General features: G+C 45.2%; 1 protein-coding gene and 1 non-coding gene across 5 annotated transcripts; both read left to right on the top strand.

Moving 5' to 3' along the window:
• The first annotated feature begins 20,146 nt into the window (after window positions 1-20,146).
• Window positions 20,147-20,228, top strand: Trnaf-aaa. Its single transcript has one exon. It is a non-coding gene; the product is annotated as a tRNA-Phe (tRNA).
• Window positions 20,229-33,023: 12,795 nt separating this feature from the next.
• LOC8031012 (protein charlatan) lies at window positions 33,024-69,114 on the top strand. Of its 4 annotated transcripts, none has more exons than XM_040209577.2 (7): window positions 33,024-33,313; window positions 34,627-34,854; window positions 41,729-42,338; window positions 43,687-44,104; window positions 47,480-47,661; window positions 62,245-62,315; window positions 63,871-64,014. In XM_040209577.2, the coding sequence occupies exons 1-7, from the start codon at window positions 33,056-33,058 to the stop codon at window positions 63,889-63,891; spliced, it is 1,788 nt and encodes a 595-aa protein (XP_040065511.2). In that variant the 5' UTR covers window positions 33,024-33,055; the 3' UTR covers window positions 63,892-64,014. The 4 variants fall into 4 exon arrangements, with proteins under 4 accessions (XP_040065511.2, XP_040065512.2, XP_040065510.2 ...); XM_040209578.2 differs by having other exon boundaries at window positions 63,866-63,986; XM_040209576.2 differs by lacking the exon at window positions 62,245-62,315 and having other exon boundaries at window positions 63,871-69,114.
• Window positions 69,115-71,738: the final 2,624 nt, after the last annotated feature.

Genomic DNA, 71,738 nt, shown 5'->3' with positions numbered 1-71,738 from the left:
GTGAAAATACAAAAGGGCGTGTCAGGATCAGTGGCTAAAAGTATTAGACTTTATTGAGGAACTGACTCGCACTTTCCCCTTCGTTATATTAAGAAACTAGAGCGAACTCACCCAGGCGGCTCCAAAAGGGTAAAAACAAATTCGCGAGCACTCTAATCCTATAGTTAGGCGATTCCAAACTGTCCGCGCTGCGCACGGAAACCCTTCGCTTTGCTCGGGGAAACTTTAATATAATCTCAGGCCCGAACTTGCACCAGGCCTCATCGGAACTGCCAAAGTGGCCAAAGGTTCGGCAAGCTCATCCGGATGCCGGCGATCGAGGCGATGTGCGCGGAAAGACGCTTTTAACGAAACGAACTGTCGATTAAACGTCGCGATGTCAACGAAACGATTTGTCGATGAAACATTGTTCGACGAACTGATTGCCACCGATAGAAATACACCCATCTCTCAAGTTGTGCGCGTCAAACGCCTTCGGCACCTGTGGGTAGCGCGCAACTCGTGGTGGGTTTGTAAACTCGCGAAGAGACGCCCCAGAAACATTCTTTGACGAAGAATGTCGCGTGACAGAGTGACCCCTTGCCGCGTGTATCCACGTGCTTTCTCCTTAGTTCATGTATGCGCTGCATCACAGCATCCGTTCAGTTTCGAGACATGTGGCTAGCTGAGTTTCTTCCTTGAGCTGCTAGATACAACCGAAGTCGTAGGAATTCGCTTAACGCGCCGATGAAAAGGCGTCGTTTACTCCTCAGCCCTTCTGACTAGTAACGCTTATCTGACAACCGATCTCGTATTTTCATGCTTATGGGCGTCTGTCGGTTAAAAGTGATGTAAATCTTCCAATTTTCGGTGTTATTATTTTTTTAGCACGTTTCGGCGCAAGAGCTTGGCGTTTATTTCTCTCAAATGTTAATTGGCGTTTTTCTCAAATTCTTCTCAACTCGCAAACTTGTGTGAAGAAAAGACGCGGAGAATTGAAGCAGCAGTAGGGCGTGATCATATGTGATGCTTTTACATTACTTTCAGCAAACTACCTTGAACAAAATATAATCTAAACTCCGAATGGTCCACTGATTTATATCTATTTGTCATAGCAATTGTCAGCGTACATTGATTTTTTTTTTTTTTTTGGGGGGGGGGAATACCAGTGACTTCAGTTGTTCCAAGCGTGATAAAACGAGTCCTTGAAGAAAAAAAAAAAAGTTCGACCTCGTCCTTCAAACCTTGTTCTTAGCGCGCACGAAGATGTGATGATCGTTCATTCAGTAAGCTGCTGCTTTTATTTTTAGCTCAAATGCCTTCTTTCCTTTTTTTATTTTAGCATTACGTTTTTTACACCGAACAACAGCTTGGGGTCGTGATTTTGATGTCCTCAAATGCTGCATCGAACTCGGCGCGTGATTTCACTAGCGACTTCCCTGCATCTTGTAGAACATAGCTATATGTGTTGTTTCGATAGATATCTCTTTCCCTACGCGTTGCCTCCCTAGAAATAAGCGTAAAGCTGACCTTTAGCGCTCAATGCATTATTTCACCTACGCCGATAAAGGCGATCGGGGTGGAAGTGTACTCTTTCCAGTTCCGCGCGCATCGGACAAGGGCGAAAGCATTGGTCTTGGAAGTCCTCATTCTGGTTCCCCAAATGGTTGTATTATTGACGTGACCTCGATTTGTCTTAAAGTTGTTTTTCCTTGTTATGCTATGTTATCCAGCGATGCTTCGGTTGGATTCAAATACAGCCTGGTTTAAGGTTATTAGCAGACGTAACTTTTTCTTCTTTCTCGACCCTCAAGTTTCTGGTTTAGTGATTCAATATCTTAAAATCTTGCCCACTCTCATCGGAGTTAGTTTTTCTATCCTGATCAGTGATTACCCGTTTTATACTCGATGACTTTATGTACTATTTACCACCATGCCGTCATTATGGGTGGCCGGACAAAACATTAAATTTACCGCTTCACGAAGTTAATTTTTTAGTATCTGAGAGGCACTGTTTAGTGAATGGGTGCGTTCATTCTTGTGCACTATCCAACCCGTCGTTTTTTTTTTTTGTTTTTTTTTTTGTTTTTTTCGCGGGCGTGCATGGGGAGCTATACACCGGATGACAGAAGAGCCCCCAAGAGCTTCCGCTTCTCCGACTACTCCGTCGATGTCTATACACTTGTTTCTGGCGGTTTGTCGATGGTGCTGAAACGGGTATCGATCATGTCGCGTGGGGTTGTTTCACGCTTCCGGCCGAACGTGCTTCGTTTAATTTTTCTTTTTTTTTTTGTGAATTTGTATTTGTTTGACTGAGATGGGGGGGGGGGGGGGGGGGTTCAGTGCAAAGTTCTCCGTAACAGCGGTTATAATACCTGCACGTTTTATTAGGAAGAGTCGCGTCATAGCGGCGTGTGCGAAACCAGCGTAGTTAGCTTCTGACGATTGGCCATACAGGAACGGATGGAACAATAGGTTTGGCTCTTTTTAAAAAAAATCTAGCCCTGAATTTAGCTACTTGGGGAATTCTACCTCCAAATATAGCTACTTTCGAAAATTATAACTCTAAACTTAGCTTCTCCCACCCCGGGAGTCGGGGGCTTAGGGAGGGGGGAGGGGGGGCGGGGGGGGGGGGGGGGGGGGGGGGGGGGTTAGGGGCGCTAGGGCGGCAAAATGCAAAGTTCGCCTCAGGGGACATATGAAGTTATGAACGGCCAGACGACTCCCATTTGTGCTATGCCCCCCCCCCCCCCCCCCCCCCCCCCCACCATCTTGCGGAATAAAATGCAATGCCACCAGGTCGCAATCGGTCTCATCTCGGTAACAGTTAGAGAGTAAGAAGTCGCGTTGTGGCACCGACTTTTCGTGCACAGAGCGTAATGAACACTGCACCTACCATTCATCATGAACGAGCTATACTAGTCGAAGTTATATACTAGACTATATAACTCCGTCACGGGGATAAAGGGAAGCAACATGACGGACAAAACATATTTCCAACTTGTATTTGCGAGTTACTTCCGGAACGTATGGACGAGTCTGATTTGTAAATGGGTTGCGCTTCGTGTCTCGAACGACGACCTGATGCGGTGGGAGTTCCAACCCGACATCTAACTCTTGTTTCGTGGTGCAGCGCGAACACGGAACGATGAAAATGGCCTCTGCGAAGTCTCCGCTCCGCCATCCCCACCCTGCCTTGGATGGCGGCTAAAACAAAGTACTGCAAATACCCGCCTCCCTCCCCTCCCCGAAAGATCGATTTTTTTTTTTTAACGTTTTGCGCGCCTGCGCTAATGCCGCATTGGGGCTTCGCTCCTTTTCTTGCCCCGCGCTTCTTTCTTTTCACTCGAGCTGAATTAATTGTTATCCTCCGAAAGGAGTAGGCGAAGGGGAGGGAGGGGGGATTGTGTGCGCGCTACGCAGCTTTCGGCCATGCGCGTACCTCTCTCGGCCAACATGGTGGCGGGCGGCAGCAGCAGCGACGGCCGCTTTTCAAACTCGAAAGACTCGGGTTCCTTCGGCTCTCCCGTTGATTATGTTTTTTGTATGTTATGATCACCGGCGTCTTTCTTTTCTGTTTGTCCGCGTCGGTGGAGCGCTTCTTTCCGTTCCCTCAGTCATTCCTGCTTCCCGCCTCGTTTCTCGTCTTTCCTCCCGTCGCTTGTTCTTTCGGCGGCGTACTTCTATCTAAATAACACCCTTTACTTTCCATCCCATGCTGCTTCCCCCCCTCCCCCCCTTCTCCCCTTCATTCCACCCCCCGCCCACCCCTTGCCGCCTTGCCTCGCTTTGCGTGCGTGTGTGTGTGTGCTGTTCTTCGATCTCTCTTCTACATGGTTGTGGAAGCGAGGGTGAGGTGGGGAGGCGTAGCAGGAGCAAGAGCGCAGCGAGCGTCGCCGACGCTGGCGAAGTGGGTGGGGAGGGGGGAAAGGGGGTGGGGAAGTGAGCTCGGGCGAGTCCATCGCGCCTAGCTGCAGCGGGGGGGTGGAGGGGGGGGGGGTGGTGGCAGGCGCCGGGTGGGTGGGGTCCGTCCGTCGGGCGGTCGGGCCGTCGGGCGCAGTTGAAAGCAGGCTTGGGAGGGGGGGAGGGGAGTAAGCTGCGTGTGCGTACCATGGGACTTGTCGCCGCGTTGATCCAAAAGGAAAGGGGGGGGGGGGGGAAGAAAAGAGGAGAAGGGAGAATGGATTGGACGGCGAGTCTGGCTTGGCATGGCGCTGGCGGGTTGCGCTGTTGGTTGGGCGTTGGGCGGTGGTGAGGTGGTTCTGAAAACGGGCGAGAAAGGGGGGGGGGGGGGGGCATTAGAGGAGGTAGAACGAAGAGTGTAGTCCTGGTGCTCCGCTGCCCACGAAAGCACTGCAATAGTCTGGTTGGTGCTTGGCGATGCGGTGGTGTGCCTCTGCTGACTTTGATGATAGTGGAACCAGATTTCTTTTTTCTTCCTTTCTCGCAGTGCGTTTTATGGGTTTGTGTCGGTTGTCTCCTGGAACCTTTTCTTTTTGCTTTTTATGCCAGTATGGCCGAGGAAAGGGGCGGCCTGAGAAAAGAGGTCTAGAGATGTATTTGTTATTACCGCGGATGTAATATAGTTATAGATAATCTCAGAGCAAGCCTGCATAGCGGGTGGGAACTCTAAATAAAAAGACTTACTCCCAAGGTTGTTGTTTTTATTTGGGCCGGGGGGGGGGGGGGGGGGGGGTCGGTCTGTGAGTTTTTCAGCAAACCACTTTAGCGTGCCAGCATTCTCTTTATTTTTAGCCATGTACTTGTGTAGATGGCCTGCAGCAGTGCAATTGTGTTCAGAACAATCGAAGAGTGCTGCGTGGTCCCTTCGCTTTCATTATCGAAAGGCAGACTATGTCAATGGCTTGGAGCCTCTATTTGTAGTGTGGAAACTAAAAACGACGTAGCGAATTCGGTTCGAGGTTAGGTACATCTCTTCCGACCGCCGTAGAAAAGCATCGCACCAATTGCTTCGGCGCTGCGCTGCGCTCATGAAACGACAGTTCGTTTATAGTGGAAGCTTTAGATCATAACGCTCTGAAACCAACACTGCCAACATCGTCAAGAGGAATGGAAGTTCTTCCATTCCTCTTATTTCCGTCGATGAGAAATCCTTTGCCTGCGTCATAGTCAGCATTCGGCCTATCGTGGAAGGCCAACCGCAGCGACGCTTTCGATCGCGCACGTCGCCAATACCAAATGATTGACGAAATAAAAGTGAATGCATTGTACGAAAACCTTTTATATATGAAAGGCTAGTGACGTCACTCCCCACGTCGCAAGCTGCCGTCGCCGCGGCAGCTTGCGCAACAGTAATCTTTGCCGGGAAACGTATGCAGTGAGCGCTACGTGCTTCGCATTGTTATCAGCAGCGCCTTATCATCAATTATCTGGTTCGGATGCTCGTTTTGTGCTGGTTCTTTATTTAAACGAATGCTGTGCTGGTATGTTGTATGCCTGATATGCACTTTTCGCTTCAATCGCTGAAGGTTTTTATCTTTTTTTTTTTTTTCGTGAGGACGTCGACACGAAAACATCTCACCTGCGAGTCATATACAGCTTTGCTGAAATAACGGACTAGACGACAAAAATCTCGCAGCTAAGTTCATTGGCAAGGGAACAACGAAGTTGTTCCCTTGCCAATAAAGAACAAAGAATTGTTCCCGCCACAAAGTTGGCGGAACTGAGCCAGCCTGACCCCCACCAAGACAACACTCCACCAGGAGACACCCACCGCCAAGTTAAGGGGTGTCTAAACAGGACACTACAAAACGCACGACTCCGACAAATCGTGAAAATTGAAGCGGTCTTGAAGCGGGCGCGTCCGCTTCAATTTTCACCATTTGTCTGAGTCGTGCGTTTTGTAGTGTCCTGTTTGGACACCCCTTTACCCGACAAGATAATCTCCGTCAGGTGAACCGAGTAAAAGGCCCGACCACCCAGCCCTGACAACAAACAACAAAAGCTCACAACATCAGGAACTTTCTCACGCGTTCGTTCGTGTATGTGTTCAGACCCGTTCTATTTTACTCACAGCTGGTTTCGCATCAGTGGCGTAGACCTCACGACTCAAAATACAGCAATCGGGCATATGTTCATTTGTGAACGTAAATTATTAGAATATATAAACACCTGCAGTGAAACGCCACAAAACTCATTGGTTTGACTAGAATCCATTGAAATAAAGAAACAAGTGTATATCACAAGGGGGGAAAATATTTAATCATCTACTCGCTGCTTCATTTAAGCAGCAAACTAAATTAACCGGAAACGAGTTTACGCCCTGAAAATGCATAAAGACTTAAAACTGTAAAAGACAGCTTTGAAAAAGGGCTGTCAGTCTTTTAGAGCGAGTCATTCTTAAGCCATTCAGAGTTCGACGAGCGAGGTAGTTGTCGAGAATTTGGGAAAGTAACTAACTAAACCAAGTCACAAATTACACGGAAATTTGACTAAGTTAAGCTACAGTTACTAACATTTTATTGTAATTAGTTACTTTAGAGCTCTGGACTAGCAGGACACTGACCTACTTTGCTCAGTATCAAAATGACCGAATAAAAAACAAAGCAAAAAACGCGTGACAATTACCTTGTTTTTGGTTTTTGTATGCTTGCTTGCCTTTGTTGCGTTATGCAGGCTGTTTCACGAAAAGCAGGCGAAAACATACCCATGAATTCTGCGGATCGCACAGAAAAATATTGATTCCGCATTTGCCACTGCCAAATGACCTATTCAAAGCGTCTGGGGTAATTATATTTAATTATGATTACTGTATTGCTTTAGGTCGAAGCTGGATGGGCATCCCCGATAACTACAAATTATTAGGCACGTGCAACGTTTTACCCCCCCCCCCCCCCCGAAGAATGTGTTTTACACCTCATTGAAGTTTTGCTTTCCTGTACGTCTTGCCTGCTATAGCCAATGGGAGGAAGAGGCGCTAAGTCCAGAGCCGTACCAAACACACACACGCACAAAAAAAAAAAAAAAAAAAAAACTGTCTTAGGACATTGTGGATATGGGCCTTGGGGAGCCTTCCGCCATGCCGCCGCGTGTGCCCCTTCGGGGGAAGCGAGCCACTCCTGAAGAGAGTGAGGTTGGGAACCGGGTGGCAAGGGAGTCAAGGTGTTGCTGCATGGTAGAAGGCTGCGTGGGCAGTCCTAGAGCACGGGGTGTCAGGGTATCCCGAGCAGTGAGCGCATCGGGGGCGGGAGTGGGATCGGTCTAGATAGTGAATGACGTGAGGGAGTGAATGGGAAACCGAAAACTCGGCAGCACATCGTTATGATGCTCACCTCACGATGGACCAGAGCGGATGCTACCGGGCCATTCCAACCTATCCTCCGATCTGAACGTAGCACGTGACTGCGCGACCCACGCGTCGCTCACACGTCAATGGATTGGCTTCGATTGGCTCGGAGCGTCGGCTGTGCTTGACAGGGTTCGAACTCGTGCAGGCCGAAAGGAAACGAAAATGCAGCGACAGCGTGATCCCCGACGTCGGTGTCATTTGAGCGATGTGCTGCATCCCGCGGACCATATGAGCTGTAAACCAACAATCAGAGGCCAGATTCACGAAACGGTCTTACGCCAAAAATGTGCGTACGACAAAACGTAAGAACAAATTCGTATTCACGAAGCGAAATTATCGCACGTTTTGAGCAGGTTACGATGGAATATCCTACGACAGCTCAGGAGCTGTCTTAAGCACCTTTTTTACGATCAAATCAAAATGGCCTACAGCTTCGGCCATTTTGATTTGATTCGTTAAAGGTGCGTAAGACATTATAGTCGCGACGACCAACGGAACTTTATTTTTCTACGTGCTCTTCTTGCTTGTCCCGACTTCAAGCGGCAAGAAAAAAAGAAAGAAGTACTTGAAACCGACCACGACGGACATGAACGCTGGATCCACAAACATCCGGAAAAACCTACAACGGCAACGATCCCACCGACCAAGCGACCGCCAAGGGCTGGCGCGGCGAGCTCGGTAGACCTGCTCCAACGGTCCCTAGCCAAGACCCTCTGCCCACGACCGGCTGGCTTATTGAATGGAAATGTCCGCGCGACCCTTGTGGACCCTTTTTTTATGAGTAGTTTGATCGCTAATCTCAATTTTAGATTAAGAGGTCAATCTTTCCCTTGTCATCCCCTTGTTTCTCGAAGCAGCGGTGACGAATGCTGTCGTCGAAAAAGGACTCTCGTCGATTCTATCTCTCTCAAATAAACGCCGTATGGATTACCTTCGCACTTTGTTATTAGTATGCCATTTTTATTCGGACACGGCGGTACGTCAACACTGTCGAGCTAGAACACATCGTGGGAGCTATGCGATGCCGGTCCGACCTTCCTTCGCCGAGTGTCACGAGTTGCAATCGGAAAACATCGGTCCCGAAGCGCTTACCAAGACGCGGTCCCAGAGCGCGAATCCAGCACTTAGATCAAACGCGCGCGTCCGCGCAGAGTGTGAACGGGTATTTACGTGGCTCTTGCTGGACACTCTCGTAGTTCAGACGTATCTTGCACGTCGGCTCGCTCCTGCATCTCCGAGGTCGCGGAAAACGCCGCGACGATTTGTTTCTATCTACAGCGCTTTGCAAACGACCGGCGCGGGCCATCTTCTTTTAGCAGCGATGACAGTTGTGTTGACTTCCTAGCGATCGAGTTCGTAGCAGTCGACGAAGGCGGTTATCCCGGCCTCGGCATTCGGGCCCGTTTGAATCGTGTTAGCGTCGACATTTGCACGGGCACGAACCCCAACGTTGGCGGAAAGAACGCCTGCGTTTGTTATTCAAAATCCACGTGCTCGGAACCGTGCCGAGCTCTCCTATATTGGTTGCGTGTTGCCGAAGACGCCATAGCAACAGCCCGCTCTCGCGGGTATCGAGAGCTTGCGGGAGACCGGAAGTTCTAGTTTTTCCGTACGAGAACGTCGCTTTCCTCCTAGAACGCGTTCGTGAATACCGATTTCTCCTCTTGCGATGTTCTTACGAACTTCTTAGCTAAGTTGTCGTAACCTAAGAAGCTCTTCGGGAATCTGGCCTTAAGACTTTTTTTCTATACGTCTGAGGTCGCCACAACCTCTGTTATCTCTTCGTTTATCGAATAGTCCGAAGTATGGAAGCTCCACTTCGCATTCCACTCCTATTTTAACGCGGTAGCGTTTAGGAGCTCGCGTCGCAAAAATCCGGCGTCGGTGGGACTAAAAAATCTCATAACGCAACGCGCACAGCCACGTGTGACGTCACACGTGTCACGTGACGCCCTGACCCCTATCGACCCACTAAATCTTGCGGGAAAACATTTTCCGCTAATTTTAGTGGTTCATTTTCTCGCCAAATGTAGCGAAAAAATTTCCGCTAAGTTTAGCGGGTCGATAGGGTCAAGACGTCGCGTGACACGTTAGGCTACCGACTAGACCACGCCCACACGCTTGCACGCTATCGCGTTCCACGCGTCCCCCAAAATTTAAACCACAGCTCAAAAAAAAAAAAAAAAAAAAAGCCAGGTTGTAAAGAAGCGTGGCCTGTTTCAGCTTATATTGTCTGCGACAGTACCTGTGTAGTATTTTGTACGCTAATTCTTCGCCCAATGTAGCGCTAACGGTCCGAACCAGATGCCAAAGTTTCGGAAGCGTTATCTCATTCAAAAGCTAGAGGTGAGTTTTTTTGAAAATTTCGATGGGAAAATAGTGATTAACGCGTTATGATTAATGCATAGATGCAAGCGAGTCCCAGCCTTGTACTCGTCCCGCGAGTGGTAACTTTAGTGGTTTTCGATGACGCTCAGCCAGTTTCCAATTGGAACCATATGTCTATTTTTACCAATTAAAAAGTTAATGAGTCAGTTCTCAGTTAATTAGCGAACTAATGAGTAAGTAATGCGGTCCCGAGAAAATTATGCTCTTACCTCGAATACACTCATTTTAGGAATGTTTGTCAATCTTACGTGAAACACCCTGTATATATGTATAATCGAAAATATATAGATGAATGGAACCGTACTTGATCGAATGTATCAATGTGTTTTACGAAACCGCCGAAAGCCAAAGTAAACGGCGGAGCCAGGATCGGAGCCTGACGCCGATCCAAGTCAGTGCCCAAGATGGCCGCAAGTAGAGCACTATATAGCTCCTTCGGAGCAGAGTAGCGCAATCTAGAACGCCGCCTCTCGGCGACTAGCGGCGAACGCCCGGAGGTTCCAACTGCGGTCAGAAATGCATGGAGAACGTGAGAAAATCATTGTTTCTTCAGTAATGTGGGAATGTACAGAATGGCAATCGTTTTTGACATAATAATGGAACATTTTAGAATAATTTGCGCTAAGTTTTGCGCCCCGAAAGGACCTGATTTTTTTTTTTTAAATTGCTTGAACGGCATCATGCAGCAGACGACACGGCGACGTCACACCATTCACGTGACCCGCTCCGGCCAACCCGAACAGCCCATCTCCGCTGCGAGCAAAAATCGTCTGCTTCAAACGCCATTGCCTTGGAAATTGCCTTCTCAAAATCTGCACACGCATCCGATATTATTAAAACTTTGCTAAAGTGTTTAGTGCTTTACTAACTTCACAACAGACTAGTTTTGAAAAGTGTGAACTCGCCGTTCATTTTTTAATCAGCCGTGTTGTATCGATCTCCATGTATTCTCCCATAGGGCGGGCCGCCTCCTGGAACCCTGAGTACCACGTGACTCGCGCCGATCCGCTCTGTCGGCCATGTTGTCGGCAAAACACGGGGTTCAAAGGATTGCGCTACTCTGCTCCGTAGGAGCTATATAGTGCTCTAGCCGCAAGCTCTTGCCTCCCGACATGACTGTTTGAAAGATGGCCACCCGTCTTCATCGGCACCTCGCCGAAAATGAAAAAGTACAGCGCCTGGTTTTCCTGAGTGATAGACCCGGTTTTTCGCTGCATCCGCTGTTATTGCAGCGCCTGGTTCCCCAACAAAGCCTGGGTATTCTGCTGCGTATGACTTGTACGACACAGCTTCAGAGAAAGAGCGCGCCATCACGCGCCGATTGCAGCCACAGCCACCTCGCGTGTTGTGTTTCGCTTTCGCTGGTGAGCAGCCACGTTCCTTGGCACCGCCGTATGCCGAAGAATGAGCACATCTTGCGTTCAATACGAACGGTGCCTAGGATAGGCTTACTTTTTGAAAGGAGTTTTGTGGTCGACGATCAAGGTACCAATGTTTTGAGAACAATAACGCTTCAAGTTTCTCAGCAAACTTTTCACATACATGCATGGGCCGGCGTTTTCTTCGAATTCGAGTGAACGTATCGAAATGACACTGCCTTTTCATCAGACTTGATTTTTCTTTAATTGTTTTTGGGGTCTTTATTATGGGAACCCCAGAGTCGTGTTTGTTTTAGTAGTACTTACCTTTCCCTTTAGCATATGTTTGAAAATTAAGAAAGGAAGAATAGGGGCATGTTCCACAGTGTTTTTTTTTTTTTTGTTGTGTGTGTGTGTACATTGTTTGGCTTTTCAATCTCCCGTAATGTTCCTGTAAAAAAAAAAAAAAAAAAAAAAAAAAAAAAAAACAGAAAGGGGCAGTGTATTATTACGAGTTTAGCCAAATACTTTACGTTTAGCGGTCGATACGGACACGAATCCTCAGCGAGAGAGGCGCGTGCCCCACTCGCGATGACGCGTGCTCGGCTCGTGCTGGAATCGTTTTGGAACAGTTTACCCTGGGATTTGAAGTGAGTCGACAGTCACCGGTGTCCTTCCTCGTCCTCGGCTGAGTCCGCGATGACGCGGGCTCCCGCCGTTACGGGGTCTTGCCTTCAATGCGACTGAAACCCGACCGTGACCTCGGCTGCAGCAGCAGCAGCAGCAGCAGCAGCAGCTTTATCCCCACAACGACAAGGCAAGACATCGCCACCACCGGCGTTCAAGGCCCTCCACGTAGCCCTGCGCTGGTACACGACAGCACCTCCCGGACCACCACCTAGTTCATAGCCTGGCTCCGCCGTTTATTTTGCCTTTCGGCAGTTTCGTAAAAACATCGATTCATTCGATCAAGTACGGTTCATCCATCTGCATATTTTTGATTATTTCCTCCTCGGAGACCACGTACGATGATAAAAAATGCCCGTAACACGCACGCACGCGCGCACGCACGCACGCACGCACGCACGCACGGTGTCCCATATAACTTGCACCAAACTTCACAAAAAATGGAGCGCTCTGTGAGGGTGAAACTAACTGTATGTTGTTAAAAAAAAGGCGTTGTGGGAAAGTGCTCAACTTTATTTTTAGCTTGCCTAGGTATTTAGTTAATTACAAATAATTAGCAAAATGGTTTGTTTAAGAGCCGAGGTGTGAATTGGAAAGTTGTAGAGCGCATTGAGAAACGCACAAATAAGGTGTTTCCTACATGATACACTTTGCGCGCTTCTTTTTAGCAGCCTAAAAAGAGAGCCCGCGAACTATTAAAAAAGACCACGTGACAACGCGCCCGCGCGTCGCGCTTGCAGCGCTCTCGGACGTGCTCTGAAGGAACGAAGCACTGGCGCGCTGTCCGAGGCAGGGCTTCGTGTTGGGGTAGTCCCCGAAGATGTGTCGCAAAGCCCTGTCTCGTACAGACGGACGCGCGTAGCCACGCGGGCGCGTTGTCTTGTCACATGGTTTTTTTTTTTTTTTAATATTTGGCGGGCTTTCTTTTTAGGCTAATAAAAAGAAGCGCGCCAAGTGAATTATGTAGGAAGCACCTTAATTGGCTGTTTCTCAATACACTCTACAACTTTCCATTTCACACCTCGGCTCTCAAACGAACAATTAAAAATAGCTAAAATAACTAGGCGCACTAAAGAAATTGCCCACTTTCCCCAAACGCTTCCCAACAATATACGGTTAGTTTCACTCTCGCAGTGCGCTCCGTTTTTTTTTTTTTTTTTTGTAAAGTTAGGTGCAAGTCATCTGGACGCTCTGTATATATACCGCGTGGGTCAAAGGGATCGATGGCCGTTTAAAGGGACTGCATGAATCAGGTTCTTTTTATTTATTTATTTATTTATTTATTTATTCACTTTCCCACAGCGCCAGGGTGGCATGCAATACAAAGGAGTATAACAGAACGCGCACATGCATACCCAGTACACGGGAAACAAAAAAAAGAAAACACTTCTCACAATGCAGCAAAGAAAGCGTCATTGTCGAAAATGTCAACAACCTCCGAAGGCAATTGATTCCATTCGCTAATAGATTTTGGGAAAAAAGAAGATTTAAACTGGTTTGTGTTACATTTATATTCACGTACCTTTTGTTCGTGATCGACACGATGAGAGATATAATTCGGGGGGAAAACGTAGTTTTCGCGCTGTATACCTATTCTGCACTGCTAAATGTTATGAAATAATTTTAGCCGTAGCTTTTTCCTTCTTTTTTCGAGAGATTCTCAGCCTAGGAATTCCTTGAGACTTGTCATGCTGAGTCGCCTGTTATAATTCCCGGAAACATATCTAGCCGCTAAGTTTTGAACTCTCAAGTTTATTTCTATCAACAGCAGTTGGTGGGTCTCCCCAGGCTGCACACGCGTACTCGAGAACAGACCTGATATAAGTTTTGTACAACACATCTCGCGCACTTTGGGGAAATTGTCGGGTATTGCGTCGTAAAAATCCCAATACTTTGCAAGCTTTCCCTGTTACGAAATCAAAGTGCCTGTGCCAACACAAAGACGGTGTTAGGTATATTCCTAAGTATTTAAATTCTAACACAGTTTGTAGTGGGGTACTGTCAATGATGTATACATTTTTAGGTCCATCTTTTTTTCTTGAAAAACAGATATGTGCGGTTTTTTTCTAGGTTTAGCTTCTTATTCCATTCTTCGCAGCACCTGTGTATTCTGAAAAGGTCGCGTTGGAATGCATAGTTGTCTGCAAACAGTCTAATATAAGCCGCAGTCGTCTGCAAACAGTCTAATATAAGAAGTGATAGTTTCTGCGACGTCATTAATATCAACCAAGAACAACAACGGGCCCAGCACTGACCCCTGTGGGACGCCTGACGTCTCGTCAATAGTTTCAGATGCAGCACCATCTACAGGTGTCGCGCTGCGATTTATTACAGAGGTGCCTGAAGTTGGTAGGAGCTTAATCTTGGAAAGATTCTCTCACCTGAGTGAATCAAAGAAAATTCAAAAATTGTCTTTTCCGTATACTTTGCGTGTACACTAAAAAAATATCGTGTTACTGTGACGCTTATTTGGTGCATATGAAGAGAAAAATAGGTGAGAAGCCAATTCTATTTTCTTTCCATTTCACAAATGTTTCAGTCGTAGTAAACGCCAAAATAGCCCGCAACGATTTTTTTTAAAATGATTTTGAGATAAAAGGTCTTAGCGATAATTTTTCCATAGACAAAACCAGTTTTTATTTTCTTTCTTTTGACTCCGGAGGTTTTCTTGTATTCAAACTCTCAATTAATGAATGCACCAGCTTCGAGCACCTCTGTAGTAAATCCCAGTGCAAGAAACCGATTTAAGCGCGAAACACATGTACGACGAAACTGTCCGATCCGACGTCCGACCGCGCAATACGACGGTCGGAGGCGAGGGTTTTCGTAGCATCGGAGAGCGAAGAAAACCCTCGCCTCCGACCGTCGTATTGCGCGGTCGGACGTCGGATCGGACGGTTTCGTCGTACATGTGTTTCGCGCTTTATGCTGTCAGTTTAAAGTGCATTCAATCCATTTGACTCACGGTGTGCATATATAAAAGTAAAATTTAGGGCTGTTCCTGACGTCGCGTACAATAGCCACGGCCGCTTGATCGCTGTCGCTTGCTACGGCCTGCCACTTCGTTTGGGAAGATCATAGCAACTGTGTTCGAGCTGAGCTCCGTGAGTTCATCGTTGGAAGCGCAGCGTACGAGTCACGTGACAGCAGGCAGCGTCAGCGGCTGCGTTGCGGTGTGTTGCCGGCGAAGGGACGGGATCTTTACCGGCGGCGGCAGTGAGCGACTTTGTTTGCACAGGTGTATCTCACCGGTGATCTCACCTCGGGTGGTCGGTCGTAAATCGTTGTCACCATTGTTTTATGCTAAACATAATCGCGTGCTTCTGTTTTTTTTTTTTTTTTTGCGTTTTGCAATTGGTTTTATAGTTATACGTTGGTCATTTTGTATAAATCTGTATTAGGCTAATTTCAATTCAAATCGTGCAAGAAAAATTGATGGGTTCTCAAACAAAATCTGGAAAAAATATATGTTGGTGGAAAATATGTGACTAGAACAAAACTGCAAATTAGAACTGCGGATTTTTTTTCTTTTTTTTTTTTTAGTTTTGGGTTTATAAAAGGCAGAAGGTAAGTCTTACGATTTTTGCAGTTTTCACTAGTGACACATTTGGGAGTCTCGCAACGTTTAGATTATCTTTTTCACAACAATAACTTTTTTTACTGCTTTAATACTCTATATAGAAGGGTTAAAGTAACTAGAAGGTGCTTTTATTTTATTTTATAAAAAAAAAAATTCTTGAATCTTGCACAATTGACAATAATGGGCCAATGTTTGAATCAAGCGTTCAATGTACAATTATTTAAAGCATAAGAAACATATAAAATGAAAGTTAGTATTTAAGCTGATTTAAAAATTATAATATTAATTTAAGTATAGTTTATATAAAAGAAACACTACACACGAGAAGAAAAGCTCGAAGTACAGATTTCAGCGTCCTTTTAATTTTTTTCCAATATTTTTATATGAAAGGCTTTCGGAGCTCCTCTTATAAATGCAATAAAATTTATTTGACATTCATGGGTTTCGTCATATTAAGCAGTGTGTTTGAAACGAAGACATATTTGTACCTTCATTCTACTACGCGTATCTCTGTCATTTCGTTTTTCAGTTAAATATTAGTTATTGTTGTAACATACATCATAGTTTTTATTTGTTCTCGACTCCACAGACAGTTCGGTAAAACTTATACATCGATAATATTTATAGCATAACATGGGAAAAGGCTCTTTCACTCGTTCAGTTCGCTTACTTAGTAAGCTACAGAAATCGAAACTGTCTTAAATGATGTTTAAGCGTTGCCATAGGAGATTAACAAACATATATAGGACGTTTTAAAAGTTTTCCGTGAGTAAATGGAGCACTTGTGGGGACAAACATTTAAAAGCGACGGCCCGCCGAGCACATTGATAAGCGTGCATGATTTTTTTTCTTCAAACAACTTCCTTTACGATAGCTAAGCTAGGCTTGTTGAAACCTCCCGATCTCCGTCTTTACTATTGGCACTCCAATGTTTGCGAAACCAAACGTACGTCCCAAATCTCGTAGAATGATATGAGGTGAACCTATCATTTCTGATAGCATCGCGCCGCTTCGGCGCTTGCTTTCGCTTTTCTGCAATGTGCACGTCTTCCATAATTTCGCCTATTTTTTATATATATTTTCTTGTTGAGATAGAAGTACCTTCAAGTTTCTCGTTAAGGCCCGTTCACACTCTTGCAACCGAGTACGACCGCGAGAGACCAGACCGGTTTTTAAGCCTCTTGCGATCTCTTAGGACCGGATGCGCTGCAGCGGGGTTGGTCCTAAGAAGTCGCAAGAGGCTTAAAAACCGGTCTGGTCTCTCTCGGTCGTACTCGGTTGCAAGAGTGTGAACGGACCTTTAAGCGCCGTTCACACTCTTGCGACCGAGAAAGGCCCAGAGAGACCAGACCGGTTTTTTAAGCCTTTTGCGACTTCTTAGGACCGGATGTGATGCAGCGGAGCTGGTCCTAAGAGATCGCAAGAGGCTTAAAAACCGGTCTTGTCTCTCTCAGTCGTACTCGGTTGCAAGAGTGCACTGAACGGGCCTTTAGCTGCATTGACTATTTTTCTTCGACGGAAAGAGGGAACGAAAGGGCAATCTACGGGCCGAGCGGGACATAGACATGCCGCCACCTTTTTTAACTCTACGAGTGTCGCATCCCCTTTTTAGATAGCTGTTGTGATTGTTTATTTAGCACAGACAGGGTCACTACGAACGTTGGAAACGAGTACCATATGACGATCCATGTACATGATAGAAAAGAAGAAGCTGTAGACAACCTGTGATTACCAGGAGGCGCTACGAGAGAGCTCATGTGCCGCCGCCTTCGAGAGCGGCAGTCTTTCCCTTCCGTTTTAATGCGAAAGCATTAACTGGGGGGGGGGGGGGGGGGGTCTCATGGAGCGAGCTGACGTCATCAGCATGAAGCGCGAAAACGGCTCACAGTTTTCGCGATCGCCTTCGGTTCCATTGGCTGGCGCGCGTCGACGGGGCTCCCATTGGCCGCTGCGCCATGGCCTCCGAAATCTCGAAGAGCGCGCGCGCTGGTACGCAGCAGACGACAAAAGGAGCGGACGAGCAGACGACAAAGGGAGCGGACGAGCGGCTTGCACGCTTTCGCATTCACAACTCATAAGAAATGCTTAGGTGTACCTCGAGCTTTTTGCTTCGCTGGCAGGTTCTATGCTGTCCACATATCTGGTATCTCATTTCAGTTTGTTAGACGCAGTTAACCAAAACTGAGAGAGGGAGCAACTACTCATTGCCTGGCAGCAATATTAAACGTAGGCGACCAAGAATTCAGTCTTAAAGATTTCAGTAGGCTTTGCCTGTGTGCTAACCCAACTAAGGAATGCGTTTTGCTGACATGTAAGGTGTGTCCAAAAAGAGGTGGTTTAACCCTGGAATCATTGCCAATGAAAGAAGACAAATAAATTGAAGTAGCTAGCTTTGTGGGAATCTAGCGAACTGCTAAAGAAACAAATGGGGCGTAACACATTTTTCAATGAGCTCAGAAAGCGCGTAACAAAGTACTTCCCCCATTTATTCATCCGACATGCTCAGAAAAGTCTCATCTCAAGGCTCGTACCATCGTATTGCGTTTTGATTTTGCGGAAAGCTGGAGTGTCATTCTTGCGCGAGCGGTACAATGCTTTTATTGGAAGAACCAAATCGTGTCCATTTTCACCTGCGCCGCTACGACGGAGCGCAAAACGTACAGCTTCGGAGTTGTCAACGACGACATCGTGCACCATACAGCACGCGCACGGTTCGCTCTGCGCACAGTTGAAGAGTGGCTGGAAGAAACATTCCGATATTTACAAAACTTGTCCACATCTTCGACGGGGAGGCTAGTCATTTCAAAAATAGGTTTCGAATGTACGAGATGGCGAAGAGACAAGAGGTGACCAAATTGATTTTTTAAACTACTGGACACGGCAAAAGTGCATGTAATGGCATCGGGAGAGTCCCCAAGCACCAAGCCTCCTTGCACAACGCCAGAACTGGATACCATTGGAAGTACTGATGATTTTTCTCGTGTAGTGGAAAATCGCGCGGGCGCCTTACTGCAACCGCTAGCCTTGTACCTGCTCCACGAGCGGTAACTTTAGTGCGCTACTACTCTACTCACGCGCTTAAAGTCTTTGTGAAAATGACTGATTTAGTGGTTTTCGATAACGCTCAGCAACTTTCTAATTAAAACTATATGTCTATTTCCACTAATTAAAAAGTTAATTAACATATTTTAATTAATTAGATGGCTAATTAGTATGTTTTTGGCAATTCCTGACGTCCGCCGTGGCTGTTAGTTTGTTCCCAAAGACAGTTTTTTTTTTCAAACGCCCTAATTTTTTTGGATTTTTGAAAGTCTTCGCAAAGACATCCGGTATATATATATATATATATATATATATATATATATATATATATATATATATATATATATATATATATATATATATATATATATATATATATATATATATATATAAAAGATTTGGCAAAACCCATATCTTTTCATTTTTGAATGGAGGGAAGAATGTATTATTTTCAAACGCACTGCTTAATATGGCGATACCATATATGTTAAAGAATTTTTATTGCATATATAAAAACTCATAGAAACCTTTTCATATAAATCAAATTAAGAAAAATAAATAAAAATACGTATTTTTTTAATGACGTTGAATTTGGTATTAGCATTTGTTCTCAAATTTACTGTGTTGTTTCTTCGATATAAACTGTGCCTAAATTGACAATAATATAATTATTAAATTGGATTAGATACAAGCTTTCAAGTTTTATGTTTATGCCTTAAATAATTGTACATCGAAAGCTAGCTGGATTCAAACGTGGCCTACTATTTTCAAAGGTGCAAAATTCAAGAATTTCTTATTTTATATAAAAAAAAAAAACACTTTTAGAGAAATTTAACCCTTCTATATGAAGTCTTAAAGTAGCAAAAAAAGTTACAATTGTTGTAAAAAAAAAAAAAAAGAATTTAAAAGTTTCGAGATTCTAAATGGGTGTCACTCGTGAAAACTGCAAAATACCATTTCGAAGCCCAAAACTCAAGAACCAAAAATGTTCCGTCGTTCTAATTTGCAGTTTTGTTCTAGTCACACATTTTACACCAACATATATATCTTTTTCAGAATTTTTTGAGGACCTATAGCATTTTTTCTTTCACGATTTGAGATGGATTCGCCCATTAACAAATTCATTATTCTGTTTATTTTTCGCGCAAGATTAGTTTTGCCGAGACAAGAACAGGCGCATTGCCAGGTAAATCGCCGTGGAAGTGTACGTGGTCCGTGCACTTTTTCGTGGCACTACAAATATCATGTGTCCCGTCCTCGAAGCGGGATAAGGGCTGTCTAAACAAGATACAACAAACGCTGTCACAGGAAGGGGGAAAAAAACAAAAAACAAAAAACGTACGTTTTTATTTTGGACATTAAACAACGCAAGCAGCAACAACACGACTGTCCTCGCTGTCGTCTCTTCCCCTTTCTTGTTTTCGGGAGATTGGGGAACTGACAAGAACTACTACTACTACTACTAAGCGTTGTGAATGAAGATGGGGGGAGGAGAGTGTCGGCGGAGGCCTTGACGACAGCCAGAAGAGCGTGTGAGTGGCTGTCCGGAGCCACGTGATTAGCGCGCTCTAAGCCTCTGTACAAGGACGCTAACAAATAAAAAAAATGACCGCATATCCACGTGGCGAATGATGTTGATTGGGGCGAAGCTGTGGTGGTGCTAATGATACTGATTTTGTTCATAGATAGTGCTGATGGTGCTGATTTTTTTTTTTTTTTTATTGCTCGTTTCATGCAACGTTTCATCCATGACATACCCAGCTCTTGAGTTACTACCATATCTCAGAGCCCCCTACTCGTCCCGCAGTAGTGGCCGAGTGGTTAAGGCGATGGACTAAAAATCCATTGGGGTCTCCCCGCACAGGTTCGAATCCTGTCGACTGCGCAAACATTTTTTTCTTTCTATGTGAGCACGGACGCCGGACGGACGGACGGACAAGGCTAGACCCTAAGGAGCTTCGCCCCTTACAAGTAACGACCAATACAAATGACAAAGCACATTCCGCTCGAACAAGTTTGCGTCATTCATTTCTGACGTCTGCTGTGCGCCGCAATTCGCTTCCTAAAATTTGCACCGTCACGCAGGCGGTGCTTCAGAGAACGTCGCCACTTGTAGTAGGTAGTTTGGACAGCCCTTCGTCATCGCGGAGATTTCAAGATCGAAGAGGTACCTTTGCGTTGTTGGTGCTTCGCGCTGCACTTGCTCGTTCACCGCCAGCTGCCGCACGTGACGATTAGTGCTATTGCCGTTCTGAAAACTTTCGTTTCTGCCGGCGAAGACTCGTCAGGCCGTTCCCAGTGGAACCGGGACTAGAATCGAGCGACCATGCTCTAGCTACCACCACAGTGCCAGTGTAACCGCAGTGAAAATCAGCCTATTATTATAATAAAATCTTTCGCAACATAGCAAAATATTTCGCTGCGCTTGTGTCAGAAACCGTGTACGTTCTGTTGCTGTCACGACGTCACCTGTCAGGCATGAATTATACGTAAAGTTTATATTTTAAGTTGTTGAGCACGTTGGTAGATTTACGCCTAACGGGGAGTACTGTACAGGCAGGCACGTATCCAAGGGGGGGGGGGGGGGGGCGGCCCTGGGGCCCGTCTTTCCCCCCCCCCCCCCCCCCCCGAAATTTTTCATTTTGCTGGGACCTCCTCTCCCCCCTCCCCCTCATACAGCATTTTGTCATGCGCCCCCCCCCCCCCCCTCCCCTCGAAACAAAATCCTGGCTTCGTGCCTGAGTACAGGTACAGTAACGTGTAATTTATATTTTACCTTGCATCGCTAAGCATTTTGTTGCATCTCTGTTTTTTCTTCTTTTTTTTTTTCTTTCGCCGGATTGCATTACCGCACCTGCAAGTGCTAAACTACGGCCACTACTATGATGGGTAGGGGAGCTGAACCTTATTTTTTATAATCCGAAGTTTTACATTTTACACGTTTTGTGATCCGTCTCAGACTTCCGGCGTTCGCTAAACTGCATATGATTAAATAGACGATATTTGGGGTGAGCGTTGCAGCGTATGCAAAATATTTAGATGGTGAATCCCGTGGACTCTGCGGAGGTCAAAATTAACCCCTCCAGTCAAGGGGCGTTACCTAACGTTTGGCTTCTGTACAATGCATGCGTGTTCCGACGGGAAACCCGTCTAACCTGCTGTAGGCGCGGCCTCTTTTTGCAGAATGTTTCGTGATACTATCGATAGTCTATACTTACATATACAGTGTTGGGTAAAGTACATTAAAAAGCTACTTGAAGTAAAGTACAAAGTAAATGAAAGGTTATATACTTTTTAAGTAAAGTAGTAAATAGACCGCGCAATCATCTTGGAGAAAGGTACTATAAATACAATGTACTTTAGAGTAAAGTACAAGCACTTTTTAAAGGGAAGCTGAAACACTTCTTGAAAAAAACGAGTTAGAGGTGAATTCTGGCGTATTTTTATCCCGTGAATCTGAATATCACTTTTGTTTTCCCCGAAGATGCAACTAAAAGCGAGAAAAAGCGAAAAAACATTCGACCAGTCGTGACGTCATACTAGGATCTTCGGGCCTCCAAGCGCGTGTCGCTCGTGTGTTCAGCGCGTGCAACGGCAAGCTTGCCAGTTATATTTCCCCGCACTGACACCAGTCGTGACGTCTCTTTCTGACCTTTCTGAAAATAGCAAGAGTGCGCGTGCATAGCTTTGACAGGCGCTGAAGATGCGAGAGAGCAGATATTCCGAACGCTCCTAGTGTGACGTCACGCCCCGGGAAGGAGGGGCTTCGGCGGTACTTTAAAAATTAATTTCTGAAGCCTCCGTGCACCAAATTGAAAAATAATCTTGATATTCCTGATCCTGGAGGTAGAATGAAGGCCATTGAAATGTTTTTTCTCAAATAGAGAACCGCTTCAGTTTCCCTTTAACACAATCTTTAATGATGCCCTTTCATTTCTCTACACAGTGTTCCTTTTTTAGATCTTTTTTTTTTAATTGACATGCATTTTTCGATTGGTAATCAGGGGTGCATCAGTTATTTTCGGAAATGGCGACGATTGTTAGATAAAGTGGCCACGTAATAGTTGCTTTACTCTCGCTTACGAACTATTTAGCACATTCAGCTTATAAGTTATAACGCACTTATTTGCATCAGTCTTATAGCCGCCATTACTTCACTCAGAGAACTGAACAAATAATGTCTCGAAAAACGAGCGCGCGTTTTCACGTGACATTATGCAAATTGTTTATCTTTTTAGAGGTTGGTTAACTCTTGTACGCGGACTCCGAAGGTGTATATAGTATTGGAAAAGCCAAGGACGCTGGCGTCTTTGGCTTTCCCCGGATTGATAGTGGCCTCCCCCGGACTGATTGTCCTGGATGCGGTATGACATACTTTTTCAAATGCTTCGGGGGTCGGGGTATAAAATTCAGGGGATCCGGCCAACTCGTCGACGGCCCATTCGTCGGATAGGGCAATTCGTATTAGGGCAACTTGTCGAAAGGGACAATCGGTCGAAGGGCGATTCGTCGAACGGGTTGAATGACGGTCCGAGGTAAAAGTTCGTGGTTCGTTTTTATCTTTTTACCTAAATTTTTATTTGTATTTGGTCTAGGGACAGCGTCCTTGTCAAGTTACAAGATTGAAAGAAAAATTACAAGAGAGCAAAGACAGGAGAGAAACTTTAGACAAGTTGAAAAATGTGTCATCTCATGATTGTCCTTTTGTTCCCTTTTTTTTTTTTTTTGTAATGAGCTGTCGCAGACTGTTGCCGCGAAGCGGCGTCAACTGGTGGGCTGGGCAGGTTAACACGCGCCCCAGTGATACACGAGCGACGTAGTGACCGTGCCCCACTGCACCGTGAAAGTGGCGAAAGCGGCAAGTTGTTACCTTCGACAAGAAAGAGCAGACTGGAGGTCTGCTCTTTCTTGTTGCTATTGAGGAGGAGATCGAACAGTCACGCCACTAGCGGCATGCTGCAGTTGTGTGGACAACAAACCTAATTTTATTGTTTGTTGTTGATCAGAGAAATCGAAGATGACGATTCGAAGGCCGCTCCTCGTGCGTCCAAAGCACTGGTCAAAGCGAAGCGCTCGTGCCCAGACCATGCTAGGTGAAGTTCAATTTCTTTGTTTTCCTGTGTTAGTAAACACCGCGCTGTGGGGAAAACAAGCTCGATAAAGCGCCCCCCTATAGTTCGATCTCCTGCTCAATTGTATACATTTTTTTAACGAAAGAGTAAAGGCCTGTACACACATACAGCCGAGCGCTAAGTCAGCGCCACGTGAGCGCTCCAAAGAGCGCTCATGTGGTGCTTCCTAGCCCGTGACTTAGTTCTAATTTAGCGCGCGATTAGCGCTTTAGTAGCGCCTTGTTAGCGCTTCTTGTACCGCGGTTACTGCTGCGAATTAGCGCGTGCACTACGGTTCCCGTTCACGTGGTTGTGTGAGCATCAGCAGTATAGGCCTCCTGCGCTGAAGCTTTGAACAAACTGTAGCGCCCTCATTTTGGGTAGTACAAGCTCACCTGATTGAGCCTCGCACTAGTTATGGCAGGTTGGTTGAGCTTCTTTAATTCTGTGTGGTGCTGAAGAACGAAAAAACACCTTTGGACGCCAGAAATCGGCCAGACTCAACGCCGCAAGACAATCGAAAGTGCCTGATTCATGACACCACCGCTAGGGTGCGCGTCTCTTATCTCTGGGTGGCCCAGCGGCTGAAGAGGCTTGAAAATATGTGGCAAGAAAGGTTGGAAAGCAAGGAAGCACTGCTGAGTTTGATGGCCCGATGCGAGGGACTCGAAACAAGGCTCAACAGATTGCTGAATGATCAGTTGACAGACCTGCATGTGGCGTCACAAGAAGACACCTGCGACGACCAGGGGGTACTCTCTACCTCGGCGCATAAAACGCAGGCGTCCCAGACAGATTTACTGGGTATTAGGGGCGTGGAGAAAGCAAATGAAGCTCAAGAAGCCGAGAGCAACAAGACAAGCGTGGATGACACGCGCCCAAAGTGTGCCTCAGGCGTCAATAGAGCTGACGGTAGTGAGGACAGACTAGGACGACAGTCACTCCTGTGTCCCCCAGGTAACAACAGGGAGACGTGCAGAACCTTAATGAGCCATGAAAAATCCACCCAGCGATTCGTACGACCACCCTGGGGCGTAAAACGGGAGGTTTTAATTGCTGGAGACCACAATGTAGGGCAATTTGCACAGACTCTTCATGGAGAGATGACAGATGACCAAAGTTTTGAAATACTGATGAACAGAAAGGCGACTGTGGCAACAGTTCATGCAATGATTGCAGAGTATGAAGGACAGGCGAGGAGTATTCCTAGGATGTACATCCTACATGTTGGGATGAACGACCTTTTGCAAGGACACCAACCGGAAGCAATTGTGGAGTGCCTAGAAAACAAGTGGAGAACGAGACAAGGTGCCCTGGTGGTTTGCTCTATCCCCGAAGTTACGGGCAGAGGCAAGGAGATGCAGGCAGCAGCTATGCTGTTAAATGCCAGGCTCAAAAAAATGTGCAAAAAAATACGAGCCAAATATGTGGACCTAACTCGGGACTTAGCGATCACAGCCACAATGAAGAAGGACGGGCTGCATTACAATAAAGAAGGTACCCACGTGGTGACGGGCCGCTTAGCAGAAGTCGCGGAAACTTTTTTAGGCGAGCGGAGGAAGAGGAGAAGCAACACAGGAGGTCATTGGTATCCCAAGCAGTTGGACGAAAAAAGCCTGACACAAAATACAGAAGAAGTAGTACACCACCAGGTACGCCGCCGAGGCCTGGAAGGAAGTCAGGTGCACGACAGCAGACCGGAAGCTCCATCGCCGTCCAGAGAGACCTGGATGGGATACCCCCCACGGCCGAGATTCAAGTCGGACACCAGGGGTCAAGTGGTGCGGCCAATCATGAAATGCGCCACAATGCAGGGGTGCGCGCTCCCAGAAAAGAAGTCTCTCATGGGGGAATTAGCACCATCCAGAGAAAGAACCCCAGCGGTCCCGGCATCGACGTGCCTCCATCTCAGACAAATGCCACCACCAACTTGCATGGACCCACCATGGGTGGCGATGCCGAACCCACGGCAAATGAATATGGGGCTATACCCGTTTGTGCCCAACTCGAGTATACCAGGGTGCTATCCACTAGACCCACCCCCGTGGATACAGGCTATGGTGGCACAGACTGTTCGGAGGCAGCTGGAGACCACCGGACAGGAGTAAAACAACCCAGACGCTGTAACGACGGTGATGTAGTGAAGGGCCGAGTTGTGAGGAGAAGACGGCGGAAACACCAAAACACGGTGACGGAAAGAGTTGGGTTTCTCAACCTCCAGGGAGCAAGACGGGAGCAGAAATGGCAGGAGCTCTATCAAGCGATGGACACTGAGAGCATCGCGCTTTTTGGGGTTGCAGAGACACACCTTCGTGACCTTGAGGAACCGCCTATTCACCCGGACTGGCAGTGGACCGGGTGCAACCGGCAGGAAGGTCAGCGAAAAGGAGGGGGAGTAGGAATCCTATGCCGCAGCTCGGCATCCTGGCAGAGGGAAAACAAGACCTGCCAAGACCACATCTGGGTGACAGGAGAACTGTTACAATATCCAGTGGCAGTGTGCGTGGTTTATCTTGCTGTGGGAAGTGCGCGGGAGGATGAGAACCAAGCGAGTGTGACATGTATTGCCAGTGATGCGAAGACCCTCGGCGTCGGTAAGAATATTTTGATCATGGGAGATTTCAACGGCCATCTTAGTGAGTTGGACGGGTGGGAGGACAGTAATGGGCGGCGGCTCCTATGGCTAGCGGAAGAGCTGCAACTTGAGGTACTCAACCTGCGGTCAACATGTGAGGGACAGTTCACATGGTGCGCTCGAGGAAGCAAAACCTGTATTGATTATGCCTTAGCGTCTCACCGTCTCGGGAAAAGCATTGCTCGAGTTTTGATAGACGAGGGCGGCGAGCACAGCCTTGGCAGTGATCATAATCGCCTCAGGCTGGACTTCAGCAAGGCCACCTGGAAAAAGACACAGGAACGATATCAACGCCCACGGCGAACTTATTTGAGCAAGCGGACAGTGGCGACTATCATGGAGACATTTGAGAACAGTGAAAGCAGGAAACAGGCGACTGGATATCAAGCCTACATCACAGTGCTTAAAGACCTGATTAAGCGACACGCACCAAAAAGGCTCGCTGGACGCAGACGACGTAAGAGATGGTGGGATGGTGAGGTCAAGGCAGCCATCCATGCCCGGCAGGAGGCTAACCTGCATCACCGAATGGCGCTCCGTACAGGAGAGACACACGAGATTGACAAAAAATGGCACAGTTATCAAGTACTGAAAAACAGTGCTAAACAGTTGGTCCAACAGAAGATAAGGACTGCGGATCTGGCTATTGTCCGGGACATTAGATGCAGCGGCAGGGACGCACCGAGGAAGTTCTGGGCCTACCTCGGAACGTTGGATGGTAGAGACCAGGAAGCAGTCATTATTGACGAAAGCACAGGGGAGGAACCTAGCAACCTGGGCACCCACCTCTCGGATTACCTCAGGAAGAACTTTACCACCGAAGAGGATACATCCTCTCAACCGACGGTACACACAGCAGAACACTCGCAGGAGGAGGTCATCGGGTGGGTGACAGTCTTACGGGCCTTCGCGCATTTGAAGACGTCTACGTCTCCGGGCCTGGACGGGATTCCGGCTTCGGTTCTTAAATCGATGGGAACGAAGACAAGGCAGCAGATGGCAGAGATCTTCAGTGCAATCTTCAGTGGCTCAGAACCCGTGCCCCAAGACTGGAGGCTTGGTCGGGTTGTCTTGGTCCCTAAGAAGGGAGGCAACCGACAACATCTTCAGGACTATCGGCCACTTACAGTGACTTCCACCATCTACAGAGCTTTCGCACATATAGTGAAAGATTACATGGCAGCATGGGCAGAGGAGAATGGGGTGTTAACGGAGCTGCAGGGAGGCTTCCGTCGGGGTCGCCGACTGGAGGACAACATTTTTACGATCACCCAGTGTATTGAGGTCGCCCGCAAGGAAGGAAGAAAACTCCTGTGCTGCTTCCTTGACATTGCGAAAGCTTACGACAGTGTACCCCACGAGATATTGCTCCAGCACCTAGAACAGTTAGACATGCCACGGCAGTGGTTGGCCCTCGTCCGATGCCTGTATTCGGGCAACGCGGTGACAACAGAGTTGAATGGTGCCAAATCGGAGCAAGTGACTGTAACAAGAGGTCTACGACAAGGCTGTCCGCTTTCTCCTCTCTTATATATACTGTATGTGTCGGGGCTAGAGAGGCGCTTGCTCCAGTCGGGGGTAGGATTCTCTTTCACCCATTTAGAAAAAGGAGAGCCAGTGAACTGGACGCTACCAGGTCTCACCTTTGCGGATGACATCGTACTTACAGCGGAAAGTGTAGAGTCACTACAGCAGCTTTTAGTCATTTGTGTAGAAGAGGCGGATGCGCGCTGCCTTCGCTTCAACAGCAAAAAGTCGGCAGTCGTGCAACTAGCCGGACCTGAAGAGCCGCGTCTTGGTCACTGCGTGCTGAAGGGCGAACGAATCCCCCTGCAAGGCACCTATAAGTACCTGGGTATTCTACTCACAAATAAGCCAGAATACCTAGCGGAACACCATCTCCACCTCAGAAAGACGGCCGTGCGAAACACCAGTGTCCTTCGCAAGCGTAACCTATGGAGCTGCAATCGATTTCTGGTTACAAGGGAACTCTGGAAAGCAGCCATGGTCCCTGGCCTAACGTTTGCTAATGCTGTGGTGTGCATTCCTGGAGACGTGAGGGACATTCTGGAGCGCCGGCAGCGCGAAGTTGGGAGGCAGGCCCTAGGCTGCCATGGCATGGTGGCGAACGAAGCGGTCCAAGGAGATCTTGGATGGTCATCGTTTGAAGCCAGAGAAGCAGCTAGCAAGATCGGCTACGATGGGCGTCTGCGACTCATGGACCGAGGACGGTGGGCCAAACGACTGTTTGTGTACATACACTTGACAGGGATACAGACAAAATGGAGAAAGCGACTGTACCAGCTGGAAAAGAAATATGGCTTCTTTTCTGTGCCCGTGGCTGCCACTACAGAGCAAAAGTGGGAACTCGAGGTGCGGAAGAGAGTGCGCGAGGAAGAGGCTGTGCAGTGGTCGGAGGCGGCCCGCTCAAAGTCAACCCTGCAAGTGTACAACCGCTGGAAAAATGAAATATCAACAGAGACAACCCTGTATGATAATAGCCTGGGCAGCCGCCTGCTTTTTGAAGCACGTGCGGGAGGGCTAAGGACGCTAGTGTACAGGCAGCGTTTTGACCAACAGGTACAATCAACATCATGCCGGGCATGTGGCGAAACCGAGGAGACTATCAAGCATATTGTGCTCTCCTGCCCAAGTCTCGTACCAAGACACCCGGTAGATTGGGGCCAGGCGCCAGACAACGGGCTGCATCTAGAAGAGGCACAATCACACGAACAATTTCTGGCAAAAGCCCTCGGCTTCCGAGTTGGGGACACAGGCAGGGATGCTGTGTGCTGGCCCAGTGCGGACTTAAATCGCGCTGCAGTGGCACTGCAGCCCAGCTGCAGCGACGCAGTCGAGAGGACTAAAAGGAGGCTGGAGGACTGGTGGCGAAGAGTGCAACAGTAGTGCAATTTTTTTTTCTCTCCGTTTTTATTTGGCTAGGTTTGATTTCTATTCAAACCGCCCGCTTCAAAGGGAACAGCCATAAAATCATCATCATCAAAATCATCATCGGTGGTGACGTCAAAACACCTGTGTAGCGGCGCTTTCTTTTTCTTTTCTCTTTCATGTCTACTTTGGAACGCGTGAAACGGCATCTCTTGGCTCACGCTCTTAGCATCTTAGCTTTGACGGCGTTCGAATTTTTGTTGTTTTTTTGTACTTTAATCTTGATCTCGCGCTCCGCACCAGAGCAGGCACGCTTCTGCGTGCGTGACAGTTTGAGACGCTAAAATTTGTACTACCCAAAACAAGTCCTAACAAGTCCCCTTTCGCAGCACCCCCTGGGCAACGCAGGAGGCCCATCATGGCGGACATGTGGGATTCTAAAATAGAAACACGACAAATGCTCTTACATACGCAATTAGTGCATATGTGTTTGAACGCCTAGAAGAGCCTCCTGGGTGCGTGAAATCTTTCGCCACCGAGATACCGATGGGTACCCGCGAACCTTGTTCCCAGGCTGAGGGACCGAGGCACAGAGCTCTTTCGAAGGTGATTATTTTTTTAAACTATACGTGTCTTTGAAACCAGGGTCACGCATGTCGAATAGAAAGCGATGAGGTCGTACCTAATCAATTAGTCGCTCAGAGCCCCTGACTCTGGATCGTCTGCCCGACCCTTTGCTTGGAGAGCGGCTCTTTTACTTCCTCTTCTTTCACCACCAAAGAAAAAACGACAACGGAATCGCCGTGCACGCGCTGTTCCGCAGCAGCAGCAAGCACGGCACAAGGAGCGTGAGAGCGCTTACACTGCGCTGCTGAAGCGCTAATCGAGCGTTGCTAAAGCGCTAACCGAGCGCATGCTGAAGCACTCATGAGGCGCTAACTTAGCGCTCCGCTGTATGTGTGAACCGGCCTTTACACATAAATGGCAGAACACGGGTTATTATAGGGCAGTATTTGCTTTAAAATTTAAGGACAAAAATTATATATTTGGCTGCAAAAAAAGCGGTGACCAGTTGGCCTCTTCGACGAGTTGCCCTATGACGAATGGGCCTATTCGATGAATGGGCCGCCGACGATTTGGCCGTCGACGAGTTGGCTTTCGACGAGTTGGTCTAGAATAAATCAGTGGTACCAAATGCCGTGACGGCCTCCTTGCGTTAGGCGATTGTTGGCTGATCAAGGTATACCTCTGGGGATTAGGGCTATGTTCGCACGTCAAGCGAAAGTGTTTGTGTCTGTGTGAGAGAGATAGAGAAAAAGAAAGAACGAACCGGAGAGAAGAGAGATACGGTAAACAAAGTTTGCTGGCGTCCCCAGGGGATGGGTGGAGGGTGGAACTGCCACTCGCGCTTTGAGATGAAAAACGTTCACTGTCGAGTATTTACTGTTTTCATTTATTATTATTTATTATGTAGGAATACTACTGGCTCCAGTCAAGGAGCCATGGTAGGAGTGGGTACAAAACATGTATACAAGATGCAGATTTATAAATGAAAACTCAATTAAGTATGAATTCAAGAGCAGATACAAAATTAGCAACAGTTTATTTATTTATTTATTTATTGTACATACCCTCAAGCGCCGAAGCATTGTAGAGGGGAGGGGCAAAGCAAACAAAAATAAAACAAACTGACAAAACAATAAAAAACAAACAACAAGAAATTGAAATATCAAAAACACACAGCCATTGGCAAAAGCGGCAAGCAATATATTTTACGGAAAAAATAAACAAAATAAAATGACTCATGTTGGCTCACCAAACAGAAATGTAGACAAAGATTGGCGAAAAAGAGAATAATCAGGTATAGTTGCGATATCTGCTGGAAGGTGGTTCCAGTCGTTTGATGTATGCGGGATAAATGAATAAAAAAAAGTGTTTGTTTGGCAACGTGTTAATCCAACTTTATTCCGATGGTCCAGACGGGAAGTGTTAACGAAGTCCCTTTTGATGCGATGAATACAAATGATCACCTTATTAAACAAGTAATATGGTATATTCGAATCTATTAGCTCCCAGGGCCATTTGTTACATTTCACAAATGCGATTAAATTTTGAGGGTTACTTGCTCGCCATTATGAAAGTTGACATCAGGATGTCATCTGCACCCTGGCCCAGGATACCGACAGTACGAGTGCTACGCACACGCACACAGTTATAACGCGTTTTTTTATTGTCCTTGAGAAATCAATGGGGCAGCGTTTGTCGTGACGCTGCTCTTTCGGCTATGGTGCGCGGCAGCGACAGAGCAATAGGTATTAATGCTGACTATCGGTACAATTAAACTATCAATCCATGTGCAATTTAATTGCCTTTCGTGCTCGACGTCTTCAGATGGCCTCTTTAATACTCATTTTTTCCACGAAGGAAGCTGCGAACCACCATGCAAAAGATGGGAGACGTTGCGCGTAATTTGTTAGCGAGCCTTCCCTTCCGAGGCATCGTCGGGCGTCGATGTCTGCCGTGCCTCGCCCAGCGCGACCAAGATGGCGGCCGCCACTGAATGGCAGCGCAGCGCAGTCGGGAGGGGTGGGGAGGAGGATGAGGAGGAAAAGGGGGGGGGGGGGGGGGCGGAAGCGACCAGAGTGGGTGGGGTGAAATGAAATACAAATGCAGAAATGAAGCCTAGCTCGCGAGAGCGTCGCACCGAGGGGGAGGGAAATGAGCGGCGGCTGGGGGAGGGGGACGGAGAAGGAGGAGGGAATTGCAGTGGAAAGAAGCTCAAAGAAGAGGAGAAAAACAAAAATCCTCTCGTCACTAGTTTTTCGAGCTCGGACGTTCTCCGGCCGGGTGGTTCCACCCACTTCCATTTGAGCTTGCCTTCGCTTTGCCCTCGCTTCTCTCGCTTGTGTTTGTTGCCACCGGAGAGCCATGCAAGAGGAAGCTTTGGAAGAAATGATAGTTCTTACCGGAGGGGTTGCCATAACCCGGCTGATAAAGAAGGAAAGAGAAAGTCTTCCTCATTCTGGGGTCTCTTTTTTTACCTTCACGATCTGGGTTTTGACTTGCGTCTTTCTTCCCATTTGTATGTTTTTTTCTCTAATGAATTCTCTGGCCATGGTAGAGTGTAAAGGACAGGAAAAAAAAAAGGGGGGGGGGGGGGAGGGAGAGGGGAGGAAGTAAGTAAGCAAACTCATGTCTGTGCATTGTGTGTGGGGGGGTTGGGGGGGGGGGGGGGGCATTTCTGGTTTGACTACAGTGAGAGTATCAGCCAGTGGAGTATGTTCAGATCTAGAAACAGTATATAGTTCACCCACTCATAGGCGTTAACTCATCTTTCAAGCTCAAGGCATGAACAGTTTGTTTAGAAATGATCAGAAAAAGTAATGTAGACTTCCCTCAATTTTTAAATTTCAAAGTTTTTGTTTTAGGCAATACATACTTGCATTTTTGTTGATTTACAACATTAAACATGCCAATTCTTTGAGGTACTGGTTAATTTTATATTTTAATTATTGGAATATGAGTGTCATAGAAAAATAGTTTGAGGCAGTAATTACAAAATCTTTAGAATACGGCTGGACCCATGAAGACATATGTCATATGGCCAGCAGAAATGCCCTCACCGTCTCCCTTTCTCAAAGCATTTCTTCCAAGGGCACTGCTGCAGTGCTTAAATAGGGTTTGTGAACCTTTACAGCTTTCGATGGTACCTGCTGTTTGAGTGCAGCTTAGGCTAGGATATTGTGGCTGTTAGGATATTGTCTATCATCGTAGAAATTTATGCTGTTATGTCCTACTTATCCAAACACTTTCATTGTCTGCTTGCATCACTAACATAATAGTGCATTGAATTAATTGAGTCCAACAAGAAGAACAATAAGCATGCTAATTTCCTGCAAAAATAATTTAATCAAATAGAAATTTGGTTTACCAGGCTTTGGGTCAGCGGAATGTCACAGTGCACCCTGTGTGCACCAGGGCGCTTTTGGGAGACAACGGCCAGTGCAGCCGAGAGTGAAACTCTGCACTTGAACTTCCCAGGACTATGAGTCGAGCCATGGACGACAATGACCCAGCATGGACAAGGGCACTCTGAATGCGGCCTTCAGCTGCCTGGAAGGCATCTATACAAACCAGAATGTTGGCAAGCACGTCAGCGCCCTGCTGCAGGCCAGTCGCAACTCGGCCTCCCACTTCCTGCCGCCATACCCCCTGTTTCCCCCCCTGGCACCACCTGGGGCCATGCCTGCACCAGAGGACTGTGCCAAGAAGGCCCATCAGCCGCAGCAGCAGCAGCAGCAGCAGCAGCAGCAGCATCAGCATCATCATGCACGGGTGAGGCCTTGACCATATGCCACAAAATCATAACCTGCAGCTGGCTTTCTTATATGAACCATGAAAAGTCTTTGAGTTGTGATATTTTGAAGTGTGTCTGCAGTGTATTTAAAATGGCAGTTTTTAACCAGAATTAAGCTTTGTTTGTACTGTCTGATCTCGAAAGCTAAAAAGGGACAATTTCTCAATCGATCTAGCACTGTGGGTGCCTCTGTAAGCTTGAATTTTACAAGTCTTCTAAAACTGTGAGCAGTGATAGAGTGCAGGTGAGCTGGTAATGAATCAACATCTTGTAGACCCTGAGATTGTTCCCTATCTCAGGGTCTACAAAATGTAAAACTGTTAATTGTTTGTTGTTTTCAAAGGCCCTCAATGTACTACCCATTTCTTTTCAAGAATGTTTAGACATGCCGTAAAATACCGCGCATCCCCCCATTCTACATTAAAGGGGCGATGCAACGATTTTTGTATTTTGCGCAAATACCGCTTAGAACGAATCCCTGACGTTAATGACTTGTGAGATACCCGTTCGTTTTTCACCACAAGCAATCGAAGTTGCAGAAAAAAATAAAGAAAAGCGAGCAGAGTTCACCCCCTCAACTCGCAGCCAGAACAAGCGGCTACGTAATCTGGAGCCGATTATATGCCGCCAATGTTCATCATAGCCATGCGCTGGGGTTTGCAAGGCACAGGACACGTGCTGAGTTCCAGACATTGTTATGGTTTGACTGTTGTCGTCATTGCAGCGATTGGACACAGGCCACTACCCGAATGCTTCTCGAGCTATCGATTATCACGAGCCCAAATCGAGTGTCCACGCCATGCTCGGGTCCAATCTATGAGCCGCATTCAAATATCGTCACTGGGCAGTACTGCTACCGCCCAGCTACGTCATCAGGTTTTGCGAAGGAGAGATTGAATGAAAACACTCGGTTTTGTCCTCGAAATTACAGCGCAACCAAGGAATTTCTTGGTCAGTGGCGTTGCGTGCGAGTATCCTTGAGTCCTACTAGTGCCAGTAAGCTCGTGTAAAGTGAAAAACATTCCAATTGAATATCATTGCACTGCCCCTTTAAGTGCCCACTCCCAAATTTGTAAAATCTGAGAGAATATGCACAGTACATTGGTATGTAAAGTTTGTGACCAGACAAGCGCCCATCCCCCATTTTTTCGAGATTATCTCTAAATTTTGAGTAGGCGCTTGCCCGGTATTTTGCGGTATATTTAATCACAAAATTGATGACGAAAAATTTATTAGTGTGTATTCGTTATGAGGTATCTGGATTCACTGAGAGTTGCGGCATGTTCTGCAGGTCCCTACCTCTGGTGCTTCAGCCAAGTCAGAACGGAAATCAAAGCGTGATCTTGGAACCTCGTCCAATGATGGCTGGGTACAAGGCCAGGAAAAGTTCAGCTGGGATGGCTCCCCAGTTGCAGCATACAACCCTGCGACGAAAATGTTTCGTTGCGTCGCTTGCAACACCCTGGGTTTTCTGTCAAGGATTGCCGAACACTACCTGGGGACTCACGTGAATGCCAAGGCAAGTATCCAATCCATACCAGCTTTCAGTGATTTCATTGTGACATGGACACATTCTTACAACACATATCTTGCAAGTGACATCGTTACATATTACTGGTGGCTAATCCCACATATGGCTTGCCTCAAAAAGTTCTGCTTGTACAATGTAAAATGAACACGGCAGTTCTTTCTGTCATGCTCGGATCAAATAATGGCAGTGAAAGCTAACTGTAGCATTGCCAATTTGGGTCCTAGACATGAGTGGTGCTTCACAATTAGCAATATCTTCAATTGTTTTACAGCCATTGACATCTCCACATAGTGTACTGCTGGTCTTTGATCCTTGGTAATTGATTTAGTTTAAGTCCTGTACTGCAATCTCCATGAGCTGTACTGTCATGCTCCTTGGGCAAAGTTTTTCTTCCAAAGTAACGCATGAAAGTTCATATTCTATTGCAGTACACCAGTTTAGAGCATCCAAATAACAGGAACGAGATTGATTTAGTATGTTCCTGTACTGTGGAAAGGAAGGCCCCTACAGAGACCTCAGAAAAATGACTTGCACTATACTCGGCGTCAACTCTTTTGTGCTCCGTTTTCAGAGATAGCCTAGCTTCCACAGTGCTCCAACTCTGTCAAAGCTAGTTGCACAAGCGCATGCAAATGAGGCACAAAAAGCAAAGCAACTTGCTGTTGCAGCAGTACGGGATACTGTTGCACAGTGTAAGCTACGCTAGCTTTGACAATGTAGCACAGAATAAATGACGCAGAGTATAGTCCACCTTTAAAGTTTAATAGGAAGCGCGGTCATGTGTGGCTTTCTGAAGTGAAAATTCGAAGTTATTTACCCCACATGGGTGCACAAAATCCTCTTTGGTCCACTCAAACTCAACATGCATACTCTTGTGTGGGCATATAGTGTATTTTCTTTTTAGAGAATGTGGTTTCAGGGCACGCCCTGAATGCTTGCTGACACCTTTATTCAAAACATGCCAATTATGCTAGAAAGAGATCAAATAATGTCTAAAGGGACTTTAAATAGGTGTGACATCAGTATACAAAAATACTGAGGTGAGCAGTTTCCAAACAAAATACTCTGCTAACTAACAAACTAAAAGAAAGACTAAAACACACCGATGAGACTCTTCTAATGGTTGTAGTACAGAACGCTCAGTTAAATATCGGTGTACCTTCAATAAAGTTGAAGGACAGGGACACTGGCTCAGGTGAAGAGCCTCAGTTTTCGGCCGCTCTACGAGATCTATTCAATCCAGAAATGCATTGCGATGACACGAAGCTACGGCAGGTCCCGTCGATCAGACCTGTTATTTTTCGGTCTCCCTTATAAAGATAATAAAACTTGGAGTAAATCGGAAAGTTTGGTCGTCTAACTGCAACAAACTCTGCATTCGTGTTGACCCAATTAGAATTAAAAGAGTGCATCGTTTGGGCTGTTACGATAAACGAAAGTGTCACCCAATCATTAAGTTCTCCTCATTTAAAAGAAAGTATTATATCATCAGCATACAAGCCAAAAAACCTGCCTTTTGCTATAACTGAGGGTTTCCTGGTATCTGTCAGAGTCATACGCTGCAAACTGCTTGAATTTGCCCAATCTAAATGTTTGCCCTTCAAACTTCGTCACAACAAGCTGTTAATGGATGACAGGTGCTTTATATTCGGTACTATACAAAGTTTGATTCGAGAAAAAAAAACAGCTGTGTCTGCCACTTCCCTTTCCCGCCACACCCTCATTGAGTTCTGCTATCCAGAGCCAGACACATCTGTGAAGTGTCCGTTGAGCACTCTGTACTGTTTAAACATTCAAAGATTTATACCTAAAATGGAAGATGTGCATTCTCTGATTGAAGCATGCTACGCGGACTTTGTTTTTCTGACTGAAACAGGGCTAAACCCTGATATCGCTGACTCAGATTGTTTCCTTCAAATTTTTGTTTTCTTATTTACCGTACTGACCACCGAGTCGGAAGGAGAGGGGGAGGTGTTCGGAAAAAGAGGGGGACGTGTTCTTTTAGCTGTCAATAACCATATCCCATCAAGGCTTATCTCAGTAGAAACAAGCCTGGAAATCGTCTGGGTATGCCTCACTTCTAAGCCAAGTATTATACCTGGCGTATGCTACAGGTCGGCAGATATTGGTAGTGACATCGTCACTAAGGTTCATAAATGTGTCTTTCAGCTTACAATCCTTTATCCTGGTGTCACCCTTGTTCTTCTTGAAGACTTTAATTGTCCAGATATTGATTGGACTGCCTTCTCCTCTGGCAGTGCCATTTCCAATGCTTTCGTTGACCTGTGCCTTGACTTTAGTCTTTCAAACATTATCACTCAACCAACCAGAACTACCAAAAACTGTGGCAATGTGCTGGACCTGTGCCTAACACAAGCGCCAGCCCTTATTAGTAATGCCATATAAGTACCGTAAAATCCCGAGAGATGTCCCACTCCCAAAAGATAGCCCACCCCTATTTTTGGCTTGGTTTGCTATATTTTTTTAAACACCGAAAGATAGCCCACTTCTAGTAATAGTAGTGTTGGGATCAGTGATGGCCTCGGCATAAATGCGACTAGTTAGCTATGGTGGGATATACGCGAACATTGCTGACTGAGAAGTACAGATATCTTTGCTTTGTTGCTGGAAGGGACACAACCTTAAAATAGCAATTTTTTTTAACTTTTCTTGATTGTACATTGAGAGTTAGCCCACTTCATATTTTCACCCGATTTGCTCTTGATGTTAGGTAGGCTATCTCTCTGGATTTTATGCAGGTACTTACCCGGCATTAGTGACCATCTTGTTATTGAATCAACTAAAGCACTGCACGAGCCTACGTTTTTGGGCTCGGCCCGGCCCGGGCCCGCTGACTCTTAGTGTTACCCGACTTGGACTCAGTCCGATGGGACGCCTTGATCAGGCCCGGCCCAGACCCGGCCCAATGGGATGCCTGCCTGATCAGGCCCGACCCGGTGAGAGGCCAAAGCTTGCCTCAACTTTTAAATTCAAAAGTGCCCTGGGGAGGTTTTGGTGCTATTGATTTGTTTACTAATTTTCATGAAAGACGCTGTCATATCGTAGTCATGTGGTGAACATACGAAAGCTTACACAAATATAAAAGACATAGCTTCATCTTTGGTAGCAAGAGGGCATTTTTTTTTTCTTCTTCAAAAGTTCAAAAAGGAAAGGGAAATACTTTCTTACTGCCCCCTGTGACCTTATTGCCCTTGTTTTCTTGCCTGCTGGCAGCCGTGCCGCTATGCTGATTAACCAGGATTCTCCGTATATTCTTGCGGGCTTATATAGCGAAAAACGGCTTTCCTTTTCTAAGATTATTTTAGTGGCATCGTAGCGAGATGGCACTTCCGTTTTTTGTTTCTTCCAAATCTAAACGATCAATGCATTAGCTTTCCTTCTCAACGTTTTAGAAAGTGTGCTACACCATTGCGCGAGCCCGGTCAGGGCCCGAAAAGAATCCGTCCTACCTGGCCCGGGCCTGCCCTGGACTCCGAAACAATCCGCACAACCCGGCCCGGGCCCGGCGTGCAGGCTGGGCCGGGCCCTGTGCAGAGCTCTAGAATGAACACTTTCTCTCACCACTCCTCATAAATCATGCTACTCTAAATTTATTTGATATTAAGCGAATGCCGACTATACCTCTATCAACTCACAGCTGAAACACTTCTACGACACTTTCTCGAACGGTTTTGAGCAAAGATCTGTCAATGTTAACTGGACACTGTACAAAGATATACTAATTAAACTCAATAAGTATTTTATGCCACTTACTCATGTCATCTCTGATAACGACAATCCTTGGTATAACGAAACAATTCATAAACACTCCAATGAAAGGAAAAGGCTTTATAGATCGGCTATGTGTTGCCACACACTGGAAGCCAGTGACAAATACCACGAGTGTGCTACAGGATACAAAACAGCTATAAATGAAGTGAAAACTAAATTCTGTACTCGAGACCTCTCGAACATTTTGATTAACAAGCCGAAGAAATTTCGGAAGATTGTTAATCCTTCTACGTCGCCTCCCCTACAATTCACTGACGACAGCGGGTGTGATCTATCTGATTACCAAAGTGCTCTTTCACTTAATAATTTTTTTAGTTCCGTCTTTACAGATGAAAACTTCGTGACTATTCCCGTCTCATGCCAGTTTTTACACGCTCCGATGGGGCCCATCACCAGTGAATATGCCTGCGTCCTGAAAGCAATCGAGTACTTGAAACTGTCTTCCAGCTCAGGGGATGACGAAGTCAATTCTAAGATTTTAATAGACCGATCTCACCAAGCGTTCGGCGCATGCGTGACACCGCCATAACTTTAGTTTGCAGGAGGCATGGCAGCAGTGCACAAGACGGCTCAAGCCGCCTCACGCTCCACATGCGCAGAGCTCCAGCGAGGTTGTCGCACGTGCAGGAAGACTAAAGCTCCCTCGATGCATTGCGGCAGCGGTGGCGTAGTCAAACTGACTGGTGAGATCGGTCTATAAACACAAAAGACACATCCGGAGCTTTCTTTTGTGACATATTTTCCCAGTCACTTATTCTTACTGAAATTCTGTGGGACTGGAAGACTGGCAACGTATCCCCTGTTTTCGAATCTGGCGACCGCCACCTAATTACAAACTATCGTCCCATCTCCTTAATTAGCGTATCATCTAAGCTCATGGTACACATACTTTACTCCAGTATAATCAATTATTTAGAAGATAACAACCTCCCTTTTAATCACCGACATGGATTCCGGAAACCATACTCTTGTGAAACCCAACTAACGGCGTTTCTTCATGACATCCACTATACCTTGCAAACAGATATATTTCACAAGTTATTTAATGGTGCTGTAAATGGCAGATGACCCTAAATTGACAAATGCAAATTCCTTCTGTTTTCTCGTTGTGCTCTTGTTTTACCTTTTTATAACAATCTTGATGCCTCCCCTATCGCTGTTTGCAGTTCCGACAAATATCTCAGTATTCGTTCAACATTTGACCTTTGATGGACGTCTCACATAGATAATATAGTGGCTAACGCAAATCGTTTCCTTGGCTTTTTGAGCCAAAACCTGAAACCCGCAACACCAAAGTTCAAGCAACTAGCATACTTAACTTTAGTTCGGTCTAAGCTTAAATTTGCTTCTTCTGTATGGTGCCCTTGACGATCTTACCTAGTAGTTATAAAACTTTAATCCATCCAAAACGGAGCTCTGCACTTTATTTTTGATTACTCGCCATTCACAAGCATATCTGAATTGTGCGAAACTGCTAACCTTCACACATTTTTATTAAGGTGCTGAGTGTCCCGTCTCTCTCTCCTTCACCGTATCTTTCATCATAACGTGCCTCTTCGTGAATCGCTGCTTTTACCCCCGTAACAGATTTTCCCCCACTTTGACCACTCCTGTAAGTTGCGGCCTATTTTTTCGTCAACTACTTCATACTGTAATTAAACTTCCCCCTTGACCATCAACGATTGGAACATATACCAAACGACATTGTTACCATAACTGACACACATAAATTTTCTACCTCTGTAACCACTTTCATTTCTGCTTTATCGGACTAATTCCTTCTATTGTGTTAAAATTGTGTGCAAAAATGTTCAATGAAAAAAAGCTGCTCCCTTGTTTAGTACGGGCCTTGGAGGATAATAAATGATGATGGTGATGGGAGGTGCTCTTGAACCCTGATAGCCTTGAACATAAATAATTTTAATGTGAAAGCATTAACTGGGTCCCATGGAGTGAACCGACGTCATCAGCTATGAAGCCGCGCCAAATGGCACCTAAACTCTCCTGTCCCAATGGAGCAAAGTGGGGCTGCGATCTGATGGATAGGCTTCCATTGGCTGGCGCGCGTCATCAAGGGACGAGGCTCCCATTGGCTCTCGTGTGGCGTAATGCCAAAAAAACGCCACCAGAGAAGCCCCTTCCCTGGCGGTGCAGCGCACGCAGTGGCCCGGCCGCTGGTAAGAGGTGCCAGGCCACACAGCCCACTCAGGCAAACTCCGGAGAGGCTGCATGGCTGAGCTCAGCGTGGTGTGGCCACTTCACGAGAGCGCGTTCCCGGTCGTTGGCCACTACCTTGGCAGTAGCGAAACGTGGCTGTCCACGCCACTACGCCGCAGACGAACTAAGGGAGCAAAAGAATGACATTCATGCTTTCACACTTACAACTCATAAGAAATGCTTATGTGTCCTCGAACTTTTTTTTTTTTTTTGTACAAAGTTCTAGAATGTGGTGTCTTAGACACCACCCTTAATGCAATTGCTACAGAGTCATAATTGACTGAGAAAAACAAAGTCAACCGAAATCACGGTACTACTAGCACAGAGGAATGTGACACTAGAGACTCTGAGAACCATGAGGGTTGTTTCACTCCCCGCGACTACACACTTAGGGTTCCTTTAAATCAATTTAATTTTGCTGTTTTGATTGTCGTAAAGCTTGTGTTTTATGGATTATATTAGTATTTTTTTATCAATGGAAATGTGTCTCAGGTTGCTCATCACCTCTTCAATATTATGAGTTTTATGTTCTTGTTGGAGGTGACTGATTAAAAGAGAGCCAGCAGCCCTCAGCAATCTGTTCTCAGCAGACTGTTCTCATGCAAAGTGAAACTTCATTGAAAGTTGTTTCTGTACACATCTAGGCAGGCATAAATGCCTTGTGATTTAACATTGAGCTTCTTTTGCCTTGTGGTACATGCATGACTTGATCTTTGCATCGAAACCAGCAGCAGTGAGTGAATTCAAGCTCTCTGTCAGGTGAAGAGGAAATGTGTTATATGATTGTCTTTCCACAGTGCCAAGTCCGAGCAAGTGTGCCTTTGACCGTTCATTTTGCTTTCTGTTCATACAGCAGGTGTTCCAGTGCCCAGAATGCCCATACAGCAGCGCCTGGTCGCGCTGCGTGCGTTTGCACCTGGGCAAGGTGCACGGCATCCAGAATGCGCCAGCTTCGCTCTGGCGCGACCAGCCTCTGCTCGACGAGATCTTGGGAATCCTGCAGAACCTCAAGAACCTTGCAGAGGCGTCCAATGGCAGTGGCCTGGTGGCAGCACCGGCCACGCCGGGGTCTGTCGCCGAGAAGCGCTATGTGTGTCCGCGTTGCCCGTACGCGACGGACCGCAGGGACTTGTACCACCGACACGAAAACATCCACAAGGACGACAAGCCTTTCCACTGCTACGTCTGCTTCAAGCTGTTCAATCGGGCCGACCACGTCAAGAAGCACTTTCTGCGCATCCACAAGAACCATCCGTACGACATTGGCCTGATTCGGCGCCACCCGCCTAGGACTGGCTCCTCGCACGCGTCGCCTGTCGCGTCGTCGCATGGGCCTTCCACTGGCCAGAACGGCCAATGGGCGCTGGCACACTCCAACGTCGGGGTGCCTCGACTGCCTACAGGGAGCTGCGGGGCAGCCGACTGCTCCGGCGTCCTCCCAGGAACCAATGGCTGTTCTGCAGGTAGGGCGACAGGCGTGGGACTGGCTAATGTGGCACGACTTTTCTTCGTCTGTAGAATTGACGGGAACCGGGAAAATCTTTACTATTCTGTCGTACCTGTTTTTACGACTCGCATGTGTTAGCATTGGGGTGTTGAACCCAAATTTTTCGTTCTCTTTTAGAGGAAATGGTTGGTTGATGTTTGTTTCAGCTCTTGTGGTAACTTGTGAAAGCCCTAAGACCCTTAAATTTTTCGGTCCTTTGAGTGAGTTTCTATGCTTAAGAATGTTACTTGAAAACATGAAAATTGAAAAACACTATATTGTATGGGGTGCTTCAGCCAACATGTGCAAAGACTTGTAAAAAGCTGGTGCACACTGTGTGTCGAACCAATGCAGTATTGTTTGCGCAGTCCTATGCGCCGAGAAACTAAGGGATAGGAGGAGACGAGCGCGCGTGGGGGGGGGACATCAGAACGCCGAGCTCCGGTTCAAATGATTAGTGAGTAGACCTAAAGCTAGCTGCCTTTGTTTTCACTGCACTCGTCGAATGCGTTCGAATGCGAGATCCAAATGCCGGACGCCTGCGTTCCACGTTCTAACGCGTTCAATGAGTGCAGTGGAGACAAAGGCAGCCTAGCTTTACATTTACCCACTAATCATTCCAACCGGTGCCCGATGTTGTGACGTACCCACATGCTCTTGTCTCCTCCTCTCCCTCAGTTTCTCGGCGCATTGAGCAAAGGCGAGACATTTCTTGTGATGTGCTAACTAATCTCTGTGCAAATCCTCCAATACGAAAGTTGTAGAGTGTGTAGAGAAACATCTAATCATGTCATCTTCATCAAGGTAGCCTTTGTGTGCAAGGTTTTAGCTTTAAAAAAAGTCTGCGAGATATAGAAATGGTGTATGTGACTGTGGGCATTTACGTTGCAGTTCACAAGCAGGTAGTCACGTGGGATTTCTTAAAATCATACATGTTTTCTCTTATGCTTAAAACTATTAGGCAGAAAACAGTGTAGAAAACTGTTGCACAGTTATTTCAAACTGCCGAGCGAGTGCTGGAGTTAGCTTCCATGGCATTCATTTCACACCATCAAATTTCCAGTAAATCTGTAATTGCAAAAAAATAATTCTGTTAACATAATAACTAGGGATACTTGGTAGATGACAAAAAATGAAGCACGGGCCTCTTTATCTAAGAGGCATTTGGCTGCCATAGGTGCCTAAACGGAGAAGACGAGTATACTTGCACATTGTGCAATACACTGGACCATTATGCAATACACTGGACACGCGAGTCCTTTAGACTTCATATAGCAGGGTGTGGGACAGCCAGACTAAATACCTATCATGCATGCTCTGTGAAGGAGGCGCACAGAGCTGGGGCTTCCACAACTCGCCATCGACGTTGTGCGGCGGCAGTGGCGGCGGTCACGGCCACGTGGCCAAGGTGCCGGGCTGTCTGGGTGCGGCCCAAGAGGGGGCAGCCAAGGGCAAGCGTGGAGCGGCCAAGGCGGCGACCAGTGGCGGAAGCGCCGCCTCGGCAGCAGCCAAGACGTTTGCCTGCGCCTACTGCCCCTGGCGCGGTGTGGACGGCTGGTGCCTACGGCGGCACCTCAACACGCACATCAAGCCCTTTTCATGCCCTTTCTGCGAGTACAAGGCAGCCCGGTCAGAGCGCCTCAACACGCACGTGCTCAAGGTTCACGGGAAGCACCTGTGCAACAAGTGCCACTTTGCGGGGGAGGACTCGATTGCACTCGAGCGGCACATCAAGGAGAACCAGTGAGTGCCTTCCGACTTCCTTCCTCGGGGGCAAGGAGGTAGGAAGCTTCTGGAAACGACATGAGGATCACCAGAGGTGTGGAGGGACACGCCCCCGCAACGACCAAAACCAAGAGATGCTATTGGACAAAAAGGAGGGCTGACTTCACAGCTGTTTTGGTCACCCTCGGGGCCCCACCAGAGGTGAAGCCAGAAGTGTAAAGGGACATGCCCCCAGTGACGACCAGAACCAAGAGACGCTATTGGACTAAAAGGATCGAAAGCTGACTCAACAGCTGTTTGGTCACCCTCGGGGTTAGCCCTCCTTTTTGTCCATAGCGTCTCTTGGTTTTAGTCGTTGCTAAGGGCGTGTCCCTCCACACTTCCGGCTTCACCTGGTGATCCTCATGTTGCCTTCAGAAGCTTCCTACCTCCATGGTTGGGGGTCTCTTGGAGGCAGTGCTTTTGCCAGAAATAGTATCTTTTGGGTGGTATCAGCACGGGTATGCCTTGCAAAGAAATGGCCCTCCCACACCTCCAGGAGAAAAGGTGGTCATTTTGGGGACAGTCGTTGGCGTACTGGTGGTGACACTATTTAGGAACGAGTCCTTATTTTATATAATGAATGTCTTTTTTGCATAGACCCAGGTCTCTACCAAACAGCCGACTCCACTTTGTTTTGCACCTTGGTGACTGTGAAATAAAGTACTGGACTACTGACCCTAGTTGATGGGTTCAAATCCTAGCCTGGGTGCCCACGTTCTGATGGCGGCTTATTGCAGCATAGACACCTTGTAGCTAGATTTTTAGTTGCTTGCTGGAGATACCCAGATGATCCAGATTTCTTCTCATTCCTTTGCTGGGGCATACTAGATGCCTAAATCCCTTTTACTTATGCCACTGCTTGGAGAGAATCATTGATGTCAATCAATTACGTAACTTTAGAGACGGCCGTGCTGCTGAGGAGTTCACATTAAGGGGATACACCCCTCAGAGGGTCAACTTTTGAACCTTTGGCTTAAAATTAATTAAATTTACAGGGTAGGCTGGTGGTCATGCTAGAAGAGGGTGCATAAGAAAATTTGAGGTCTGTCGGTCAAGTGGGAAGGAAATTAGGGGAGCTTCTATCAGCAGCACCCCTACATTGTTTAGTTAATCTATCGATGGAAAACTATCACAATATTCAAGATTTTTATTCGCTAGATATGTAGCAGAATGCCTAGGGGAGATTTTTGTTAAAAGTCATTGACTTCTATCAATTTTTTCTTCTGCAAAATTTGTCAACTTTTTGGTCTTCCGTGTCTCCAACAAAATGTGAACATTTTTTATAAAAGACATCCATAAAGCGACAAACCAACTCCATAGGCACGCATTCCTTATTAAATTTCAATCAGGAAAAGTAAAGAACGAGCCTTCCCTGTATTGCTATTATCAAACGATAGATTGACTAAAATGGAATTTATACCAAAAAGTGGAACGGAGAAAAATGTGTTCAAAGTGCTCCAAACCCTACCTTTTCTTTAGCTTTGGTGGACAGAAAATAATTGATAAAAAATTAACTATGCAGTGTAAACTAGTGAAAAATTTTGGGAATACTCTCTAGATGTAGATGGATGTAAATATGTAATTTTTCAAAATCAATGTTTTTTGCTGAATTTTTTCTCTGGGTAGTGTCCCTCCTTAACTTATCGTGGGCCAAAGTGTTCTGCTCGACTTGGTGCCTCACCTGGTAGTAAGTTTTTGTTCGCTTGACTGAAATTTTTATTCTGTTTAGTAAAACTTTTTCAATGATTCATTCTTGATGTACATTTATTAAATTTCCACCAGCTCGCCTGCGCGCTGACTGTATTTTCATACGATTTGTGGATTTTATTCACACTTTTTGCAGAGACACTTCCCTACTAAATTCCAATCGATAAAACCATCCACAAAAATATGCGGTTCCCTCGGTCAAGTAGCCCCTTTTTCAGGTCTAGCTTAGGATGCAAGTTATAAGGAATGCTCAGGTGATGCTATTTTTTTACGAGTAAAGGCCCGGCCACACTAGCGTCGCGGAGGCTTGTTGCGCGCCGTCGGCTGCTGCAGGCTGCCGTCCAGAACCAGTTTTCGCCTTCAGCGGCTTGCCGACTGGCGCCGTCCGAGCAGCCGGTCCACGCGCGGTTGAGGGCTTGCTGTTTTTTGCTGCAGAAGGAAGGAGCCAATGGGAGGTGGTGTAGATAGTGATGTTCTGCTGTCATGGCAACACGCAAGCCGCTTTCACGTTACAAAGAAGTGTAGCATGACTTCGTGTGCGATCCCTATTTCCTCCAATGCCTTTTCCAACGGAGAGGTGCTTCGAAACTGCGATAGTGTAAATGGTTGGCACTTGTTGCAACCAATTCTATCGCTCATTCTCAAAAGTAGCCTTCATCTCTGGCGCGCAGCTAGGACAGCAAACCACTGGTCTATCGCTCGATGATTCAATAGTGCCAGCTCGGCCGGCACCAGAACATACGCCTCCTTGCCTTCAGGGCGTGGCGACGTTGTAAGATCAATGAGCAGGCTAGGATGATACCATTCATGCTGATCATCAGGTCATCATCGACACTTGTTATGTAGGCAACGAGTACAATTTTGATGCTGATTTATGCGGAAGATGTGAGCCGGAACAGAAGAACTTAATGAAGAGCAGACAGCAAAAGCGCGGGAAATCCGGCGGAGGCGCGCGTGCGACAAGATCCAGTGCTGTTATGCGACTATAATGCCGGCAAAACTGAGGCCAATGTGGCCCCCTCGAGTTTGGACGCCGGACGGCGGTGCCGCCCGGCAGCGCTGACCGGCAGCGCCGTTGCCGCTAGTGTAGTCAGGCCTTAATAGAAATGTAAATTGTAGTTATTTACCCCTTGTTTGGAAATGGGGACTGAAGGTCCTTGCAACAAAACATCCTCTTGTCCCTATATTTTCTCTTTGTTGCCACCAACACAGCTACATTAACCTGGAACTGCCAGCTGTCCTTCTTGAGCCACTTTCACATCCTTTAGCTCACATCTTCATGAAGTAAGGACAGCAACTCGTTTGTGCCTTTGCCTTCCAGCCCATTTGGTAAGGTATCCCTGGTGGGTTCTAGTGAAAGGTCAACCGAAGCTGTCATACTGGTGAAGCAATCCTAATAAATGTTTTTATTTATTATTTGCTGCCATACACATCTCGGCATAAGAAGGAAACACTTCTGTGAAGCCTAGAGGTAATGCAGTTTTTGTTTGTGGAGTGACATTCCGGAAAGGAAAATTCTGACAAGCCAGGTACACATCACATTGAACTGTTCCTTTCGGGCACTTGGCTAGTGCATAATAGCTAATTTCCCAAGACCGTTTTTGATGCTCCCTGGCTGAGGGCGTGAAATTTTCTTCTTGGCAGCCTGAGCTCGAGCTTGAACGACAAGTCGCGCATGGGCTGCTCCCTGTACCCACCGTTCCCTGTGCGAGCACCGCATCCACCCGCTCCTCAGCCAGTGGACAAGTGCAAGGTCGAGCCTTGTGGATGTTCTACTAACAATGGGACTAGTGCCTGCAGTTCCAATCCCAAAACCCAACTGGGACGTAAGTATTGGCCACGTCGTCTCGCTCCCTGCTTATGACTTACAAGACTTGCTTCGCCTTTTCTTGTTCAGTTATCTGAAGGTTGGCATACAATAGCTATGCTCGTGTCATAACCGCACCTAGTTCAAATTTGGGAGGGAAGTTAATGTCTCAAATCACAACAGGAAATGGGGCACAACATTACATACACTTCATAGAAGTCCTCTCGCTAATTCTTAGTTGGTTGGCAGTCAGCATGGTCTATTGAATTTGCATCTTTTGATGTATCATAGAAAGCTTGTTCATGTTTTCTAGAAGCACATTTAGGGTGACATCTTGACTCTAAGCCTACAGTATTTTCTAGAGTGATGAACTGTATTTCAATCTCGGCAATGGACATAAAGAAGTGGTTGTGGCTAGTTGTTTTAGATGGCTATATTTGCATATATTTAGGCCGCATGCTCATGGTACCAAGGTCCAACTGAATAGTTAGAGGTTTCAGCTTCTTCAATATTTATCGAAAAAGTCAGAGAATTGCCTTCCAAATACCTTTTGCAAATTTGGTTTTCCGGAAATGTACACAGAAATGACGAGCATCAGAAACCGCAAATAAAAAGAGATATGATTTGGAGCTTTTCTTCATCGCAGCATGGACCCCAGGGAAATTACCAAATCAAATTATAAGATACCCACCACAGAGCTGGAGGAGGAATAGGGAGACTGGTCTAGTTATTTGTGCTGAATGGCATTTTAATAAGATCAGAATAAATATGGTATGAGTAGATGTGCCATAGAGTAGTAATATAGTATATGTAAAGAGTGGACACTTCCATAGGCCCCAGCGGCACAGATAGCGGAAGGACAGGTAGGACACCTAGCAGTCGGCAGAGGCCCTAAATTAGTTTCGATGTTGATTAATGTTAGTTTTGGTTCCGTATTTTCAGCGTTTGTTTAACTTCACCTTCAAGCTTTTTTTTTCTAATTTTTTTTAGGTGCTTGTTTACTTTTCGGTTATTTTGAAATCACCCTTTAAAGCTAATGACGGCCTTTTAGCACAGTCACAGTTATTGTTAGAACATTACTTTTTGTTCCAAAAAAACAATCTATTTACCAAAGAGGACCACAGGGGCCGTATTTTCCAACTATCGTTTTCGTTTTCCAATTGAAAACACAGCCCCGGTTCCAAACAAGAATCTTGCCAACTTTCACAAGAACTACATGACTGCCCATGTATCTTGTTGGGAGAAGCTCTGTACCCCAGCCCAGGAAATAACAGCAGCAAAAAGTGATCCAAAACTAGTTTATTGTAGGCAAAATCGGCAGCCAAACAGCATGTTGTGTAGCTACAAATACCTTCATTCAGAAGCAGGAGAAATCTTGCACATTCTTACATGATAATTTAAGGGTATGGTGGTGATAGGCTGAAATATTTTTATCAAGACACATAATGTTTTAGGGAAAAGTGACTTCTAAGTTCTAACACTGGTTATTTCTTTATTATCAAAAAAGGAGTGTAGCCTCTGTAGTTACTGTAATTGGGTTGTGGGTTTATTTAGACAGCTCAATGCTGGCCAGCTCTCAGATGCGGCAGCCCGCCTTTTGCTCTAAATGAGCAATTTAGTCGGTGCAGTTTGACTGCTAACCCGAGGTCTTTAACAAAAATGAAAGAGGACTAAAAAAGTGGCTAAAGGATAAAAGGCTAACGAAGACCAGTTTATGGTCTTCCAAATGACTCATTCACAACATGTGAGAGTACATGAAAGTGTGCTTAGCGTGCCTGCATTTAAGCAACACGTAACTGAAAAATCACTACAAGGTCATCACAGCTGTGAACACTCAGTAGCTGACATGGCTTGCAATCTACATTCTTATGTGTACATTGTTTTGTATACAAAAAAGACCATCATGAACTGTTTTGTACAAGATTATCTGTTTCAAGACAAAACTTCAACACAGAAAAGCATGACCACACTGTAGCACTTAGTACAACTGAAGGACATGAACTGCTAGACTTGAAGCAAAATTAGAGCCTTGGGTTGCAAAATGAAGAAATGTGCAATTAAGAAAAGGAAATTACAAAGCAATTCTTGCCTAAATGTCGACAAACCTTCAAAAAATTCACAGGGTCTCTTAGGTTGTCCCTAAGACGACTTGAAGGCGAAAGCCCAAGCGCCGATGCATTAAAGACAGACACATGATTTACTTTGTTTCACATTCTCTTTTTTGACATTCTCTTTAATTACTCATGATTCACTTTAAATCCTCTTAATTCACTTTGATTCCTCTCAATTCACTCTGTGATCCTTCTTAATTTCACTGTCTCTAATTCGCCTTAGTGGTCACGTAAACATTTTGGTGCCATTCGTGTCGCCGACGTGTTTTTGTTCAAGGACTTTGAAGGTCGACTGAATGATGAGACATATAAGGCTTTCGCTTTAATAATATTTATTCTGCTCGCAATAGCACCAACAGATCGTACACATTGTCTACAGTTGGTGTCATCAAACAAACAATAGGAAGCCATGAAAGTCACATTTTTCGCGTACCTTTGAGTCACGTGGAAAATGAAAAAAAATGTTGGCCTTGCTTCCTGCATGTTTTGCCGTTGTTGGGGCACCAAGCCAGCAGTAATAGTTGCCTGTAGGACATCCTGCAGCCACCTGAAAGCACGCTACAGTGACTACCATATTTCTCATGCCAGTTGATAACTAATAAATAAATACATACTTACAGAAATAAACAAAATACAACGCAACAGAAAAAAAACATTGTGTTGTGCACCAAGAAAAGAAAGGAGGAGACATGAGCGCGCGGGGGCGTCAGAACGCCGAGCTCTGGTTGGACTGATTAGTGGGTTTACGAAAAGCTAGCTGCCTTTGCGTCCACTGTACTCGTCGAACGCGTTTGAACGCGTTCAACGAGTGCAGGGGAGACGAAGGCAGCCTTTGCCTTCACTGCACTCGTCGAATGAAACAACCTTACCGCTGAAAATAAGAAGCACTTTAATTTTGTATTTACATACTTCAAGCTCAGGAACGATGCCAAAATGTTGCAGATGAAACACGCCCGCGCGCCCCAACATGCCCGAACCAAGTGTTGATGATTCTTTGAAGCTGGGGCTGCTGTTACGACGACACTAATGATGTAATGTAGAATAATTTAAGTGCTTGCGATATTTCTATAAATAATATTACACTACGTTTAGTAGTAAAAGTTTTTGTGAACAAATTATTAGCAAGATTTCAAAATGTAAGTTTTTTTCCCAGCAGCGATATATATGGCGTTCGGTCAGCAGAGGCAGCACTACAAGTAATGAAGTAACTTGCTACGTAGCATATCACTCCATGGAGCACTTATCTCGGCTGTGAAGGACCCCAAGTGTCCACTTTTTACGTTTACTATATTCCTCTATGGATGCGCGAGCTTCGCGCCCGCTTCTCGAGAGCCTTTGTTCATTTTGGCAGACACTTTTACTGGCTTTTATTGGTCTGGGAGAATTTTCTCTTTTCATATGCCCGACTTGTGATTAATCTTTGGACAGTTCTCTTAAAGTGGGATGTCAGAGTGTTTGATTATGGCATCTTAGTAAATGCCATGCTTGATTTGACAGATGAGCCGCGACGCGTCATCCTCAAGCAGAGATTGGCTGATAAATGACACTCTGACTTAGAACCTTCGACATGAGATGCCCTTCAGCAATGATTCGAGCTCTTCCTAGTTTTAAAGCATGCGTTCTAAACCCAACACTGGAACTCGAGCTTCGGCAGGATTTCACTTTGTATCAACTTGTCGTCTGCTTTGTTTTATGCGAGGGTGACACCCTCAAGACCTTTGAGAATGAGTTTTATGAGTACATGGGCCAGGTTCTAAAAGAGACAGTCGATGAAATCATTTTCAGAAATGTTGCTTGTCTAACTGTCTGCATTCGTTAGGTGCGGCAGTGAACATTATAGACCTTCCAGTCATGAGTCTGAGTGTCGAGGGAATGTTTTCACAGTTCTGTCCAATCCGACATGTGAAGTCGGAAACAAGTATGGGGAGCCAGTTTTTGGAGTTTAATAAATCAGCAAAAGCTTTAGAAAATATGTCTGTGAACTCCCAGTTGCACGGTACCAACTTGAGTGAAAACCCATGCCGATGCCATTCTTGACAAAACATGACAATATAATATATGGATCATGACTGTACCAAACTCACACTCCATAAAGTAGTTTCTTACGTCATTTTTAAAACAAGAATTTACTATCAAATTGTGTCCAAAAAAGCAATTGACATTTCTCCCTGAACACTGCATAACCCACCACTTAATTCAGTAGTTCGAGCCATTATCCATCCATCTGTGGATGCGCATGTGAAATCATATGCCCATGCTTGTCCAAGTATAACATTATAATATGCCAAAAAAATTAAGACAAAGCAGATAAGGCCAACAGGACACGGCATACTCTGTTTCCATCGGTGAAAATTAGTTTGTCAAACAACGTTTCATTGACAGATTGTTTCGTCGACATGCAATGTTTCATCAAAAGATTTTCTGCATTTGTTTCATTGACAGAACACAACCATGCTGTTTTCACAACAAATGTTTTATGTCTCGCCTAATTTACGGGCGGAGGGGGTGGGTGCCTAAGGCTTGGGCAAACACGCCTCTGTAATTCACACGCTAGCTTGTAGCGGCTTAGTAAAAAAATATGTTGTCAACGAAACGTCGACACAAATGTGTCCACAAAACGAGCTTCCACAAAATGTACTGTGTCGACGAACCCTGTGTTTATGATACGATGCGTCCATGGAGAGCTGTCCACAAAACTTGTTTCTACGTAACGATAGGGACCCTGTCTCTGTTCTATTGTTTTTACTTTGTTTCGTCCTAATGTTTTTGGCATATTCTCAAAGGTGAACCAGAACCAACTAGCCATTTAGCTATTTTAACCACTTGGAGGAATATATCTTTTCGTTACTTTGAAATCGTGGTGAATTAGTCACAGAAATACTTGTATGACATTTACTGAAATTGGGAGAGTTCCAAAGCTACAGAAAGGCCACTGGCCCGTGCAGTCATGTGAGTTCCCCACATACCAGGACACAACCTTCCTCACCCCTTACTCTGGACGTCAGCCTAGAATCAAATTACTCATATTGTGTAGGGTTGAGTGCAAGTATGTGGCAGCTGCAAAGGTTGCAAACCAGATGTCACAAGAGTTTATGGGGTGGCAGATGACATTTTGATGCTTTTGTAAAAATATCTGATTGTATGAGACAGTTAAGTCATTGAGGGTGAGAGTTTGTTTGGAACCTTACACTTTTTGATCGGAGGAGACTCGACACCTGTTGAGTGAGCCCTTTTCCTTAGTATGAGAACTTTCACATTATCACCCCCATTGTCTACATTTTCTTTGCTCTTATCTTTTCTCTGGGGCAGCATAAGTTTTATACATGACCTTTTTAATGAGTTGTTGCTCATTAAACCCTTCCTAAAAGTACCTGTCATGTATTAAAATTAACTAAGAAATAATGTTTGGTGGCCATATATGTGTAATAGTATTTTATGAGCCTGACACACTGCAATTAGTAATAAAACGGTAAGTAGCTACTTACCGTTTTATTACTAATTGCAGTGTGTCAGGCTCATAAAATATTATTACACATATATGGCCACCAAACATTATTTCTTAGTAAATTTTAGTACATGACAGGTACTTTTAGGAAGGGTTTAATGAGCAACAACTCATTAAAAAGGGCATGTATAAAACTCATGCTGCCCCAGAGAAAAGGCCATAAAATAATATTTTAAAGTCTAGACTGTAAAATATTTAAATTATTTTATGGCTCCAGATAGTATTTAACTGTAGTCAGTGACAGGTTACGAGTTCAGGTGAAGCTCCTCTTACCCTTTTCTACTTTATCAGAGTGAATGCTGGAGAGGAGGCGACTCCTTTTCCAGCGTTCACTCTGTTAAAGTGGAAAGGGGTGGGAGGAGTTTCTCGTAAATTCTTAACCTGTTGCCAACTATAGTTTTTATTGTATTTCATAAAAAGGCTCGAGGTACATTGAAGCACTTTTTATGAGTTGTGAATGTGAAAGCACGCACGCCGCTCTTTGCTCCCTTCTTTAATCTGCGGCGTACAACGCGCTGACCTTGGGTGCGGAACGCAGCGCCATCGGGTGAGAGATCGTTCAAACTATCGTATGCCTTGTGGCGCGAGGAAGGAGCAGACAGCAACGTAGTTCCCAGCAGAACGAACCCCTTGGTTTATTCCATGCGCGGTATATATCGCCACGCGCCGCGCTGCTGCACTGTACAACCGATAAGAGGCAAGCGAACGCAGCGATCAGTGATAACACAACAGTGTGATAACACAGTCAGGATGACACCACACAAACTGACACGCAGCGCAGCGGCGAATGGGAGCCTCGTCGACGCGCGCCAGCCAATGGGATCGAAGTGTAAAAGGTGCCGTTTAACTATTTTTATTTATTTAAAATACTTTCAAGGCCATTGACATTACAGAGGGGAGTGGTGGTTAGTGGCAGTAGTACATTTTGCAGATCAATCTGAGCAGTATAGATTATTTATGGCAGTTCTAAATAAGTGGTCAGGAACAATTGTTGCGATAGATGCGATAGATTCCAATCCACTGAAGTTTTCGGAATGAATGACTCTTGGAGTGCATTAGTGATACATTTTAGAATGTCTACTTTATACATATAATCAATGCGTGACGAAATGGAAGACGGATGATTCAGCAGTCGGATGTGAAGTAATGAGCTAGTATGGTAAATCTTATGAAAAAGACATAAGCGAGCTATTTTGCGACGTAAAGTGAGGGTTAGGCAACGATAGGCTAGTTTTCATGGCTTGCAGTGTGATGAAAGTTAGTAAGAATAAAATGAGCAGAGCGATTCTGACCTGATTCCAGGGTGTTAGTTAGTTTGGAATGACTGGGGTCTCAGATAGAAGAAGCATATTGTAATTTAGAGCATACAATCGTTTTGTACAGGGTTCGTTTCAGAGATGAAGGGGCAAGTGAAAAGCTTCGTTTTAGATGACCCATCATTCGATTAGCGTTATTAATAACATGCTCAACATGCATTTGCCAGGAAATATCTGAGGTTATACTGTCAAGACCGGTTATAACAAAGTCGTTTATAACGAAATGGCGGCTACAGCGAAGCAATCACGATTTCCCCCTTCCCTTTTGCACATTGTTAACCGAAGTCTGTTATGACGAAATAGCAGATATAGCTAAGTGATTTCAGATTCTCAATGACTTCGTTATAACCGGTCTCGACAGTATACACACCTAAGTATTTATAAGAAGAGACAGAAAGTAAGGGGACATTTTCGAGAAAATAAGAAGGAACATTACATTTATGCGATACTCTCATGGCCTGGCATTTAGTCATGTTAAGTTCCATCCCCCATAATTCACACCATTTTGAAACATGGTTAATGTCAGCTTGTAAATTAAGAACATCCGAGGCGTTAGTAACTTCTCTGTAAATAACACAATAATCGGTGAATAAGCTAATTGAAGAAGATAAAGAATTCGGCAAATCGTTAATATAGATAAGGAGCAATAGCGGACCTAATACAGAACCTTGTGGTACTCCAGAATTGACGGAGGCGAGTGGTGATGTTTCTTCGTTAGGCGGTTAGGCATGATTAGTGAGAAAACAAGTTATCCAGGGCAGAACATTTGCGTCAATGTTAAGACGGTGAAGTTTTAATAGCAGCAGCTTGTGTGAAACTTTATCGAATGCTTTGGAAAAGTAAAACAAATGCAGTCTACCTGGGACCCTCAGTCAAGCGCTAGGTGCAAATCATGGGTGAATGACAAAAGTTGCGTTTCACAAGAGAAGGATTTACGAAAGCCATGCTGAGCGGTGCTGAAGAAAAGGTTAGATTCTAAAAATTGAACTAGTTGTGAGCAGATATGTTGTAGTATGTATCTTGCATGGAATGCTAGTAAGCAAAATTGGTTGATAGTTATCCGGGCAATATTTATCACCTCCTTCTTGGAGTGGCACCACCTTCCTTATCTTCCAATCAGCAGGACAATCTCCAAGTGAAAGCGACTGGGAAAAAATTTGAGATGATATCAAAGAGCAATACATTTTTGTGTTTTTGAGGAACTTTGAGTTAATGCTGTTGGTGCCAGCAGAGGAAGAAAGTTTTAAGTTAGCAATTATTTTAACAATACCAATAGGATTGGCAAGAACGGGCCCCACAGGCGAAAAATCACTCGCGTCAAATCCACAAGTAGGCGGGCTAATAACAGTTTGAAAGGACTTAATAAAAACGTAATTCAAAAAGCGAACACATTCATCGCTAGAAACGATATCTCCGTTTGCGGCCTTGAGTGAAATTACAAATTTTTCTTTTTTACTAACAACATTCCAAAACTGCTTTGGGTTAGTGGCTAACATAGACGGTAGCTTAACGTTTAAATACTCATATTTCGCATCTTGAATAGCATTTTTGTAAACTGCATTGGCGTTGTTATAAGGCTCCCACCGGTTACAGGTGCTGGAAGATTTAGCAGCACGAAACAATATCTTTTTCTTGTTCGACAGCCTTCTCATTGGTGGGTTATACCAAGGTGATTGAGGGTGAGACGTTACAGGTCGCAGTGGAATGTACTTTTAGTGAGGACGGCGACTTGACTCTTCTAAATATTCCAGTTCTGCTCAATGGTACGCTCGGAGCAGTTAACAAAATAGTGATCTACGAACTGACTCGGGGCATCATTTATAGCGTCGAAATTAGCTTTTCGGTAGTCTCGAATAAGTCATATTTTTTTTTCTATTGATTACTCTGTGGTATGCTTAGAGTGACAAGTAACGAGTAGTGATCACTTAGTCGTGGTAGGTGAGATATTAGGGATACAAGGTCAGGTATGGAGGTTAGAACAAGATCAAGAACATTTTCTGACGTGGCTGCAATTCTTGTGGGTTCTGTAACTAGCTGTGATAAGTTAAAATCGGAACACATGTTCAAGAAATTAAAACACTGACGAAAATGGATTAGGAAACGGGCTCTCGTGCGACCAACAGATGTTTGGGTAATTAAAATCTTTGCGCGTGGTTTCATAAGGTGGAGTTTTGCATGGTTTCAAAGCTGATGATGTCGACTTCCTCCATGAGACAGTTAATGATTTTGCATTAAAAGTTTATTAGACACATTTACAAGCTATGACATGTACTAGATCAGACTAATAAAAACAGTGATACATAGTATAATTGTGATCCAAAAAAATGTTGGTATGATGTTTAGTGTTGTGCGAATATTTGAATTTTCGAATAGTAGTTTCGAATAATACGCTATTCGATATTCACCTCAAGATGAACTGCGATATTCATACTTTTCGTAGTGTTGATCACGGCAAGTTAGCTCTGTTGGGTGTGCTTCTCACCGAGCACCTATGCACTGCGGGGAAGCAATACCCGTGGAGTTTGCGGGCTCCGTGGATATTGCTCCCCTGCAGTGCACAAATGCTTGGTTAGAAGCATACTCAATGGGGCTAACCCGCCGCCATATCCATATCCTCTCAGAGTATGCTCGCAAATAAAACTGTATTAAAATTAAATGTGCTTAGAAGTGGACATGCAAAAGATTGGGAACAATCTTCAACAAGTTGAGCTGAATTTTCGTTTAAACATGGTACATGGTAGTGAAAGGCTTGAAAAAACTATTCAATATTCGATTCTAAAATATTCGGCCAAAACCACTATTCGCTTTGAATTAGCTTCAACCTCAAAATCCACAATTCGCACATAACTAATGATGATACTACTGATTGAGAGTAAATGCCATATTTTCCGGCGTGTAAAATGCATTTCTTTTTTAAATTTTTGTCCGTGTGTTTTGTACAATGGTGCAACTTACCCTATATGTGCTTTTTTAAATTTAAGTATGGACCTTAATTGTGCAAGATGTAGGCCATATCAATATTTACAACAAAGGAGAAATGACAGAGCATTTTTTTAATTGCAATGTAATGGGTAGAGGTCGGACGTAGCATTCAGGTACCGCGGATCGGCTTTCCCTTATAATCCACGCCTGGCAATATGGTGGCATCCTGTAGTAGCAACAGCTGACTATCCAAAACAAATTTGGTGCGGTGGTTATATTTCCTTTGTGATTCATTGCCGAGAATACTAAAAATGGCTCCCAATTCTGCATACTATATCGCAATCCCAATACACATATGCAAGCTTATCATTGCAGCCCTGCCACGTCAATTGAAGAAAGTGCGACTTGGGGGGTGTGACTTATAGATGACCAGGAAATGCAGTACATGGAAGTGGGCAGCCACTTGTACTGCTGAGCCATTCAGAGGGCACAGATTTCTACTTTGATTACTTTTCAGAGGTGTGCAACACTTTCAGAGTATCATGGCCGACAATCGCTAGTACTCAGTTTTTGAAAAGATGCATACTTCAACTTCATTGAATACTATATTCAGTCAAACCTGCTTTGCTAAGATGCAATTGTATCAGCAGTGGTGCATTTTTTGTAAAATCTTTTCTCTCGTGATATTGTTGGTACTTGTCTGAATCACAAGAGCCTGCACATTGCAAATGAAGTCTGAAGGTGGCAAGGGGTCAGAAGGGGTTTCTGAAATGTGTGAGAAGTAATTTGTGTGGCAGCATAGCTCCAGGACAGTAAACAGGGGACGCCAAGGTCGGCTGCTAGTTAGGTCGGCTGGTGGCCAGGAAAGGCAACTTGGAACACAGTACCTTTCATTGAACGATTGGACACGAGTGCTGCGTCATACAGTTTGTGGGGGTACAATATGTGCTCCATTTCACCTTACGTCCGGCCCCAGAGGACACTACGAGCCGTCCCAGCCAATCCAGCTCTCTGAACGTAGCACGTGACTACGCTTGCCGCGTGTCATGGCACTCTCTTTGTGAAACTCGCGCAGCCTTGGATTGACTTGTAGAAATAAATGAACTGCGTAAAGGACGAGGACAGAGGTAGAAACGAGTACGACACACGGAGCGCAGGTAGAAATAAATGAACTGCGTAAAGGACGAGGACAGAGGTAGAAACGAGTACGCTCCGTGTGTCGTACTCATTTCTACCTCTGTCCTCGTCCTTTACGCAGTTCATTTATTTCTACAAATCATGAACCAACTAGCCCGCCAAAAGGTGTTACTTGGATTGACTTCGATGGCTCGTAGCATCTCCTGTGGCCGGACCTAAGGTGATATGGGGTATAGGACAATAGAGCCTTGAGGTCGGGTGTAATGAATGCGACCATGGTGTGTCTCAAAGTTGCCAAAATTCTGCGCTACGTAGTGCTATACCTATCCCGCCAAACACCGACCAAGCCTCGTTGCATAGCTGAGGTGCGCAGACTTTTAAGGCCTGCGACCCCTGAAATACCTTAACGCCGTCCGGCAGCGCCCATCCCATCCCCTCCCATTGTACTTAACAATGTCTTATCGCCACACTTTATTGAAGGACCGAAAATAAGGTTCAGACAAGGAGTATATGCTTCTGTAAATAGTTGGGTTTCCTAGCAGAAACCTGGTTGAATGCTTTGTGCAATCGGAGTGCCGACAAGCCCTTTTTCTAAAACTGGCCGTACTCGCAAAAGTAAAAACTCAAATTTGACAGTTTTACGTGCCAAACCAACGACAGGCATCTGGCATGCCCCAGCGGAGGACTGAGGATTAATTTCGGCCATTTGGGGATCTTTTGACGTGCAACTTGGAGCTCAAACCTACGGCATCTGTAAGGCATATTCTTTGCAATAAGCCTTCGTCAGATTGCGGGCACCTCGGCCGGGATTCGGACCTGCCATCTAAGGATCTGTAGGTCAGCGCTTTGCCTCGGAGCCACCGTGGCGGCTAGTACTCGCACCGTTTCTTCAACCAAAAGGTTTTCGACGTCGAGTGCTTAAATCTGCCTCCAGCGTGCCATCTGAGGAGAAGGCAATAGACCCTTTTCGAAATTTCGAAATGATGCATAGATTATGTGCGGCCTCCATTAGTTGGTCATGCACCATGAGCACGCATTGGACACGAGCGCTTCGTCAGCATTCGGAGCACGCTTGCATTGAAACGCATTCCACACGAGTGCTGCGTTGGTACTCGCTGCAAACTCTGAACCAATCACAAGCTTCACGCTGGAAGCAATAAGACCAACTAGTGGCAGCTGCACATAATCTATGCAAAATTTTGCAATTTCGGAAAGGGTTCATTAAGATCTCGATTACCGCGTGGGCAACAGCGCCATGCTGGAGTGTTTTGGCTCATAATTTTTTGGACGCCTCCGCCGTCTCGTGTTTTTCACGGCACGCAATCTCTTCTATGGTTTGACAATGGTGCCCGGAACATGTCTCTGACTGGTGCGTTTAGTGTCCTATTCCATTCATGCATTGAAAGTGGTCCCGAAGTGGCAACAAATGACGTCGCAAAGATTGGAGTGTCGTGCCGTCAAAAAACGTTAGATGTAAAAGTTTTGGAGAAAAAAAAAAAGCACGAGGGAGTGCGAGTGTCACTGTTGTCGTGGCATATCCCAACTCCTAAATGCCGAAGCTTCCATGGACCATTAAGCTGGAGAGCAACCTGCAGCAAACTGGGCATTGGTCACATCCACCACCACTGCGACAGTGCCGGAATCGCGGCCGGCTACAATGTGACATTTCTACAATGTCGTTAAGCAAAAAATGGAAGGACCGTTTTTTACGACGCGGTAAACGTGCCCGTCGGATATGCCTTCCAGGCGCCGAAGGTGTGACCAAATGGTGCCACTCCTGTTTTTTTCATTATTGATATGCTATGCACACCGCTGTGGCTGCTGGCCCTTTTGTGCCTCTATGCTCTTCTAAACTGCCATTCACTATTACTGTAAGTGCGCCATGAAGTGGAGCTGAAGAAGGCTTTCACCTCAAAGTTGGTAGTAAAATATTCGGAGCAGCATCAAAGCGCTATCAGCAACTTGACTTTCTGCAGTCCCCGCGACCCCCATTTTGTGCATCTCTGGCATATCTGGGGCGCAAGTTTGTCTGCTTTTTTGCAGGGATTGTGGGGACGTCAGAACGCCAAGCTCTGATTGGTTCTGCTTGAAGGATGGTAGGAAGACCTCAAGGCAGAATGCCTTGAGTTCCCCACTATCCTTTAACCAGAGCCAATCGCAGCTTGGCGTTCTGACGTCACCACAACTCCTACAAAAAAAGTAGACAAACTTGCACTCCACATAGCATCAGCACAATTAAAAATAGTTTCATGCAAAGGACATAAATACAAGTTAGTGGTCTCTAGTTACAGTCTAAGCAGCAGTGCAAACAAAAAAAAATATCAAAGGCAGTGCTAGGTATGTACAGCACCCCCCAAATGGAGGGGAGTTGCCCAGTTTTGATGCTATCGTAAATGCTATGGTGTTCCAACTTTCTGGTTTCATTCTAACTGCTTGGTCACTATCCAGCTTAGGGAAGGTATTCTGGCCAATCCAGTTGCTGAGTGATTACCGAGTTGTGTGTAATCTTTCAGCGTTTTATCATTTGCATGGAGGTATGGCCAGATGGGCCATGGCTAGCAATAAGGAAGTTTGTTTGTGTGCCATTTTGGTTGCCTTAAGGGAGCTTACATGCGTCGAAATGGACCAAGTTTCTGGCTAAGCTAGATTTAAAAAAAAAGCTAGTCAGTTCAGTGTTGCTTGTTCTTCAGAAAAGTTTGGAATTTGGTTAAGGTTGTTGATGTTGGTCTATATCACTTGCATTCCTATAGCAGTAACCCATGCTGGGATCTTTAAAATATGCTTTATATGCTCTGTAAAATCTACTTCCAATACCATTGATTTCTATTGCTCTTGGGCAAAGTACCACCCCAAAAACTCCCTGTTTGGAGAGTTGGAGTCTTGACCAAGGTACTTGCATTAAAGGCTTATTGTGGTATAGGCACCATGTTACTGAGCTTGCATTTGCTAGAATGATGTGCCAGTGGCCTAATAAGGTAATCTGTAGCTGTTTTTTTTTTTTTCTTGGCTGTGCCAGGTGCCTTTTGTTGGTTTCTCATGTAAATACCCAAAGTTTATTGTTTTAGATTTCTAGTATGCAAAGCATGCTTCTATACCATGCTCAGCACTTAGCTTCAGATGTTCACTGCAAAATAACATGCTTATAAATTTATGCTCTATTATTCATTCTTCATATGGCAGTGCTAAGCGCAATATTGAGTGTGAAAAAGAAATAGCATTGGTTGGAAATTTTTGACAGTTTGGCCAAGTGAGGTCAGGTGCCGCTTGTCTAAAATAAAAATGCTGTACAAAAATCTTGAACAATCGGGGCAATCGCCTTCTGTCTTGTGCTAAGCCTGGTTTAGGCATGATCCTATGCTGATGCCCCCTTTTGAGTGAGCATGGAATATGGGCAGTAAGAACTCCTGGTGTCATGCAGAAAGCATGAGTCCTTGGGAGATTTGTACTAGTGCAATATTGTTAAATTTTGCATTACTCGACACATTATCATGGGTCTGCAGAACCGGTAAAGAAGGATGAAGTGCAATAAACACAAAGCTAGGAAAAAACATTTAAGTTGTCAGATTCCCGAGTTTTCTGCACTGTTTAAATGGCGCCTCTCCCCCCCGCAGATAGGCCCTGCGCCGATTCCAGGCCAGCCCCAGGCCCTCCTCCTGAGCTAGCACCTGCCTTGCTTGCATATGTTAGTGCACTTGATTAAGTAGAGCAGAAAATGTTTGTGTTGAAGGTACTCCACTAGGAAGCCCATTCCTTTCCTGCTTCTTTAACCTCTACTGCTGCTTGGAATATTCCTCCCATTTGCTGGTTTCATCCAGAAGAGCACACTTTAGATAGTTCTGTTTTGCTTACAGCATCAGCTCACATTTGCTTTTCGACTAATTAAGTGTTTTTAAATGTTAGTAATAATTTAAATAACATTAATCAGAAGTGATTATTTTTGGAGAGCATTTGAGATAACTTGCCATATATCTTGATGCTAAATCAGAACTTTGTTCCCTTAAAAATGAGTTAAATGTAGATTAAAATTTAAAAAAAAAAAAACTGTATATTTTTTAACTTTTTTTTTTTTAAATTACAGTTGCCTCACTTATGCAGAGCCTCATAATTTAGAATATTTGTTCATTCGAATGCACCAGCATTGTTATGTTTATTTTCTATACATATTTATATAACATTTTCTTTCATTCATTTCAAGTTGCTATGTGTAACCTTAAGGAAACGATTGTGTAAACTTAGACTGGTATGGCATTCAAACTTCTCATTGGCAAAGCCACTTCACTGAGGTAATTATGGTGCAAACAATATACAGAGTGACGCAGCTGGTATCAATGCCACAGTAGCACTTTTATAGCTTTTTATTTATTTATATATTTATTTAAACATGCAGGCCAAAAGGCTCTGGCAGGAGTAGCCAACACACTTGCGTACAGTTCAATGTAAACACAAAAAATATATTTTTTATACATGTTAATGTTGAAGACCACATTTTACTATGGTGGCACCACCTGACATATGCACATTTGTAACTTCCACTAGACCACTAGTTTTGATGACATTTTTCACCCATGCGAGAGAAATGAGAAAAAAACTGGCCATTGCATGTTCGGGCTAACTGTTCTGCACCCTGTAGTATGTGCTGCAGTTCCTCGGCTCAGTTGCAATGTCGAGTTCGAGAAAACAGAAATGACAACCCTCTCCTATTGATAAACTAGAAAAATAAAATGAAAACAGCAGCGTGACCTTGCTTCTGAGCAGAGGTAAAAAGGGGGGGGGGGGGGGGAATTGCCTCCCCCCCCCCCACTAGACGTTTCATAATTTTCAAGTAAACAATATGGGTGAGGGGGAGGAAAATTTCTTTTGCCCTATGTTCTCCCGAATAGTTCCAACGCCTCTGTACTTCCGGTACTTATAAGGATGTTTCTTGCAGTCATGCAAAAAACATTCTTTACCTTCACTTCTTTTGTTGATCATCCATAATTCAAAATGTGGTGCCTCAAACAAAGCCTAGCAGTGCCTTCAACTTTTAATTATACCTATTTGAATTACTATTACTTCACCATAAATGCGCTGTTTCACGAAGTCTGCATTTGTTGTCTTTGCCACATCGAGTTTTGCCATACAAAGGGCTTTTGTGATAGTTGAACTGGAATGTTGAGGCTTTTGCAGCACATTGCAGTTGCTTTTGACCTCAAATTAAGTGTGACCCTCTTGACCTCTCTCTCTTACATGGAGTGCAGCAACTGAGCAGCGAAGGCTAGCAGACTGCGTGTCCAACGGGACTTGTGCTGGCGGCATCGGTGGTGGCAGTGGCAAATGGCACAAGGCCCGTGAGGACAGCAGCAGCAGGCGTGGTGCTGGCCTGCCCTGTGCCCCGTCTCTGGACCTCCAGCTGGACCAGAGCTGCTCACCTCTGACCATTCCTTCTCCCACGTCGTTCCCCTACCGCTGCGTGGTCTGTGGCTTCTGTTCTTTCACCCAGGACACGATGATTGGGCACATGCGGCTGCACTCTGGCGAGACGTTGCGGTGTCGGGCCACGGACACGTGCTGCCGCTATAGCACCCCGTTTGAGGAGGTGCTGTGCAAGCATGTGGGGACCGAGCATGGCGATGACCATGCAGTGGCCCGTTGCCCGCACTGCGGGCTCCCTTGCGGTAGTGCTCAGGTGCTGGCACGGCACGCCGCGGAGGGCCACCACGGCGCCATCCCTAGAGGCCGCTGTGCCGACTGTGCCGCCACTCTCCTGCGCCATTTTGGATTTGTCGTTGAGGAGGGCGAAGATGCGCCGGGCAGGGTTGGCACGACTCCCGAGCTGCGGGCGCGGCGCCTGAAGCAGTCCAGGAAGCAGCCCATGCCCCGGAAAGTAGTTGTCTGCTGCTCGGAACGCTGTAACCAGCTACAGCCGACCTCGGTCTGTTCGCAGCACCGAAAGAAACGCATCCCCAAGACGGGCCTGTTGCGGCCTCCGAGGCTCACATGCTGGCGCTGTAAATCGGAGGGGGGCTCTAGGCCCAGGAAGGCATTCAGGTGTCACAGCAGTTATCTTGTTCACATGTATTGGTGCCACTCGCGGGAGCGTCACCGCTGCTCACGCTGTGGCTTAGGCTTCAAGCACGGCTATCAGAGTTACCTGCATGCGAGGAAACAGCACAGCTAACCGAGGCTGCTTCCTCGCCTTATTTTTGTTTTTCATGTTTTGCTTTGCGCTACCGGTGAACTCGAAAGCCTCAAGTCGAGGCGCATATAGAAACAGCAGTTTCCATTCCCCTGAAGAGTTCTTTCAGGTGGATATTTTTCACTCGTGTTTTGTTGTCATTGAGCAAGGAAGTCGGAATGCCGTTTTGAATGGTTGCAGTTTATCAGGAAGGGTTGACAGCATATTTGTTTTGGGACATTCTGCTTTCGCTGATTTTATAATTGAAACACCCTGGATCTTCAGCTCAAACTACTCAATTGGTGCAATTTGTCATCCCATGTTGTATAGCACATTTCTATAATGTACAGTGCTAATCACACTTAACCAGAGTGCATGCTGCACCTTTTCCTGCAGGTTTTGTCTTTTATGTGTGCATGTTTTAACCGCACTAGTGCCAGCCGATGCCTTTGTAAGACCCTCCTACATCCATCTAACACCCTTGAGGTCCATAAATGTGTCTCATATAACATGCATCAGTTTTGTTGGCCTAGAAAAGTACAGTTAAGTGTGGTTAGCACAGTATGTATTGTTACAGACTGTGGTTACTTGTAAGGATATTGGTTAAATTGGGTGTGGTCGTGAAGTAATTTATCTTCTTGAGCAGTTTGTCTCTAGCAGGCAGGATGAAGCTTGTTCAAGCATGCATTCAAAAGTAGGGCTTGATAATTTCCTGCTTTGGTGGTTATGGCTTCTGTACAGTTTGAGAAGTTCTTTCAGCACCAACGAAATGTTGACCTTCACATACATTTTGTACATTTATGTTGCCTCTATTTTCCCAGTATAAGGCAATTTGTTGCTTTTTTAATGGTTGTATAAATTTCAGGTTTGAGAACTTACATCTTGGGTCTTTTTGTTTTTACTGTAAAAATTAGGGTTCCGTGTTTTTTTTGGTAAATACTGATAAACCCCGAAAATAAACCCCCAAACCAGTTTTATCAAAATTTAATAAAAAAAGAAAACCTGAAAAACCTTAGATTTTTTTATGAGAAGCACTCAAGCCTCATGGAAAGGAAATATATTATTTACAGCTTTATTTTGTAATAACCTGAAACAGAGCCCCCCCCCCCCCCTCCTTCCGAACTGTCCACAATGTTGCTCCTTTTTAAGGAGCTTATATAATTTCCTTCCCTTTGAAAAAAAAAGAACCCCGAGACCACACTTCCGAACTCAAAGAAAATAACCCAAAAAACGTGTAACCCTAGTGATAATATAACTGCAGCTTTATTTGGAAATTACTCTGAGGGCTCTTTAAGTCAGTCATTCGAGAAGTTTACATTTGGGGTGTCTATGTTTTAAGAGTATCCAACATGGCATCTGAAGTGCTCTGGTGGGCTGAAGTTAGTTGTACAACCTGAAGGGCCTTACTATACTGAGTTAACAAAAATGTAGGCACAAAATTGGTTTACTTGCACTTCCAGAATAGCCATATATTATTTTCGAAGCAAGATATTGGCCGTTAAAATTGCACTACTGCTCTTTTAAAAAAAATTAAATACCACTCGCGATGTTTGTAGAAAACGTGGGTGAATGTGCAATTTATTTTTGCTGCATAGTATGCTGTACTTTATTGGTTACAAATATGGTTAGTTGCAGAGGGTGCTACACCATTCTGATTTCCTTTTATAGATGTACTATATATGTATGCCAACACTATCATTCTGCCAAGTTGGTAGGGTTGGTGTACTTAACATTCCGTTTTCCTTGTTTTTTTACCGAGGAAATTTAGTTTTTTTTACATTGTACTATCACTCAATTTTAGTAAGGGCACATTTGATTTTTTTCTAGAGTGGATTGCACAACATGAGCTTGTTGAATAGATGTAGTTTTGACATTTTGCAGTGATATTTTAAGAGCTAGTTTTATATTATAAATATTACTAGGAAAGAATTTAGTTCAACTGCTGACTCCTTTTGAATTTGCATCTTGCAAGTTCCAAAGATACAACTTCTTTGCATAGGCTAACTTAATGTTTGCAGGCACTTGCAAAAACAAAATAAAACTTTTTGTAAGGAATGGATACATAAAAAATACCCTAAATTAAAAAAGAAAAGGTTTAAGATTTTTTTTTAAAAGAAAGTTCAGAAATCATACCAGCCTGTGAAATGTGTTTATGGCAATACTTTCATAGGCGAGCTGGTTGCAGGTACAGGGGTCAGCAGTACTCACTGAGCTTGCACAGTGCATAAACACTTCACTGGAATTTAGTTTCCAGCAACTTTTAATGCCATGTAGTTTTCACGGCATGTTCTTTGTAAACATGAATAGTTTTGTACACAGCGTCTGCAGCTCGTTTGTTGTAACTCCTATGCTTTTCTTCCCACGATTGAGCAGTGAGGGATTTTATTGTTATCCATACCAAGGGGTGCTGGGGAGATCCTTGCACTTTTATGAGGCTTTGGACAGTGTCCTGCATTCTACCTCATGTTTGTGATAGACTGTTTCTTTATGTTTAAGAATCAGTAGGTTCAGCAATATGTTTTAGCCTGCACGAGATTGTGGTTTTCAATGACTAGTTGGCGTTCTATTATTTTTACTCTTCATATCCTGGTTTTGCTCTTAATAGCTTCACTGGTTATTTATGCCACACACAACTAATTTGATTTTGTAATCAACATAATTTCAAGTGTTTTCAGCTGTTGGTGGAGACATTAGGGAGGTTATGGTTTCTGTGCAAACTACGTAAGGTATTGTTAATTTAGCAAAGCTGGGAACAGTCTAGCTGGTATTACTTTCAGACTCCTGCAGATGTCCAGTGCCTAGGTACGATGACTAACCTATTGGGCCCAAAATATTTTGCATTTTCAGTTTGCATACTGAATTCAGTACCTGCTGGTGGTTTGGTTTTAGGCGAAGTACATTAGTCATTTTAGGTGGTGAAGGTCAAATCAATGATGCACCATTCTAGCTAACCCAGTTTTCTTGGTGTTCTTGTTTTAAAACCGTTTGATTTAGTTTAAAGGATTTTGGTATGCAAGTCTTAGTGTGCCAAATCTTTTAGCACTGATTGAACACTGGAATTGGGCAGAGATTTATTTAAGTTGTTTTTATTGTTATATGTTTCATACTGTTCTAAATGAGATGTTCTACTACATTGTAGTCAGATTATATAATAGATTATGTGAGCTTTTGGGTTATTCTACAGGAGTAAGCAGAAAAGGGACATGAGGATGTTTCCTTGTGCATTTTCATGGGAGCAATGCAAGGTGGTGCAGGTTCATGTGCTTTGAAGTCACTTGCCTTTTGAGCTCAGGCATCCTGTGCATTTTCAAGCTTGCACCACATGTCTTGCAACCTTTGTTTTGTTTAGCACTGCAATCTTTGGTTATTTCTTGGGTTGCAGTTGGATTGCATCAGTAAGAGCTAAACAGAAGACATTGAACATTGTGATATCTGCTGTGACACTTGAACCCTGTTGAGCATGTGTTTCCATCTTTTTAAATGAGCAGGAGCAGAACCTTTCCTGGTGATATCTTGGCGATTGTTTCATTATTGTGCATGCTACAATCATACCTGTATATCCAATTTTTTTGGTAGTATGCATAGCGTGTGCTCCCCCAGGCTTTACGAAAGGAAACAGACCAGTCAGCTTCGACACAGACAGTGGCTGGATATGGGTGTGTAGATGTCTTTGACAAATTGGTGCATTCTGGCTGCTGCAAGTGTTCTGGATCAAAGCCAGGTCTGTAGTGTTTCCTTTCATATTGTTCGGGGAGTCCCTCTTAAGGGGCATGCAAACTGGTGGCGTGATTCGTGAACGGCTTCCCGCTCTGTTAAAAAAGCTGGACTCCCTTTCTATTTTTCTGTTTGAACACGACAGCGAGCCTTGGCAAGCTGTGATGGTCAGAGAGGGGGAAGCGATGTGACTGGCCCACCCCTACCAATGGAAATAAATGTCTCTGCCATGTGCGCGGTGCGTTTCACTGCACTGAGCGCCAGTTTTCATACCCCTTTATTTGTAGTGAGGTCATTTTTTTTTTTTTTTTTTTACAGATCTGAGACATCGTTTTTTTTTTCTCACTTAAATTGCACATTTTGCAAGTTGTCAGATTATTTCCAGTTGCATGTTACCATTTAAATACTGAATGTAAGTAAAAAAAGCATGCATTCATTATTTGGAAGGTTGGAAGTTGTGCAAAATTGTCATCTGCTATAGGAAAAAACAGTACTACTTTAGCATCCAAATGTCTACTATTTGTTTGTATTGTAGGGTACATGAAAAAAACATTTATGAAAAGTATGTAATTGGAACTGTATATTCAAAAATACACCACTTTTTTGCATTGTCTTTGTTTCTTAAATGTATAACTGCTTTTTCTTTTTATTGGGGGGGGGGGGGGGGGCGAGAGTTGTGGCTAACTCTAGTTTGAATCATGGTTCTTAGAGCGGTGCTTGTGCCACTCTTTGTATAGTGTCCAATGCTTAAAGAACGCAATCACAGGAAACAATTAATGAAATAGTGTAAGACAGTGGTGGCAGAGCATCATTCAGAGCCAAGTGCTTGAGGCCAGAGTTGCTTTTCATGTGTTCCAGATTACAGCAGAGAAATCGTGAGACAAAATGGCCCGTTGCCACCCACCATAATTCTTATTTGAAGAATTATGTCAAACTGTGGTAACTATAGTTGGTGATAGGTTAAAAATTCGGGGGAAACTCGTCCCACGTCTTTCCACTCGAGTTTGCTCTGCTAAAGCGGAAAGAGGTGAATGGCCGGGGGGAAAACGGTCTTTGCCCCGAAAGACCGTTTTCGTGGGACGGTTGCCACATTAATATATGGGGCCCATATCACATGAGCGAATGACGTTTTAGCGAATAACGGAGCGCATGTATTGTTACCCCCCCCCCCCCCCCCCCCCCCCGCGCGGCTGCGTACGCAGTTTTACGGCGGCAGCTTGCGGCGGCAGCTTATTACAAACATGTTAACCCACTTGGCCCACCCGTCTATTCCCTAAAGTGTGCGACATCTACCGAGTGCTCTTTGCTAATCCTTTAAATCGTTTTAAAATTCCTTTTTGTGACTTTTTTAAACAAGATATTGGTGTGTTCGATATGATACTGCTCCTTTGAACACATATGGACCAAAAAAATGAGCGCCGAAATTTTGTTGTAGTATCTCGGCAAAATTCGATTTTTTAACCTATTGCGCTACGATTTCGCTGCGTTTTTTAAAACTTGCAAAGAGCGAATTTATCTGATGAAAATGTAAAGAAAGCAAAAGGTTTAGCTCCTATGGAAACGCAGCGAAGCCACCGGTCTTCAAACAATACGGCGCCGTTTCGCACGGGAGACAAGAGATGGTGGAAGCGGTCGCGACGCCAACTGCCGCCAACGAACGAGCATACGGCGCCGAGGCGCCGAGAGCCGGCGTGTTTAGCAGACGATCTTTTTGACTCAAAAGCGGCGCGAGTTCCGCAGGCGGCGACAGTCGCAGAACCAAAATCAGGCGCGGTAAGAACAAGGAACTGCAAAGCAGAAAACATAAATACCCCCCCCCCCAAAAAAAAAAAAAAAAAAAAAATCGGAATAACCCGGAAAACTATTGTTTTGTGTCCATTCCATGTGTTTTATTAGTAAGGCTGATAAAAAATGCATTGGCAAGTGATATAAAAAAGCTCGCGCCGCTTTTGAGTCGAGAAGATCGTCTGCTAATGACGCCGGCTCTCGGCGCCGTATGCTCGTTCGTTGGCGGCAGTTGGCGACGCGGCCGCTTGCGCCGTCTCTTGTCTCCCGGGCCAAACGATACCCTAATCTTTGAAGACCGGTGGTTTTGCTGCTTTTCTATACTTTACTTCCTCAGGTAAGTTCGCTCTTTGCAAATTTTACAAAATAATGCACCATCTGTGGGCAACGCTGCACAAAATCGTAGCTTGATAGGTTAAGAAACTGAATTTTGCGGTCGATTTAAAGAGCCTGGCCGCTACTTGGGACACCCGGTATATTGTTCGAATGCTAAATTGTATGTCCGAGTCCTGTCCATCGGTAAACACGTTATTTGTGCGAGTGATATATGCATGCCTTTCGGCTGTCTTCTGGAGTAAATTATTTTCGACAGCTAAGCGCTTTGTGGTATGACACGCGGCTGAACGAGCGGCGCCGTAAAAAAAAAAAAAAGAGAAAAGAAAGAAAACACCGTAAAATAAAACAAACATTCTAGTTGCATTCGTTCTGTAGCGCGCGCGCACAACAAAATACTAAGTTAAAACTTTTTTTTTTTTTTTCACATGTGGTTCAATGTTTTTTTCAATGTCCTCGGGAAAATACATACACCATGAAACGCAAAAGAAACGGCGCTAAAAGACGAAAATTTAGCCTCCAGCTGTGTTTGAAATTGCGCCTATGCAGGCTGCACCTATCGAAATCACAGTTCACTCGGTTAGGGATAGCAGGGACGCAGGGACGCCGGCGAGAGACTAGCCTTAAAACTAGTGATTGGGCTCAAAAAAGTTATCTTGTTTCTAGGGCCGAGTGTTTCTTGGAAAATATCGCTCTTTGACGCTGCTTGATTGGTCCCACTGGCTTGTAGCATCGGCTACGCTTGACTTGAAGTGAAACGAAGATTTCTGGACAACCGCGCTGGTCGGTTGATGCGCTGCCCGGTTGATCGTCGACATCGTCTAAACTTCCAGACGATGTCGGCGATCTCGGGAGTTAAAAGTCGCTAGAAAACTGCAAGATAGTAGGATGGCGGACACTGTGGTAAGACAAAACCAAGGTCTTGTGCTCCTGAAGAGATCACTTGATTTTCATCTCTGCCACATAAGACCACTTCAGTAGTTGCCTGACCGGCGGGTAGAGGGCGCTGGCGCACTCGCCACCATTAGGTCCCTTCAATTTGGTTGGTTTCAGTTTCAACGTGTACTCGATTGAGTTTCTGTTTCATGCCGCTTTCGCTTAATTTTCTGATACAAATGT

The sequence above is a fragment of the Ixodes scapularis genome, unplaced genomic scaffold (assembly GCF_016920785.2).
Source record: "Ixodes scapularis isolate PalLabHiFi unplaced genomic scaffold, ASM1692078v2 PGA_scaffold9__187_contigs__length_104089568, whole genome shotgun sequence".
Classification (NCBI taxonomy): Eukaryota; Metazoa; Arthropoda; class Arachnida; order Ixodida; family Ixodidae; genus Ixodes; species Ixodes scapularis.
The sequence above is the reverse complement of the archived record's forward strand: the minus strand, read 5'-3'. Positions and strand labels throughout refer to the sequence as shown.

What these genes read in the sequence shown, in the direction of transcription:
- LOC8031012 (XM_040209576.2), top strand. Translation starts at nt 33,056, where the DNA reads ATGGACAAGGGCACTCTGAATGCGGCCTTCAGCTGCCTGGAAGGCATC. An exon ending in GGACTCACGTGAATGCCAAG is followed by an intron (nt 34,855 to 41,728) that starts GCAAGTATCCAA and finishes CTGTTCATACAG; the next exon opens with CAGGTGTTCCAGTGCCCAGA. An exon ending in TCCCAAAACCCAACTGGGAC is followed by an intron (nt 47,662 to 63,870) that starts GTAAGTATTGGC and finishes CATGGAGTGCAG; the next exon opens with CAACTGAGCAGCGAAGGCTA.